Below are 72,089 nucleotides of genomic sequence, written 5' to 3'. Positions count from 1 at the left end.
GGAGAACCTAATTTGTTTTAGAAATAAATATTCCTTTCCTCCCTTGAGAAAATTCTTTATTAGTGTTTAAAATAGTAGTGGACCAGAGGGATAGCAGAGTATATTTTAAGTAACAATTTCCATACAAATATAACTGCAGACTATTTAGCTGTGCATTTCTATGCATCTATCACCAATGTATCTCACCACAGTTGGGGCCCAACATTTCATTTGCATTGATTAGTGAAATTTAACACAAACGTGTTCTAGATATATTAGTAGAATTATTTTCCACTTGAAGAATAAAAAATACGGAATTTAAATACAACACTTTTCAAGCCATGTCTTAGATACTGTAGTAAATTGTCTGTTCTTGCTGCGTGAATGAAATTGTCTTTCCCTCTAGACAATTAAAGTCTTGCCTACCTAGTCTGTATTGTTTGCATGCACTAATTGGATGTATGGATGTGTTTCTGAGATCTGACAAGGGTCTTCAGTTTCCTGGAAAAGTCCCAAAAACATGAAAAGTGGATTCTGGTTATGGAGGGAAGATGAGTGACTGACAGAAGAGATACTAAGGCAGTTTCAACTGAAGTATGCTGTGACTTTACTGAGAGCTGATTGTGGAAATTTCAGAATTGTCGCTAAAATTCAGTGCTATGTTTATCTGAAGACTCCTAAATGCTAGTGTCACTTGGCAGCAAAGATATTCCAGGGGCAAAACAGTGGTCAGTAGGCCTTTAAAAAAACAACCAGCCTACCCATCCCCACACAAAGCTGAACCCTACTGGTGTTTTGAGTAATCCAGAACCATTTAATTTTACAGCTGAGCTGGAGCTGTTGATTAAAGGGGCTTTCTTGAGATGTTTTCAGTTTTGTGTTTTGGTTTTGCTTTTTGTTCAGAAAAGTAAGTAACTAATCTCCTAATATTTCCTGCGTTTAGTCCTAATTCAACTCAAGAATACAGAGAGGGGCTTGAATAATTCAAATAATCAATGCTGTTTTTTCTGACTACGTTGTATGTGTGAATGTAGAGCTGAGTTTCCAGATTGACGGCCAGGCTGTTGCCAGTTCTGTAGGTATGATCCAGGAATAGAGAACTGCTGTTTTCAGGGCTGTCATTTCAGCATTTGAATAGAAACAGGACTCACATATTATTTAAAGGACCGTACCATGCATACATTCTAAATATGCTTTACTATTACAAAGTCTAAAAGGAAAGCTATCATTTTAGAAGCTGTCATCTGACAAGTGGGTGTTGGAGTCAGGGTTTTACAAGTGCTGTTCTCTCTCTCAATGTTGCTCACCAGTTGGATGGAAAGAAATGTTTAGGGCAGATATCCTCGGTGGGCAAAGTTCAATAACATTTTTTTATTATTTTTATAGATAATCTTAGTACTTATTTACAGCAATCATTTTGTTTGTTTGTTTGTTTTCAGACATTTAGCATATTGCCCAATTAACATATACAACTTTTAGCAAACTAGTGCTCATTATCAAAGAAGACCTGATCCACAACATCTAAATTTGTTGATAACTGGTAAAGGGATAGTCTCATCCAACTCAAAATCACTGTTATTGCAACGTAATTCATATACGTTTCTTGTCAAAGGGAAATATCACTCTGAAGTTAACACATCTTTTTAATTCCCAGTGCTAGTGGTGTGATTTTGTCAGTTGATGGGGACTAAACTTCCATTACAGTGTTCTCAAAGCTAATAGCAAATGACTATTTAGAACTCTCACAGCCACATACACTCATCTTTTAAAAAGTATTGTGCATACCACTCATCAAGCCCATCAAGCAAATACTGAGGTGCTTTTATTTTCTGCTTGACGTTTTAAATATGTATCTCATTATCTAAATGTCCATTATAGTCACTTATTTTATTGATCTGAAATAACACAGTTGCAGCCAATATGTTAAAATAATATTAGAGATACAAATTAAAACCAAAACAAGGACATTTCTAGTGTAGGTTGTCACTTCCAATGAGTGGAATGACAGTGTAAGCTTGAATTTCCTTGCTTTTGTCAGTTCTCATTAGACTCTTAACATTAAATTAATGTACTATGAAGTCACTTTTTTAACTTTTATTGCTTGAATAAAATATAACTAGAATGGATACCATGAAAACTGAAATGAGAAGAAAAATGAATATAATTTTTGTAGTGGCTTTTGGTTATAAAAAGCCACAACTAAAGGCTTAGTACAATGCCTGTCTGTCGTTAGAGGCCACAGAGCAAATACCCCAACTTTTGTACAAAGCACAACAGTCTCCAAGCAAAATGATTTTGAAGATCTCTGTTCTTCCTTGTTTCTGTAGTAGCATGTTTTTCTTAAATGTTATTTATTGCACGAGGTTTCAAAGAACATAAGCTGGAGTCAATGTGTTTTAATGTGGTAAGCACTTGTGGTCAGACTTACTGTCAGCCAAGTTATCTGTCTTGTTTAACTAGAAATTTTGAAGAAAAAATATTTTGAATTTTGCTAATGAATTTATAGTGCCACTGCTAGCTCGGAGAAATTATAGTTAGTGGCATTCATTGTACTATCACTCATAAGAATGCAAAGCAGTTATGATGTACATTGGAGAAATTCTTCATACTTAGATGAAGTTACTGTGAGACTTAACCATTTCACCAGTAGAGCCATTTTATTCATCGGTCACCTGAGAATTTTTTTTTTTTTTAAGTCTGCACTCATTTCCTACATGTTCTAAGTGTGTGTTTAAGGAACTTACTGCACAATGTCAAAATATCAACCTTCTCCACAGCTGAGAACAATAAAGGTAAGTTCTCTTTTTGTCATTCTGATCATGTCAGGCAACTTCCTTTACTTCTTCTTTTAGTCTTTATCTCTTTCTACTCTACAGCTGAGATTCTCTTATTTTCAAAGCCCTGCACAACCAGAGGGTTATCCAGTAATAGTCGTGATGTCCATTCTTCTTATTTTGCCTGATTTTTTCCTTTAAGAACACTTTTCCTACCCCTTCCTGATTATGAATTGCTTTACATATTAACTTGTATGCTTGTAACTGCCTCCGTATTTTTATAGGTTGAAAAATCTTCCTTTCATCTTTTGATGTGACAAATTCATTTTTTTCCCATATTTTCTAGGTAGTAAATGACATTCCTGAAACTTAATCAGATAGTCAAGAAATGAAAACATTAAAGCATGTCATACGTAGTTTGAATACAAACTTGTACAACATTCAACGTTTTTCTAGGATTGCTAGGATTTTTCTAGGATTGCTAGGTTACGTTAAAAACAAACAAACAAACAAAACAAGAAAACAACCCTACAGCCAGATGAATTAAAAGTAGAATAATACTGCACACGGCAAGAGTGTAATATGACCAGAGCTACTTGTTTGTATAAGCACTTACCTGGGGATCGCAGAAGTAGAAAAATATGCTGAAAATTATATGTCAATATTTTCTGTTTAAATAGGATAAGCATTCTTATGACAGATATTGTAATTTATATTGTGGTAACAAAGTTGGACAATGAAAGTTTAATTTGTGTGAAAATTTATAGCTAGTGGGAAACTCCAAGAGAAGTGATTTTGCACAAATAAAGAAGATACTAGAAATATGTAAATAATTTAAGATGACATGTATCTTTGGTTATAGGTAATAATTATTTATATTAATATGGAGATAAAATATAAATTTTCACTAGAGAATCACTATAAAAATAAGATTAAATTATAGTGAATAGGCTGGGTAAAAAAAAAAGAGAGAAAAAAAAAAGAAGAAAATGAGTGTAACAGTTTTATTTTTGTTTTGGAGTTCCAAGGAGAAAAATAGTGCTGTCTAATTTGTAGTCAAACAATGATCAAAAAACAAAACAAAAAACCACAAAGCTAACTCATCACATTCCGTATAGGATAATCTACTTCATAAAGTGCAAGAGCTCTTGTACACTTCCAACTTTTCAATAGTTCATGTTTAGATTTTCCTTAAAATAAATGCCCTATCAGTCAACTCAGAAGAGATACTTCTTTGGTCATTTCAGAAGAAGATCCCCAGGACCAACCACTTCTAAACTGTCATTCCATATTTAAGGATATCAGCATCACCTTTTTCAGGTTTACACAGAACAGCACATTTTCCTTGACTATTAAGTGTGAATATTCCATTAAATTCAGTGAAGAGACCTTTGGCCCTCAGCTGAGGAAATGCATTCAGAAGTTCTGATATTGTTTGGAACCAGAAGAAATGGGGAGGATCTGACTCTGGGCTCCACAATGACATGCAGAGAGCATTTTTTTGTGATGAACTCACCATGTCCCTTTGGGAATTGTATTGCCTGTAACAACATTTAAATACTACAAAAACAATTATGCTGTAAATACTATATAAATGTATATTTATGCAGACTATATGACCTCCAGAGGTCCATCCAACCTGATTTATTCCATGCTGTTACAAAATACATATTAAATTGTGAATAAAAAGCACTCACTTTTTCACAGTCTGTCTGAATCAAGGGATAATAACCTCCTTAGAGTTGTTGAACCAGGAGAAGGAGCGAGAGCAGTGTGGTCTGCAGCTGGACTGGGAGAAGGATGCTTGCTTGGGACCCTAGGAACTCTGCCTGGAGTTGCAGGAAGGGTGAGCCAGAAAGCCTAGTAAATGCAAGGCTGCATTCTGATCTCTGACAAAAATCCTCAAAAGTCTGTACAAAAACATAGCACATAGCTGTGGTGTCAGGTGTGGTATAGCAGGGTGACTAGATTACAATCTGATGTTAAATGTAGATGACATAGAAGTTCATATTCTACTGAAGATTCTGATTTTTTTTAATAGCATATAAGACAGTGATGTCTGGTCTCCAGAGGGAAAAGGACAAAAGCATATATTTTGATGTCTTCAGCAAAATTTCATATTTGACATCAATACAGCACAGATATCATGCCTGATAAACATCAGATGCTTGTTTCTGCTGCTATAAGTCAATAGAAAGTTTTCAATATATCCTGCTGTAAAGCAAAAGAAATCTGGTCAGAGTTTCTTTATGCTCTGGCTTTGCCAAATCAAGGATTCCTTTTTTTTTTTTTTTTTTTTTCCCCTCCATGGGTGCATTTTGCAGGCTGTTTATGAAAAATAAATTGCTGTTGTTTCTGTAGAAATAATTTGGTCTTGCGAGAGTATGAGATCCTTTTTAAGGTAAATATGGTTAAAGAAGAAAACTTCTATATTTTGACAAAGGGCTTACATTTTTGACTGTGAAACTGGGAATGAAGTTGCAAGCGGAAAAAAAAAAATCAAATCCAGAAAAGCGAAATTCTAGATTCTAGATCATTGTAAGCATCAAGAATCTTCCCGAACTGCTCCAGGATATAACCTTGGCTGTCATGGAGGAGAGAGACTTGCACTCAGTTCTGCCCCTGCTTCTTTCCTCGTGAGCTACCTTAAGCTGGAGTGCTTTCCAAGGCAATTTCCTTCTCAGCTCTAAGGATATGGTGACCATCATGCATTTCAGACATCTTTTTCCTACACTCCAAAACCACATGGACATAAAGCAAGCAGTAGGGAGTTGGTTCTGGACCTTCTAATCCTCAGCCACCTAGTTTCAGTCACATTCCCCATGATTCCTAATTTTCATATATTTGCAGTCATGTAACATGATTTCAAGACTTTCAGTTCTCATTTGCAGAGGATTTGAGGGAGTAAGCTCAGTAAAAGGGAGAGCCATTTACAATAACTTTCTTTTAGCAAACACTTCAATAAGGATAATTTTCCTCTGACTTCTTGGTTGATGCAGAAGTAGGCACATAAAAACTACTTTATGTGGGGTTTTAGAGACTTCAGCCAGTTGGCTGTGCTTCCTTGAACATTCCTGTGTGACTGCTGATGTAAATACCTTTCTTCATTTTCAGTAGAATCAAAATTTTTTATATATATATATAAATAAAATAAAGATGCTAAGTTAATGTAGCCATATGCATTCTTAATTATGATGTTCTGTCATTTACGCTGCTTTTACATTGGTCAAATACAGAAGCTGATTTTTCGTGCTCAGTTTCTGCTATGGTACACAGATTTCCATGATTAGTTAAAGGAAATATCTTACAGTTAACTGCAAGGATTTATACTTTAAAGGATTTTGGTACTGTCAGGTAATTATAACATCTTCCCTAGCAATAATGGGCACCACAGGAAATAAAACTGCAGTACAGGCTTAATCAAAACTGAATGACAAGGTCATTGTAAAGTTAAATGCCTCCTTTTTTAATATATATCAGCAATATGTTCCATATAAAAATTAAGTTCCAATGTAAGCTGATGTGGCCAATCATAATTTTCATTTCATTAGAGGCATCAAATTACTCATTAATTACATAAGAAGAATGGCCATTCTAAAGTGTGCAGTGGTCTACAGTGTTTTTCAAACTAAAACTCTGTAGTGTCTGCAGTTCAGTTGTTTACTTTCGATTTTTATTAATTCATGCCATATAGGCATTTAATAGATGCAAGAGCCACATTCAGTCACAACTGTTTCATTATTAAGGCCCCCATATATGAATAACTGACAGAATTTCGTTCTGTGTGTCTTCAACTTCACTCATATCTTCATTTTGTGCAAACAAAAAATGAAACCAGTGCAGCTCAAAAGGCTAGAATCTTTGTTTGAACTAAAGGAATAAAAGAAAGAGCAACTTCATCAAAGGTCAGCTCTCCCCTCCTACCCTTTTTAGTTTTGGAAAAGGGTGGCTTGAAGGAAAACCTCTAATAGGCTGCTATGAACTCCTTCTGAGGGGAAGGTGTTTCTTGAATTTATGGGCTGTCCCAAAAGGCTCCAGGACTATTTTTTTATTTATTTTTTTGTCCTTGTGGCTGAAGTTATCACTTACGTTGTTTTAAAGCCCTGAAAATGTTTATTGGAAAGAAAAAGAGAGAAAGAGAGAGGGAAAGAGAGAAAGAAAGAAAGAAAAAGAAAATACAAGATTCTACCTATGATTCAGGAAACCTGGGCCTGTCTGGACAACATAACCTAGACAAAAGTACATTTCTTTTCCTTTCTTTTCTTTGTTAACTCCAAAGGCATTGTAGATTATGAGAGAGGTTCATGTAAACCACAATACTCCTGTCTTTGAATCCATTTTTTTTTTAACTAGGCATGTAAAATTGCTCTCACAGGCTCAGTGGTGGATGCTTATAAATACGTTAAGTCAATAGAGGCTTAATTTAATTTCACAATGTTCACGGGCAGTTTTTGACAGACAGGTGACCCACCATCTGAATGAAAATTGCTTTTCAGTGAAGGTGATATACCAAATCCGCAAGCCTGCTGACCTCCTTGAAGTCTAGTTGAAGAGTTGCAACATGCCTAAAGTTTTTGTTTTGTTTTGCTTTGTTATTTTTATTTTTGTTGTTGTATTTTTTACTTTTTTTTCTTTCCGAGTAGACAGGTGTTTTTTGTTGTTGTTTATTTGTTTGTGTTTTGTTGCTGTTGTTGTTTGTTTTGTTTTTGGTAACACCAAATCAATTCCATTACAAAATTTTCAGTGGAAAAAAACATCAGAGGACTGAGTTCTCAAAACTGGGAGTCAGGCTGTAGGATTTCCATGATATTATAGATACCAGAACGTGAAACATTTTATATATTTATTTTTTTCCCCAAAAAGTAGTATAAAGAACATGTACAGAAGAAGTATGGGATTTTATTCTCTGCATAAGCCACAATTAAATTTTATAACACTGGGAGAGAAACCCACTCTGAATTCATCTTCTTTGAAGTTTTTTCATCTACTATGAACTACGTTTGTATTTTTGATTATGTAAAAGCAAAAAATAAAAAAGATTATAAGTGGCAGTTACTCCTGTTTAAATCCCCCTTCTGTCTGATTCAAAGCAAGCAACATGAGTCCCAGATCTTCTGAATGCTGCCAGGCTTTGTTGCAAATACCATATGAATTCTGAGAACAGCTGAAGGATTGGAGTATGTCTTCTACAATGTTGAGAGGAAGAATCAGTTTATAATTCAGAAAACTTTTCTTTGTCTTTATTTGCTATGAGAAAAGCAATCCATCATATGCTCTGAATACCCAGAATTTACATGACACAAAGCCTAAAGAATACAAGAATTGTTGAAATTTTAGACAGAGGTAAATTCCCCAAAAGTTGTTAGTAAGGCTGTGTTATTTTTTGTCTTCCAAATCTTAGTGGGTACTAAATAAGGAACAGATTATGCTATTTATAATAAATAAATAGCAATAAATGACCAATTTTGTACCTGCACTGTAAATCTCTTCCTTATGTTTCTAATTTTATTCACTTCTGCACTGGTGAAATTTGTTCAGCCATCTGCAAATCTGTCAAAGTGGGGCCTCCTGAGTATTTCAGAAGGAGGAAATACTTCTTTTCACTTCTTAATTCAGGGCATTTTTGTGACAGAGTTGTACATTAGTAACCAAGATGTAACCTTTTGCACGTATGCATGCCATCATAATGATCTTGTGTTCCAAAGTTTCTGCTCCCTGCATAGCATGTCTGATGTGAATTGCTGAGCAACCTGTCTGAGCAGGGATACATGATACAGAAAAAGCTAACAAAAGAAACATGCACAGCAGGAGACCCAGAGACCTTTTCTTCTTCTTCTTCTTTTTTTTTTTTCCTCTCCTACTGAAAGCTGCAAATCAATTTAGGAAAAAAAAAAAAAACAGTAATAATTTCAGAAGTGTTTTTTTTCTTTTTTTTTTTTTCAGGATGTTTCTTCCTGTCATATACTCTTTCTGGTAGTGTCAAAACCTGTAATTATGTGGTAATTTCTGTCTAAGGACACTTTTAAAGTCAGCCAATACGTAGGATCAGCAAGTAGATTGGGCAGAGCAGACAAACCTTCTGTCAAGAAAACCTGGTTTACAGCTTCTCATTATGCCTTCATTCTCCTGGTGTTCTGAAATAATTCACACTTTCTTGACCAATTTACAACAATACAGCATAGATATGACTTCAAAAGATCTCATCTTTATTATTTCCTTCACGTAGTGAATATCTCCATCTCAGACACTAAAACTTCATATGACACTATTCTGTTGTCTGAATAATGTGCGTACATTTACCTTTATTCAATTCTGTGAGTAATTGTAATGCAGTAATGAATGTACAGATGATGTTCTCAATTTTATTGAGAATTCTCATTAAGTAATATTTTAGCCAGGCTTTCTAAGGAAATGAACTGTACATGAAATTATGGTGTAGATGTCTCTCTGTCTTCCTTACTTGTAGTTGAACCTATTGGATAGCTTCAACCAGCCTAGAATTTTAATGAGAACAGCTTTACGAGTAAAGAAAAGACATCCTATTAACACAGAAAGGTGGCTCGTGTATTTAATCCTTATCAATTCTCCAGAAAATCCACAGGAAGGAGAACTGTGACCGCCAAATGCAAGAAAAATTCAGTTGGAGCTTGAATTCTTAGAAGACAGCGAATGAAATCCACAGGAAAATGCTGTCCATTTTTTTAGCTACTCACAGGGCTACTTGTTAATAGCAGTCATTAATTTGAATCAGGGCTACTGTGCACTGTTTCTATCTTAATGCTAATGAATTTTCTGTGTGAAGAAGATATTCAGGGTTAAGAGCGTTGTGTTTCCACATCTTACTTTGGGCAGGATAAAGTGAACTAATGTTCTGACAATAATCAGTCAGACCTTAAAGAAAACAAATAACGTATCAAACATGACATCCAAGAAAGAAAATTCTAAAAGTTGATTACTTTTGTATATTTCATGTTTATTTCTCTTTGTAATTTTTAAAAGATACATTCATCACTTCACTCACAATGCAAAAAAAGTTGGTATCAGGGACAATACCAATGAAACATTAATAACTATTTTGGTCATTATTACAATTTGGCAACCTGATTACCATTATCTAATTTAGAATAAAAAGATCCCTAATCTAACTTCTAAAATCTTAGCTAGCCTGCCATAGTCTTTTTTTTTTTTTTCCCAATAAAATTAGAAAATATATCACATTTATGGCAGTATGTCTTCTGGTGACCTATTATGTGACAATCATCTTATGATTTAATGTCTTCTGGTGATTTTTCAACTGTTAACTTCTCCACTTGCATTTCCAAGTTGTATATTCCAGTTTTCCAGGCAGTGTGTTTCATTTGTCTTACTGAATTCTGGTTACTTGTAAACTGTCCTTTAGTACTTAAGAAAAACAAGCTATTGGTTCTCATGCTAATTGAGACCTCTACTGCTTAAAAGTTCAGTACAGCTAAAGATACATTAGAATCCCAGTTGTGAACATTATGGCCTTTACTGTGTTGATGTTTTTAATATGAGTCCTCAAACACGTTGTTAAATATGCAGAGGCAGATGACAATGTTGAATTTATGCCTGCTTCTGGGCTCTGTTTAATTTGCTCTCTAGTGGGGAATAGCCCAAGCACGGAGAGGTCTACAGAAGTCTCAAGATTCACAGAGAGCTCCCACAGACTGACTGGAGTGGCTACCAGGTTTAGCAGTGGTGAGGGTGGGATATATAATGGAGAAGGCTTAATAAGGCACAGCTAGGCCTAACTCCTTGATCTGTAAGTGTAGAAAGGCAGTGGAGAACTGGGTCATTTTGTGTCATTGTTAAGAAAGTAACAGAGCACGGTAATCTAAAACTGGCTGCCACCAGGGCTGGAGTACTTCTATTTCACATTATCACTGTGAAGTATCTGAACTACTACATTATGAGCTATACTTCCAGTGCCACATACTTAAGACTGTTTAATAGGTAATTTAATCTATATACACATATAGTGAAGTGGGTTTTGGTTAGGAATGCCCATGGGAATAAGGGCTAAATGGGTCATATTCGCAGAGTGTCAGCAATAAACTGCCCAGCTTTTCCTGTTGTGCTTGTTTATTTGTTCTGATAACACACCAAGACTTGGGAACACCAGCACTCTAGGTGATAAGTCATTCCTTCCTTACAGCTATCACAGCTGTAAGAAACTCATCAAGGAGTGTCAATTAAGTCTCACTTGTCCACACCCACAGAGAAATGGGACATCTATTTCACATTGTGAACAATGTAAAATAAGAATCAAAGCCAGAAGATATCAAACCATGCTAGAAGAGGTTATAATCTTAATCTTTATCATGCAAATTGGACCAAAGAATTCAAATGAAGCTCTTAACAGCTCTTATCTTTGTGACATATTTATAAGAAAAAATGTATGAAAATCAAACTTTTCTTCTTAGTTACACTTACATGGTGAATTAGAAAAATCTTGTCAGATGGAAAATGAACTCTGCAGTTTCACTTGTCTTTGCAGCATCCTTCACTTTGTTTCATGCACAGCATGTGTGGAATCCAAAACAAGGGAAGCAGCCAACAGCTTGTGTCCTTGCTACAGACATGATGCTATGCTTTTCCTCTGGTGCACAGCTTTCCCAGGTAGAGTGGAAGCACTGAGGGCTCAGTTCAAATACAGTGATATGAGTAGCTTTCTGACACAGCTCAGTGACTTGCATGCAGGTTGGGAATCCAGCTCTGCGCAACCCAATGAAGCCCTGGGACACAAACGTGCTCTTCTTGGGGACTGTGTATAGAACTCGTCATTTTTACAGCACTTAGAGTCAGCTTTTGTAGTTCCATAATTTAGAATATATTTGAAGAGTTAATTTTATTTATGAATGTTTATACTAACACCTACTTGTGGATTATTCTATTATTTTTGTTGTTACGGTCAAGCTCCATTATTTTTATAGGTTGGAAAATTAGGAAAAAACAAAACAAAACAGTAACTTGTCTGGCAATTGAAAAAGTACTACGAAACATGAGATAAAGGCACATGGCAGGAAAGGATATGTTAGTGTGGAGGGTTTACGTGCCAAAGTTTTGATAGCAGGGGGCCTTCTCTGAGAAGAATCAAGAACCTGCCCAATGTTAGATAAGGGACAGTTTCAGCTAGCTACAAAGGGACCCACTGCTGCCCAGAACCAAGCCAATAAGCGATGTTGTTTGCACCTCTGGAAGAGCAGATTTAAGAAAAAGTAAAAAAAAAAAACTGCTGCACAACAGAAGCGGGGAGAGTGAGGAGTGAGAAGCAGCCCTGCAGCCCCCAAGGCCAGTGCAGCAGGAGGGCAGGAGGTGCTCCAGGCACGCAGCACAAGTTCCCCTGCAGCCTGTGGAGAGGCCCCTGGTGGAGCAGGCTGTCCCCCTGCAGCCCATGGGTCCCACACGGAGCAGATCTCCACGCTGCAGCCCGTGGAGGAGCCCCCGGTGGAGCAGGTGGATGTGGCCTGGAGGAGGCTGCGGCCCATGGAGAGCCCCCGCAGGAGCAGGCCCCGGGCCGGAGCTGCAGCCCGTGGAGAGGAGCCCACGCAGGAGCAGGGGGTCTGGGGGGAGCTGCCGCCCGTGGGGGACCTGTGCTGGAGCAGTTTGCTCCTGAAGGAAGGTACAGACCCGTTCTGCAGCAGTTCTTGAAGAGCTGCTGCCTGTGGGCAGCCCCCGCAGGCTCAGTTCAGGAAGGACGGCATCCCGTGGGAGGGACCCCGCGTGGAGCAGGGGCAGAGAGGGACCGTGAAGGTTAGGGACTGACTGCAGCCCCCATTCCCTGTTCCCCTGTGCTGCTGGGGGCACGAGGTAGAGGAGGGTGGATGGAGGAAGGTGTTTTAAGTTTGTTTTCTTTGTTTCTCACTGCTCTAGCTTGTTAGTAATAGGCGATAAATTTTATTAGTCTCCCTACTCTGATTCTGTTTTGCCCGTCATGATAATTGTTGCGCGATCTCCCTGTCCTTATCTCAACACTTGAGCCATTTGCATCATTTTTTCTTCCCTGTTCCCTTTGAGGAGGGGGAGTGAGAGAGCTGTTGTGGTAGAGTTTGTCTGCCCACTTGAGTAAAACCACCACAGTTAGCAGTGGTTTATTCTACAATAATATTTATTTTATTCTACAAGAATAAAAACTACTTCATAAGAAAAAAAAAAAAAGTAAACCAATTTCGTCGTTACTTTAGTTTTTCCCGAAATAAAGATACTCCCAAAGGATAATTTTTAACAGTTGAAGCAGTTACCCGTTCATTTTTGAAAAAAACTACTTTAGGAGTTTGTTATCTATGCATCAACGTTTGAGTAATAATAAAAAGTCTGATACTTTGCATTTAAGCTATTTGATATTTATTGTGGCAAGTGAGTGCATGGACTGTTATTGTGATCAAGCAAGAGTACGGCAACCTGGCTATGCTCCTTTTATACACTTTCCTTCCAGAGGTTTTCCTTCCACAAAACCCTCCAGCCCCCCTTTACAGTCCTTTGATCCTTGTATTTCTCAGACTGGTAGGTACCTTATTGCAACCTCCTGTTCCCATGCCAGGTTTTGGTCAACACTTCGTTACTTTCCTCTTTCTTGGGCCTTGTAGCAGTCCTTGCTCTTATCTCCTCTTGTTATTTATGTATGCCTCAGCCTCCATGGTGACTCTTATCCTCCACATTTCTCTTTTCTTCAGAGCTCCCTTTCTGGATTCTCACGAGTCTTAACCACATTTCTATTTAAGCCTACTTTTTCTACATTTCCCATAATTTATCCATATACATCGCTAATTAAACCTACATTTTCTGTATGATTATATATCCCACAATTTATGGCAGAAAAAATAAACTTTTTTGTGCTCTAGAGGAAAGCCAGGTTTGGTAAGTGGAAGTGTAGGTGCCAGACAACAAACACGGTAGTTGATCCCTCCTTTGAGGTAAGTTTCAGTAAAGTAGATACGAGGGCATTCTTTGACAGCATGATAAAGAGTCTTGCTCATGTTAAAACTGTTTTTGAGTATATGGAAAGGCTTCGGACTCAACAATAAATCACTGTGAAGTTTTGTCCATTCTTCTTTAGGAGGTGAATATACATTCAGATTACTAGGCAATAATCCAGTATTTCTGAATAAATTACACTAATAAAAAAGCAGGAAGTACAGTATTCTGAAATGAAAAATAATGTTTATGCTCCAGGTTTAATTTTAACCAAATACTTGAACTTAATCTCTGAACAAATCAGCAATTCCATAAGGAAATCCAATTTTATTCATATTCAGACAGCCAAATGGAAAAATGGAAAAAAATAGAGCAAAATCCTTCTTCTCAAGACAAACTGCCTTTTAGATCTGGGTAATAAGAAATACAGGTTAATTCCACTGTGTGTTTGGCCTATATATTTTTGACCTATTTATTCATTCTGTTAAGTAAATATAACTGAATGTTTACATTATTGCATAATTGGTTGATAAATAGGCTTAAGTCGTTCCCATTTTTATCATTCATATCATTAATATCATAGCTTAATGAAAACTGAGTCAGAAGTCAAGTAATTCAGTTTTAAATTGGATTTTATTCGGCAATAAGGAGTCAAAACAAGCAACACACCAAACTTTAGACACTTTAAAATAGTAATCACAACTGGCATCAAACTTTTACCAATTAATTGGAGATTTCATAATTATTTGAGGCAAAGGGTGTTATGGTCCTCATGGATACTGACAGAGAATACCTTTTATGAACACATATTTCTGCATTCAGGCTATGTTCATATGTTCATCTGCTGTCCTCAAGGCCCTCCTAAAAATGAGATGCTGCATCTCATGAGGATATCATGGGAACAAATTTAAGGTACAGTAACTACTTGTCATCATATTCAGCAATGAAATACAAAAGTTATTAGTTTGCCTGCACTGTGGATGTAACTCAATAGCAAGCTGATGTAGCCTAGAGTGGTTCTCCTCCTGGGCTTTTAGTTTGTTCCCAGTTAATGACTCTTTGCCTACCAACAGGGATAAATAATGCGATAGGTAACTGAAGCCTTTTCCAGAGTCCAGCATTTCCCAAAATTTCTAGTCAAAGATGTTTTGCACAAAGACATTTTTCCTGTGCTTTAGCTAGTAAAAAGTTTTTTGATTGAGGTCTCAAATAGACTATTTTTATCAAGTGTCCCTGATAGCCACTGAGGATAAAAAAAACTCTAGGTTGATGTAATTCTGGTTATCTTATTTTGCTTGTTATTTCATACACATTTATATCTACATATGTATTTGCCCCCCAAATATACATATATATGCATATGCATATTTTGTATACATCTGCACAAATTTGTACGCACATATATACATATAAATATGTATGTACATATGTGAAATGTTTTTATATGTATATATACATATATATTTGTATAGAATATAAGTGCATATATATAGTACTGAAAGCAGTTCAATATCAATTAACTTACCTAATTATGAAAACAAAACCATCCTTTGTAGTCTTCTTGGTATTCACTGCAGACTATCAGACTGATTGAAAGGGTATGGAGAGAAATCATCCTATAACCCTTGGAGGTAGTTCATGTAAATCTTAGCTGAGACGTACTGGGAGAAATTTTACACTATGCACTGCAATTTCCCATTTTGTGTTTGTTCTGTGAATAGACTTCAAACTTCAGGACCATCAGACCGAAGTATTTCATGAACTAAATCCAAATTAGTATCAGGGAATGGCAGCTTTATTGCTGAGAGTGAAATTACTTCCCATTCCAACACTGTAATTCATAATAAGCCTCAATTGCTTATCATGACCATGACTTGTAGGCACTCCACAGATGTATATTTTTCATATTTTTTTTACCCTTTGGGATATCATATTTACATGTATTTTGGTAAAATAAATTCCAAAAGTCTTCCCAAAGAATCTGAAACTTCTGCACATTCTCTCCAGTGAATATTAGCAAATATAAGCACCTTAAGGAAATTATTTCTGAGTTTCTTTTCTGATACTCTGTCCTCGCCATTGTGAAAAGATTGTATGAAACTTTGCATAACTCAGATTTGCTAAAAAAAGACTTTTTGTAAGTCTCCACTTTCAGATTATCCGTTCATTACTGAGTGTCCCATTTATCAGTTTACAGGATCTTCTACTGCTGTGCTTTTCAGATGAGGAAAATTTGCTGCAGTAGTGTCAAAATATAGTGTTTCCGTAATTATTTTATTCCATTTATCTTGTGTTTCTTGGTGTTTGTATTTTGCCCTTTTTTTTTTTTTTCCCTTTTTCATTCTTCCTTTGTTCCTGAGTTTTCACGGTCTTCCATGAGATAGCAGCAAATCCATAAAGGTTTTTTTGTTTTTTTTTTTTAATTTCCCAGTGTGTGTAAATACCCTTTTTCTGATATTTTATATGTATGCTAAATTTGTAAATGACTGTTGATGCATTACATTATTAAAAGCTAGACTGGATATTTATTTTGTCAGTACTGCGTTGGAAAGAGCATTTGTAGTTAACTGGCTAGAAGTTCTCAAAAATATATTCTACAAATTGGAGCTGGAGTCCCTACTTTATGCAATTGTTTATTTTAAACTTCAGAAACCTTCACCACTTTTTCTGTGTCCCAGCTGTTAAACATGGTAAATAATTTGTTAGGGAATAAGTACCAACGTGGCCCTTGATGCCTATAAGCAAAGGCCATTAGGATCAAAGGAAATCTGACTCTGTAGAACAAATATAAGTGTCTAGTCTAATGTTTGGCTGACTTTCAAGCGTAAACAAAATTATACAGTTTCACACTGTATTGGCCAACATAAAAAAATCCAGAAAACACAGATGCCAGAAAGACACATCTTTATATTTGTCTCTGCTAATCTACCTGATTAAGACTCACTGCTACATACTAGGAAAAAATTCCAGTCCCATTTTAATTAAAATATATCTGTAAAATCAACTGAGAATAGAATTCGAGTTGATTCACTACTTCTCTTTTTAGAAATGTATTCTCTGATTGTTTGCTCTTGCATTGTAATCAAACCTCTTCAGAACAGTTAGTGTTTTTATTTATGTTTTTGCTTTAAAGTGTTTGATGAAACATAATATTCAGCTGTTACATATCTATTGAAATTCTTCACATGGTTAAATAAAAAAGGTTACTGAAAAGGGAAAGATTGTAATAATTGTAATAATGAATAACAATGGAACAATGAGTGATCATTTCCAAGAAAAGCCTGCTTCTGTTCATACTTGTCTTGTTAAAGCACTCTCAAACCTGATCACCTTGGTGATAACTGACCATTATTACAATGTGTAAATGAATTACTTTAGCAAAGTTTAGCTCTTAAATTTAAATCTGGTCTGATTTACGGGTCTTCTAAGCAGTCTTTTCACAGACATCTCTAGTTCCCTAATTACTATATATATATATTCATTTTCGACACTACTTAAGCTCTAAATTGTCTATTTCAAAGTCTTTGGTCCTTCAAACTCTAACTTTGTATTGTTTTGTGAAATTTTTGTTAAATATCATGAGAACCTTCCAGTTGTTTCTTTGCAGCATCCTTTATTTGAAGTCTGTCTTAAGTTAATTTATACCTGGATTTAGATCAATAGAAACTGAAATTGTTCTAATAATGCTGATGTTTCTATATGCTAAGGGTCTAGTCATGCAAAATACCTGGAAAAGTTAATAATGCTCATGGTCTTATAGAAGGCATAAAACCTTGAAGGATCCGGTCCCTATTGAGATAGAATTCTGAGCTTTTATTCATTTCTTACACAGGATTATCAATGATATCAAGGGAAGTCTTTGTGGAATGGTGTAACTGAAGTGATCATTTAGCTAAACCAATGAATCAGGAATCCTAAATTCAGCTTGAGCTTAGTGTTCTTTTTATTATTAGAACTTTGTTTTTTTTTTCTATTTATGAGATATGAAACATTGATTTAATTAAAGATTGGATTGGAAAATTGGCTGCAGTTATGAAATTTAAGCACCAACATAATGAATTATAGGAAAAATTGTCAGACAGTAAATTTTAAATTTCTTGAAAAAATATTTGTTTGACGATATACAGAATAAGGCAAGGGGCTTAATATTTGAAAATAAAAAGTTAAGCAGCACAAAAACCAGGAACGTCACATTATTCACAGACTCATGAATCAAATAATTTCATTTCCGTTCAAAACAGCCAGAAATATATACTTTGAATATATACTGTTCAGAATGCATTTTATGGGAGTGTTTGTGATGGAACAGGAAACATAAGCATCTCCTTATGTCAGCATGTGTGATGGATCTCTAAATCTGATATGGTTTGCACATTTCACTGAAAAAAGGCATGTAAGACAAGGAGCCAAGTTCTGAGAACTTGTAATATCATGTCCTACAGTCCTGCATATATTAAAAGAAAAAAAAAAAAGCCTAAGGAGCTTAAAATTGTTGATAACTGTATTAGAACAGAAATTCAGAGCACAATGGCTGCTAAATTTAATATGGATTATGGAGGGTGAAGAATACCAGTGCAAGCAAAGAAGGAGTACATGGGGTTAAGTTAAATTCATCTGAGAAACCACAACTGCACAGTGAGGAAAAAATGGCGTGAAAATGTGTCTGCGACATATAAATCATGAAACAATTTGTTTTGGTCTCCACAAAAACTTTGAAAACATGATATTTAAAATGGCAAAACTGTTTGCTGAAACTGATATACCAGTCTGATATCAGTATCTTATAGCAGGATTTATCAAAACTGATCGAAAATCTGACTGATCACAGTGGTTACCATTTTCATTGAGAATCTGGAGAAAACAAACACAACTTCCTGGCAGTACCATTGGGCAAGGGGAGATCTACGAAACTGTGAGTCTCAAACCTAACAACCATAAGTATTCTAGGTTTCTAACAGAGAAACAGGTAAGGTGTAGAACAGTGCTCAACGATCAGCTCTGTCAATGAACAACAGAGCAATGCTGCATTCATTTTGCAGATCTCCTATCTAAATCATGCCACTTGGATTTCTTAGAGAACAAGGAATGCTCTGGCAGTTTTCAGAAAATTGGAGAATGGAGAATATTAGAATAGATAAATATCACATAATAGACTTTTAATGGATCACAGAGATGGAAAACTTCAGCAGAAGAGCCAGTGTTAGAAGATAAATGGACTGAATTGCAGACAACTCCTTGCATATCTGGAGACGGCTGAGACAATACCGGATCTGCAAACAAAAAAAAATAGCATTACAGTTACATTTTGATTTAGGGCTCAAATAACAGCCTGAATTGATGAGTCCTAATGAGCAACTTTGATCTGTGAATTAACTGCACATGCTTTTAACCATTGCAAAGAGAGTAGGAACCACACTAGTTTACCGAGCTAAATTCATTTGACTTCATTTCTGCAAAGGGCTCCACCAAAATGCAAAGGCAGTTGCTGAAGGCCTGCTGATGCAGGGTGAAACACTGACACAGCGATGCATTGCAGGGAACTACTTAAAGGACCCCTTTAAAAAAAAAGAAAAAAAATATATAAAGTATGTTCAAACTAATAAATTCATCTTAAAAGGGCAGAATTGAATATTACTAGAAAATAGAAAGGAGTAACTACTTTGAAAGCAAACGTGGTGGTCTTGGTACAAAGCTAGAGCACAACCTGAGAATTAATGCTCTTTGGTTTTGTTCTGGCAGAGACTGCTAGTGAGCTTTGACAGATTCCATTTCCTATGTCTAAGAATCATTCATTTCTTGAAGATCTGTGAGGTTAAGTCCTCCACACTTTCAAATTTGCAAGGAGTTCATTAGCTAGGGTGAACATGATGCAGTCCTGCCTAAAATATTGACTAATATCATGTTATTTTGGAACTGAAAATAGATCACATGAAGAAATGCTTTAGAGCAAGCTTTATGGGGAAAACAAACAAACAAACAAACAAACAAAACCAAAGCAATGACAAAACCAAACAAAATACAACAATCATTAGAGATTTTTGGCTTTGGCTTTACATCTTTCTCATATAACAAAAGCAACTCCAGTTTCACTGCTGTCACTGAACTGGCAGATACATTTATAAACACCAGAACAGAGTCCAGCCTTTTGCTTAAGCACAGGGCTTTTCTGTGCTACTAGAAATGCTGTAGAACAGTTAAGGCTAATCATTCACAGCAATACCTGAAGAGGCCTTTAGCACTTGAACAGCTGAAGGAAAGCAGTTAAAATTTTCACTTGCACACACGTGCACATGCACACTTACTGGAGTCCATGGGGTAATTCCCTTGGATTAGAGAAAATGGGTCAGGCTAGGTGTTGTTAAAGCATCCCTACATCCTACTGCTGTTTTTGAGTCTTAGGATTTTCTGACAGGAATCAAAATGAGATTTTTCTTTCTGCTGGGGTATCCGAGGCCAGTGTTAAAAATGCCTGTTTGGCCAGCAGAGTCCCTCCTGCTGGCCTGTTCATTGGGTGAACAACAACAGAGACCAGCTATACCTGCTTCATCACTTCATATTTGACAAAACTTTGAGCTTTGAGCTTTGCTTTCCCTCTTAGCAACAAGCATTCTTAACAAGCTGCTTCTTTATGTGACCCCACACTTTATTTCTTCTGAAGCTGAGGATTATTATTACAATTATATATCCCAGTTTAAATTAATGCACATGATTTTGGCATGTAGATGTTAACAAATATTCTGATGTCAATAATAATACAGAATTTAGGGGATTACTTTCACCTTCCAGATATTCACTGAGACAACTTTCAAGTTGTGTTTTATTTTCATTATTTTTCAAAAGTGCTTCAATGAAATGCTGAAAATATTTTCTTACAGATTTTTTTCTCTGCTTTTGAAAAGAGAAAGTGTGAAAGAAGCGACATGATGCCTCTTTTATTGTCACAGAGCTTGCACACTTTGCAGGATCAATGGTTCAACATAGCATCACAAAGCCATTAATATGTGGCTGCCAAAATGGGCTTTGAAGCACAACCGCCATCTCATAAAGGCAGAAAAAGCCCACATACAGTGTTATGAGAGCCACATCTGTGTAAAAATCTCTTAAGGTAGGCTAACCAATTGACAGCCTCCCCATGTCTAAAGATGTTTGCATTTTTTTCTATTTGTATTGATGCCTTTACAGTGTAAACACGAACCCAAGAGTTCATGTATACTTCATCTCATGCATTCTGAATAGACCATTCAAGACAATAGGTGCTCACGGAATGTCAAAATAAGCTTTTGTTTTGTAAATCTTTACAGTAGAGAGACATGCACTAATCAGGTTTTGAGTTGTAACTTTTTCTCTATTAACAATGCTAATACTGAAATATATGTTGCAGAAATCTAGCTTTATTGGTTTCATTGCATATTGGCTAGAAGAAAAGGCTCAGCTCACCACTCACAAAATAATAAATAAAAAGCTGTCTGGATTTAGAAGAGCTAAAAGGTTATCTAAACTATATTTCTCAGGTTTCTTAATGACTGCCCATGAAACATGACACGTTTGACACTTCTACAGCAAGAACTGGAAGGATTCAAGAAAACAGAAGAAATATTATGATTCTACGTTTTCTTTTTTTTTTCCCTGATACCGATTTGTGGTCTCCCATGACCATTTTAAAAGTGATCTGTGCAATCCTTATCTGTCATGGAAACAAATTCATTCACTGCGTGGCTGAACAACATGAGGTGAAGTAAATTTCTCAGAAGTCTATCCCCGGAAGGCTGCTATCCATTACTGTTACTAGTTTGCAATGGAAATCGCTTTACTGCTACGCAGAGAGTATGATAAAATTTAAAGACCTGTGAAGGATACATTAGAACAATAAATATAATGCAACTAATATATTAGTGACAAAATATTGCTGAATGTGATGTGTTTATTTATTCTGATTTTTTTTTGAGTTTATCAAAGTAAATGTAGAACTCCTTCAATCTGGAAGTTAACCCAATGAGTAATAAAAGTGAAAAATGATGCACAGATAGATGTATGCACCTAGCATGGGGATTAACACATTCTCATTTTACCTATATATAGTACCTAGGTTTGCAGTCTCTCTGGCAGATGTGATCATCATAAATCAAAAGATTTATCATAGTCAGCCGCCTGATTTCATTTTACCACCTCCAGATGTTCACTGTCTATACTTTGAAAGCACATTATGGATCATTATCCTCTTTTCAACCAGGAGTATCAATGCCTGTATATCTAGTGTGATTATAGTTAAAGTCTGATCATGCAAGGCACTGAGCAACCTCAGAACCCAGGCTTTTTTACAAAAAAAAAGTATTTAATTATATGCCCAACTATAAAGATGTGCTAAAATGCTATTGCTTTAAATGGGACTTAAGTCCATGCTTAATTTTGGCTTTCAAACTGTAATGGGCTGTGTGTTGATGGGAGTCACACTGCAAGTTCATGATCGTTGATGTCCTTCTCCCATATAATTCCACCTATATAATATTTACGATTGGCATATTGTATTCAAACAGGTTGAATGAACATAGATCTGTAATACAATAAATGCTTCAGTGAAGCAACAACTTACCCTTTAAAAGTTTAGCCAGATTTTTTAAATTGCAATGCATCATTGATTTTTAAATATGAAAAGAAAGAAAAGTACTGCTTGTCAAAAAAAGGAAAAAAAAGTACTCCATCCATAAAAAATCCTTTAGTTTTTCACATTTCCTGCAAAAATGTCAAAAGGAGAGGAGAAGTACTGTGATAAATAGTTAAATAATAATTAAATAATTAAAATTTTGCAAAGGAAACTTGGGTTCTTTCAGTGTAATTTCTCTGGATGAGAATGGGTACCAGAACAATGGTCTAGTACCGATTACACAGCCTCGGGCTCTACAGAGTTTTGCATTGTTTTGTTCCCACTTGGCAAGGACTGCCATGCATGATCCACCTCTCTCTTGCAAGGAAGCCAGCTATTAGACACAACATGCTGCTAATGTAAAGTAGGTCCATGCAGTCTTGTTCTATGCTGTAAGGTGTGTTCCTGAGTTTCAGTCTGTGTAGTGAGTACTTTGAGCATGTGGATGTGCTGCCATCCAGATGTTCGTTCTGTGTCTGAAACTTCAGCCTGCCACAGTCACTTCCCCATTATGCTCCAGAAAAGCCTGTGGGTTATCTGATCCTCTAGCTTAACCTCTCTAATGACAATGTTTGGGGACCAAGAAAAAAAAAAATTGCTTACAATGGTCATATGTTTTTATGCTTCTCAGTCCTCAAAAATTATTATTTCACTAGCAAATATTAGACTTTCTGAGATGTATTCCCTGTCCATTCTGGTCTTACTTTTTGTGAGTTTGAGGACTCTCAGCAAGTCAGACTGGAGAGCTCATCCTGCTCTCTTCCCTCTCGCATAATACACTTACTGTTTTGTTCTATGTTCATCACCATCTTTTATGAATACCCATTCAAATCTGGTTCCCACTTTTTTTATCCATGTCTTTCCTATGGCAAGTTTACCCTTTTCTCTGCAAAGTCTCCTTGAGTCAAAGTTTCAGTGTTCCATGGAAATACACTGGTAGTTAAAAGACAAACATCCAATAATCCATGACTGTATCACTGACAGTTTCTCAACCATAGTCCTTACTGAAGTTTTACACCCTTTTCTTGGTCAGAATAGCTACTTGAAGTACAATTCAATAAGCTCTCCAGTGCAACTTAGGCAGGTGTTAGCAAATAATGCGAATTGGAGTTCCCAGTACAGATACAGTTTACAGCTTTAGAAACGGCTAGGAGTCCTGTTTAGCATTACAGGACATCCACAGCATAAATTGTGAGGGAGAACAGTGTCCCCAGACAGCTGATTCTTTCTTCATAGCCTCAGTGTTGGAACGATGAGACAAGATGAGCCTGTATTTGTGTCTGATGGAAAGCCAGGGTGACAAAATGTCTGCTTGACTTCAATGAGCTGTTTGTGAATCATACTATTCAGCTTAAAATATGTACTTGCATTAGTGTTTATAGCAATAGGGCATTATTTTCTAACAACCTGCTTATATTCATGTGTCATTGGGAGAACGGCAGGGAATGACATGTTTGCAAGGAACTTGGTACTTTCTGAAATAGCAAAACTTTTACACAGGAACTTTCTCAAAGTTAACATTCTGCTCTAAATTATGGCTACACAGGTGAGGGTTTTGACAGAAGCATGTACTGTACAGATAATAGGATGAAATCACAGTTCTGCTAAGTCTCTGCTAAGGAATATAATTATTTATGTTCATATTTGATTTTTATAGCCTTGCCTGACCTTTCTTACACTTCCATTTGAGTAAATTGAATATTTTACCCTAACCTACGCTTTGGCTCCAATAAAGAAAAAATGAAGCAAGAGTGCCATACATTGATCTTCTCTCTTTCCATAATCCCTTTGTCAATGTTAAAAGGAGTAAAAATTTACAGTAGCCTTTTCTTAGGATATCATTATATCTTATGTGAATGAAAGATAAAATAGCTAAAATTTTCAATCATTAATGATAAGTAGACAGTAGGTACTTGCTAGTGATTACTTTTTAGATATTATCTCTAATCCACTTTATAGGATTTAGTTAGAAGTTTACACTTAATTAGAATGGAAAGCCAATGTTGCCATTCAACAGTACAAAATAACACATTTCAACTTTTTTTTTTTTAATTTGTTCTTTAGACAAAAATGTCCAAGGTGGTGTTTATCAATGAATTTCAATTTTATGAGTGGCACCAAACTCTTCTGAGAGCTACATAAAGGAAGACTTCCTCTTCCCTCTATATTGGCTAAATATTTTTTATCAAGAGGTCTAGAAGAGTATGTAAGCCTTCTAAGAAATTACTATTTACATACTTATGACTGCGCAACATGTCAGAATGTCATGTTAGAGTCATAATTAATGAAAACAGCCAAAAAATATAGAATTTAAAAGTAGGTAGTACTTGCAGTGGTTACTTTGGGATAGTACTTACATTTCAATGTAGAAACAACCAAATAATATTTGTTGTATACCTTTTCATGAAGATTATTCAATGCAATTTGAAAATAGCAGTGAAGGAGTGATGTTTGTATAGTTTTCCTCCCTGCAGAATACCAAAATATCTAACGTATGAGCAGGGCCATATGACATGTTAACCAAGAGCAAAACACTGCTTTAAGAAGCTCTATTCTATACATTGTATCTAAATACCTCTAAGTCCATGCACCCAAAATTATTTTTCTTTGTCTACTTGGGTAAATGCATTTCACTTTAACTTAAATCCTTTTATGCTGATGTATAAATGAGTCTTAGTATAATTAAGTTAAAAATGTCATGCATTTACCTTTGGAAATACTAGGTATACAGGCATATTTTTATCTCTTTCATAATAAAATAATAAAACTGAAATCAGTTCACCTTGTAGCATATTTAGCTTGACAATACTCTTGAAAATGGTATTCCAGATGAGTCCCATAGGCAGCTTAGGCACAGTCAGCTGGAGGATCAGCATCTTGTGTTGCACTTAAGGGTTCCTTTGTTTGGTGTAAACAAGGAATAAAGCATAATTGACAGTCAGAGCTTACATAAACCCAAGTTCCATTAAATTATCATACAAGGATAGTATGATGATTACAAAGCTTATTACCTGTGTCTAAAATAATCTCTCTTGTGAAATACAGCATGTAGGAAATAGAGAAAATGCTCTAAAAATCACTGAGAAACCAATGTCAAAATGAAGTCTGACAAATGCTGCAGAATTACATTAATGCTACTGTGATAGACTTCTGATATTAAAAATATGTAAAATATCCCTCCAATGTAATTTCTATACCAATTTTCCATTATCAAATTGTATTATTACTCCCTCAATAGTTTTTATTCAGAACTCTGTGCTGTAAACTCTAACACAATTTGCCAGGCATCTATAAAAATTGGAAAATCAAATCTTTTGTCAAATGTAGATCAGAAAAAAAAAAAAGAAAAAAAATGCGTTGAAAAAATGTTGTCTTTGTCTTCTTTCATCTCAATAATAACTTATCTCTAGAACAAGTACTTCTTACTTTCAAATATCCATGAAAAATATCTCAACAATGTGATGGAATGATGAAAGAATAATAAATTTCCATATGTCACCTGAGCCATGAAAGCTCATTGCAAATTTGAGCTAAAGTGTGTTTTCATTAATTTCTGTCACTGAGTTGTCTTACATTGCATTTCATATAGACTAAAAATGCTTGTCTGTTCAGTCGGTGAGGCTAGAAGTCATGCCACCTGGATTGCTAAACTTTTCTCAGCCTTTAAGCATTGTCTATACAAAACAGACTAAGCTGTAGGTATTAATTATTATTGCTGCTTGGCATTCTGGAATGCAGTTCTCCTTTCTTCCTTTCTTTTCTTTTTTTCTTTTTTTCTTTCTTGCTTTCTTTCTCTTTCTTTCTCTCTTTCTCTCTCTTTCTTTTTCTTTGGATGAGTGTTCTCTCCTTTTCACTCCAATAGGTCTTTTCATTAGTAGGGGAAAGCTGATTTTATATGAAAAAGCCATTCTTGGTAGTATTAGAAATACTCAGGAAGATATCCAGGAAAACCATACCCAAGTGTCTCCTCTGACCTTGAGCATCTTTGCAACAAGATAGTTCTAAACATAAAGTCACAGTCTGTTTTGAATCTCTTTATGGCTATTTGGATTAAAGACTTCCCTTATATATACACCTTTCCATTAGCTTGGTAGGGCCTAAGTAATATCACTTGACCCTTACCCTTTACCTTTGGTCTTTTAGGGACAGCTGCCTTAAAATCTATCTACAGAGTGATATTTAAATATTTTGCCACTCATATGGAGTCCTAGTTTCATTGGTGATGAATACACAAAATCTGTCATGTATTCTTGATATCCATATCAAAAAAAAATGAGGAAAGGTTATATTGATTTATATCTCAGCTTCAGCCTGTTGGCATTAATGGATGTTTAAGGAGGCTGACATTGCTTTAAGCATCTTTTTCTCTTGCAGAAAGTCATTTGACAAAGCTTGGGTTCCTGGTGATTGTGCAACTGTTTAATTCTCCCTAGTACATAGCCCATCCCAAATCAACCCCACAGCTTTAAACACTCTGCTATGTTCCTTCAGTCATCAGAATCTAATCTGTATCTGCTGTCAGGCATACTGTCCATTCCTCTTCTGGATTATGAGATGTTCCCAGCAGTGATCATCATTTACTACATATTTCTACAGATTTAAGCACAATTTGGTCCAGATAGGTTAAGTACAATCTCATATAATGTTAAAATTGTTGGTAATTTCAGGACACTTATGTTAATCAAAACTGTATCTGAGATAAAATGTAAGCCTTACTCAGAATAAATGCAGAATAAAAAAGTCACAGACACCTTGGTTTTTGATTCCTCTTGCTTGACATGGTATCGAATTTAGATATCCCAAATACACTCAGATACTTCTCCAAATTATTGGAAAACCAGATGCATTTTCTTGAAATGTATTATACTGTCAATCGACATATATATATGTGGCTTTAAATGATTTAGAAAGCTTCTTCTTCACCCTGTGTGAGCTGGCTTTCTTCAGTATGACAAGGGCTGACCAAGCCCTGCAAGAATATGCCAAATCCACTACTTCCCCAGTCTACATATGCCTTGTCTAGTCTGTCACTCATTCACCATCACAGCTTCTGTTCTTTTCAAATGAATTAAGATACATAGATGTTTGGTTTGTATCCAATGACCCTCATGTATTATGAAGCCCTAGAAACAATTGCAAGAAGTAACTCTTGTAAGGGAGTGCTTTAACTCAAGGCCTGAATCTTCCAGTACAACATGGCTGTAGAGAAGATGGAGGTACTCTCTTCACAAACGAAGCTCTGTACAGGACAAGAAGAATAGGCACAAATTGATTCCTAGGAAACTTTGTCTAGGTACAGTGAAAAAGTTCTCTAGCCTGAGAACAATTAAACGTTTGAGCACGTTATCCAGACGACTAGTGAAATCTCTTCTCTGGAAACATTCAAGAAGTGGCTTTCCAGGGCCCTGAATAACCTGAGCTAAAGCCCTTCTTTCAATAGAATGTAGGATGAAGTAATCTCCAGAATTCCCTTCTGAACTGGGCTTTTCTTTGACTCAATGACTCAGGGAACTAAACAGGCAGAGAAGAATCAGTTTACAAACCTAAGCCCTCCTGTGGTATACCCGTGTTTAACTCAGGGGCATAAAAGAACTCATGTGCTGCAATCCAGATTTGGACCAATATGGCTGAGGATGTATACATGGGTATATGTAAAGTGAGAGGAGGAGGGAACCAACAATGCATTAAAAGACAGAAAGGTTGTGGAAGTATATGAAGCGTGTTGCAGAAGTAGCTCCCAAACACAAATGTCCAGAAGGCTATTCCTGGATGGCCAGCTGCCATTTCCATCAGTGGCATTCAGCTAGTCTCCCAGGACAAATTTATCTCAGGAAGAGCTGATCAACTAAATAAGAGGCGTGGACCACAGAGATGTTTGTTTATTTTGTTGTTGTTGCTCTAGACGAGTGAAGAATATTTTTTAGTGTAGGTAATACTCATTTTGGACTGATTCTGACATTTTATATAATGAAAAGCAGATCATACTTAGTGTCAGAGCACATACCATCTCTCTAGACCTCCCACCTACTCATGTGCAAGTACACACATTTCTCCAGATGCCAGTTGCTGACAGGGGCTCTGGGGTATGCTGTCTGTGTCCACAACCCAATGAAAGGTGACTACAAGCTACACGTATGAAAAAGGCTCTGTTGAAGAGCAAACCTGCTAGCAAGTATTTTTCCTTTCCATTCTAATTTATCACAGGAAATCTGTGCCAGAGGCAACTCAGGAGTCAGGGTCTGGGACTGGCCTCTCTCAGAGAGCTCACCAAGAGCCCAATCCTACCAGTCAACAGCAAAGCCAGCATACCTTCGCCCTTGCTCGAGCCCCTGCCTTCACAGTACAGCAGCAGGCAGAAGAAGCTGCTGAACAGGGTGAGCAACTCAACAAGCAAAGTGAGAGCTTTGTCAGCCTGTTCAGTACCCTGAGATAGGCGTAAGAGCTAGATGCAAGAGCCTGCCATGCCTTAATCAGGTGGTTGCTTGGAGGGCTTGCAGGTTACCAAAATTCACCCAGGAGAACAGAAGATGAGCAGCTCCTAACTGCTCCTAATAAGCTACTGTTCTGACTGGTCACAACATGAATGAAATAAAGCCGTTCTGGCAGAAGGAGACTTGACTGCCTAAAACATCCAGGATAGATGAATTCTCCAGCCTGTTCTTTTTTGTTGTACGTAAGTACTACCTAACCTCACTCTGTGTGTGTATATGTGTGAGTGTAAGAGCTTTGAAGAAAAAAATAATTGTAGTTTGTGTAATACACAATGCAGTTCAGTGATCAGTGCGGTGATCCTTTATGAAGGCTCTGGGAAAAAAAAAAGACTAATCATGCATTTAGAATAAGGCTTGAATATATTCCAGGAAATAAGATATGGTGTCATGCAATGAGTAAGGAGGAGAAAAAAAGAAAGAGTAGTGGTTATTTTATTTTTTTCGTTTAGTAAGTGTTGTCCATTTAGTGCACTGAAAATGGGAACATTCCAAGGGAAATATGGTAGGTGAGGACAGGAGGGATTTCCTGTACTTATTTATTGGAAAATATTATTATTAATAATAAATGTTATTATTATTTATTACTATTATTATTATTTTGGCAATATAAAGCTTTTGTAAAATTCAGAATACTATTTCATGTGGATATAAAGGACTTTTAGACTAGCTGAAGTCATGCCTATTTTAAGAGCTGTTAGGTTCTTGAAATATTTTTCACATTCATATAAGCTGATGCAGAAAAATGAGTTGTTATTGCCGTTTAAGTGCAGATTTCCCAGGCTTCTTATTCGCATTTATCCCTCTGCATATCCTAACTCCATACAGAGAAGGTGTGAAGATTTATTAGCTGTGTGTTGTATGAGTAGGTTGAATTGTTTGGTTGTAAATCAGTTAATGGTCTAAAACACACAGCAAGCAAGGCTTTCATAGGTAAAATGAAAACTAAATATTTCATAATCACTGAAATAATAATAAAGAAATAAAGAACACTTCTTTCTGGTGAATTTCTCTGAATAGTTTAAATACTCTTCAGGAAGAAAGAGAATAGATTTTTAGGTCTTCTTGTCACTAGGAAGGGAGCCCTTACTGTGAGAGGGCTGTGATCAGAAATACTTGACAGTTTAGCAGAAGCTAGGCCAAGAATGTAAAAATAATGTAGGTAAGGTAAGCAGCTAGAAAAAGGCTGATTTAAGGTTACTGGTTGGTTTTCCTAAATACAGAAATGAAAACTTAGTGTCTGTTCTAGGAGCCTTTTTTTTTTTTGCCTTTTTTTTTTCTTTAATTCATTAATTATTATAAAATAGAAATTATTTTCAGCAGATACATCACACAACCTACAAACATACCTGTATCTAAAACCAAAGATGTGTTTATCCCAGCATCCTGTCTTCAACAGTAACTAGCAGTGGGTAACTAATGACAGAGTGTACAAGTAGAGGAGACATATGTCATTTAAACATTGTCTCAGCCTCCAGTAATTTTCAGTGCAGGGACTTCCTGATCCAGTGTTGATATCTGCACTTTTAAGAGGATTATTTTGCATTGAACCATCCAACTTCCCTTTTAATTTATAGAAACTTTTTCCACCATAACATTGCATGGCAAGTAACTCCACAACTTAACCGTGCACCGTGTGAACAACCACTTCTTTTTGCTTGTTTCAAATCCAGATCATCCACTTTTGGGGTGGGTCCCATTATGTGAAAGAGCTATTCATTCTCCTTCTCTAAGTTTTCAAAGAAAAAATGGCCGTAGCTGTTGCATGCAGTTTTGAATGCGGTGTTGTCGGTTTTTATCAGGCAAGACTTTAGATGTAGGCTCAACTGCAGAAAGGTCTGAGCTCCCAAAGTGCAGTGGGGGAAATAGATTCAATTTCTCCCGAACACAGCATTTTTAGGCAAAAATTCTATTCAGGCTGATAAGAGAGATTTAACTAGTCATGGTTTAGGTGGTGTGGAGCCTGTGTAAGTTTCCCAGCTCTGTAGCCTTCCATACCAACAAGAGAGCATTTCATTTATGTTCCTTGAGATGCTCCACTAGGATGTTCTGCTCTAAAACTGAGGTGCTGGTGATCAGGCAAGTTTCTGCAGACCCTGGAGTAGCGCAGTAGAGTTTTCTTTTCTGAAATAGGAAAACTCTCTGAAGACTGACAGATTCTGGCAGTGACTATTTATAAAAAGCACTATGACATGAATGTCAAAGTGATGATGGAATTTGTTAAAAGTTTGTGTGAGAATTGAAATGTTTTGTCATTTACTATAACCTCCATTTTAGTGTAGTTTTTCTGATGGCAAAGTATTGTGTCTAGCCTTCTGTTCCTCTGGCTAATACCCAGCTTACTGAGAAAGCTTTAATAATAGCACTTAGCTTTTACAGCATCTTTTATCTGAGGCTTTAAAGTACTTTACAGAAGTGGGTACCATTATCACAATTTTTATAGGCAGAGGAACAGATTGGGTTACAAAGTGAATACACAGAAGAATTATGAGTAGAGCTCAGGTTTCTTGATCTTTAGGCAAGTGTGCTAATCACTAGCCAAATTTATCCTCTAGGAAAACAGTAGGAGATGGGAGGATCCAACAAAGTGGGGACATCATTTTTGAAGTTATCATTCCAGTGGTAGAAGTTCTCCTGTTGCGATGCAAAGATGAACTATAGGCAAATAACAATTGATTTTTTTTTTTAAGCTAAGATCAGTGCAAATGAAAGTTCAGCATGATGCATTGAATGCTTCCTGCCCTAATGAGGAGTTCTGCACCACTGTTCCTAGTGATGAGCAAGACAGAGGCTTAGCGAATGTTGAAAGGGTTGGTTACCCTTTCCAGTTAGAGGAGAGAGATGGGCTTCAAAGAGCACAAAGCAGAACTTGAACAAAGCAAGAACAGCATTCCTGAGCTCAAATTAGTTCAGCATTTCCAGCTGTCAAATGAAGCAGAAACTTTTTATTGTTACTTTAAGTTAGAGCAGATTCCTTTATTCAACAGGTGGACCAAGAGCAATGAACCCATCAATAACAGTTTCCTGCGTAGGATCATGAGTGATGAAAAGTTACAAGGTCTGACATGTGATCTTCAGTAGCTACACAAATGAAATCAGGGTGTGTTAAAATTGATAGCCATGTGTTTGGTCCTGACAGAAACAAAACAGGCCCTGCTTTTAAAAGAAAAATGAGACTGAATAAATGCATTCATGATAGCAAATATCAGATGTTATCTTCAGCAGTTGAATGTATTTGTTTTCTTTCTTTTCACACTATTTTTCCTTATCTTTTTGTATCTCTGGTCTACTAAATGACTTTCATTTAATGTTTAATTACCTATCTTTAGAAACACTGTTTCCTTCAAAGGCATTTCCTTTCGTAAAGGTGGATAGTGTGAAATGGTGTGCACTCTCCATTACATATTTTTTCCTAAGAAATCACAAACAGACACAATAACAAAGGGTAAAATTTGTGGCTGAGAGTACAGATTCTGTCTCCACTAAGGGAACACACAAATTAAAAAGCAAATTGGAAAAAAAATGTTTTTCTTCAAACACAACAGGAGAACACCTATTCTTGCGTTAAAAACACACTAAACCCAAAAGGAAAATATTCTACTCCATCCCCAAGAATATTGAGATTTTATTGAGATTATATTTGTATATGTATATATATATGTGGATAATAGGGAGATTTGATGATTTCAAGCAGACTTTCTAAGCCTTTAGACAGAAGTTCAGTCAAGAAAAGCCCTCAGAATATGAATGTGAAAGAATCCATATAAAAGAGTTAAACATGTGACCTGGGATGTCATATCTACTTTTGCTAAGCATCTTATAAGTGTAATAACCATGCCTGGAAATGGACGACTGTTGAGAATGTTTGATTTTAGGCTGTCTATGAGGAAAACTTTTTTTTTTTTTTTTAACATGTAACTAGGAGTCCATGTTTTTTTGTAACATAACAGGTTAAGGTTATATGGCATTCTCACCTAAAGCTGAAGGATAGCGAAGATAAGGAACATGTAGTGAAACAATTCTCCTGGTAAAATCTTGCTTCAATAGGTGGAAATGACTGAAGAAATAAATTTTCTGTTGCCTGACAGCAGAGGAAATCCACGGGTTCATGTGATAGCCCAGAGTGCTTCATTGTTAGTCTGTTGTTTACTCTTATTTTTTTGTGTTCTTTTAAGACCAATTGCAAACTGTTATTACTGTTACACTGGCAGGAGAAGAAGAGAGAAGGACTTATGAGGTCTTTGCAAGACCAGTTTGGAATCAGTTACTAGGTTAAGCAAGGAACCATCTCTAAGCAAGGAAAGACATCTCTAAAAATGTAAAAAAGAAAAGTAAAAAAGAGTGTAAACGGTGGTAAGTTTAATGTAAAATGGTAATAAACCAGTCAGGAATATTTTTAAATACAACTTGTAATAGACTTCAATAGTTACCATACAAATTTTTTGAGCACAACAGAATCAGAACCATGATGGGGAATATGCAGGACTCATAGCTACCTGAGAGGTTAATGAGGAAGCACTCTGAGAAGAAAAAGTTTCATTCACCACAGGGAATCATTGGGAGTTTCCCACAGTAGAGCTCATCTTTTCTCTGGAAACATTGGAGGAACAGGCTTAAAAAAAAATGTCAGAAGAAAACATTTCTGAGCAAATCAATAAAATGAAAAATGACAATTGGAAAAACAATGGCCGAAGCGAGATGATATTTACACAGAATTACTAAAGGAACTTGAGTGGGAAATTACGAAGGTATTAACTGAGATATGTAACTTGTTGCTTAATTTGCCAAAGGAATAGAAGGCAGTCAGTTCCCTAAGCCTCCACTTCTGGCAGTTTTCAGAGATAAGACATTGGGGTGTGCTGCTGTTAGGTTTGAACTGGTATGTACCTTCTTGTGTTTTTATACTGTGACAGTTATTTAGGAACAACTAAATTGAACAGAAAGATCAGAAATGCCTGTCTTCTGTTCTTTATACATAATTTTTACATACTGATGGCAATTAATTAGTCTTCCTCTTGATAAAGCACAGAAATTTAGGATCTAGAAGAAAGTCCAGTGGCACAATGATTAAATTAAAATACCTGCATTCTTCAGGTCATTAAATCAAGTATACAAAGTATACATTTGTTTTGGTATTTGGTTTGGTTAGGGAAACTCAGAAACATTTTTAAATGCTAGTTGATTACATATATTTTAGAGTTAAAAACAAACAAACAAAACCCAAAACAAACAAATACTTAGCAGGAGCCAGAGTTGATGATTAAAAATTTTAAGCTTTAACAGGAGAAACAAGGCAAAATTAGCCAAAAGATAATTAAACAGAATTGCATTGTGTCTGTTTTCAGAGCAGGCTTGTGAGACTAAAATTCAAATCAGTTCTATATTTCAGGAATTCCTCTGCATGTCTAGATACAGAGGTGGTATGCATCTGACCAACTGTAGCTGTTTATATGTGTCCAGATTAATCCCCTCCCCCCCCGCATTTTTTTATCACAGTAATCTTTATATAAAAAACATACAACATAGCTTATATTTGCTTTATCTGCGCACATCTTCTTCTCATCTTCTGTGACTCAGGGTGAGAACAAACCTCTTGCAATTTAACTTAGTGAGCCTTGAACTGGTAAAGGATAGACTTGTATGTTATGTGACAATAATGAAAGACTAAAACTAAGGTAGATACATCCAGTGGTTCTCGCTTCTGTTTTCAATTCAAATAAACAGGTTTGGAGGAGTTTAACTAAGGACATGTTGCGTAAAGTATGATAGGAATTTTGAAAATTATTACCTGATAATGTGGTCCATAGTCGTTACACATAGCTCTTTTATGACGTATAGTGCTATGGAACACAATGTTTTTCCCTCCATCTTTCCAAGCAGTAAGTAGTCGGATGTCAATCAATATAGAACATGCCAAAAAAAAAAAAAAAAAAGCTGGCTATGTTTTATGTTGATTTGCATGCTAATATCAGAAAATGCAGAAGTCACTGCAGCTGGTGCTTTAAAAACGGTTGCTCACAAAGACTGTTATTATGGAATAATTAAAAGCCGAAATACACAGAGATGGCAATAAAAAAAGTCTTGTCAGCTGGAAATTACTGCACGCAGACTGCAGACTGAATCTAAGAATGAAATGAATTACAAGTGACTTGTTAACCTATTCAAGAGGCTCATTTGTGTGGTGGTTTTACCCTGCTGGGCAGCTAAACTCCACCACAACCACTGTCTTACTCCTCCTCCTCAAAAGAAGAGCAAGGGAGAAGAAAGTATCCTGGAAAGGAAAAAAAAAAAAAAAAAAGAAGAAGAAAAAAAGAAAAAAATACTCACAGATTGAGATAAAGATAATTTAATTAAACAGAAAAGAAAGAGGGAAAACAAACTAACAAGCAAACAAAGGCCGTGGGGAAGCATAGAGGGAAGAAAAAAATATTCTCTACTTGCCATCAACGAGCAATGTTTGGCCACATCCTGGGAAGCAGGGTTGCAATACATGTAGCACTTTTCAGGAGAACAGACATCTTCATAACAAGAGCACCCTCTTCTCCTTCCCTTTTCCTGGCTTTTATTAGTGAGTGTGACACCGTATGGCATTGTATATCCCTTTGGTTGGTTTGGGTCAGCTGCCCTGGTGATGTCACAGAATCACAGAGAATCACGGAATGCTTGAGGTTGGAAGGGACTTCTGAAGATCATCTAGTCCAATCCCCCCGCCAAGCAGGATCACCTACAGTACATTGCTCAGGATGGCATCCAGGTAGGTTTTGAATATCTCCAGAGAAGGAGACTCCACAACATCTCTGGGCAACTGGTTCCAGTGCTCCATCAGCCTCACAGTAAAGAAGTGCCCTCTCATATTCAGCTGGAACTTCCTGTGCTTCAGTTTGTGTCTGTTGCTTCTCGTCCTGTTGCTGGACACAACAGAAAAGAGACCAGCTCCATCCTCTCAACACCCTCCCCTCAGATGTTTATATGCACTGATGAGGTCTCCCCTCAGTCTTCTCTTTTCCAGGCTAAGTAGGCCCAGCTCTCAGCCTGTCCTCATACAACAGTGGCTCCAGTCCTCTAATCGTCTTTGTGGCCCTCCTCTGGACTTGCTCCAGTAGCTCCATGTCCCTCTTGTACTGGGGAGCCCAGACCTGGACACAATACTCCAGGTGTGGCCTCACCAGGGCTGAGCAGAGGGGGTGGATCACTTCCCTTGAACTGCTGACAACACTCCTCTGAATGCAGCCCAGGGTACTGTTGGCCTTCTTGGCCACAAGGACACATTGCAGGCTCATGGTCAGCCTGCTGTCCACCAGGGCTCCCAGGTCTCTCTCTGCAGAGCTGCACTCCAGAAGGTCAGCCCCCAGCCTGTACTGGTGCTTGGGATTATTCCTCCCTAGATGCAGGACCCTGAACTTGCCCTTTTTGAACTTGATGAGTTTCCTCTCAGCCCAACCCTCCAGCCTGTCGAGGTCCCTCTGAATGGCAGCACAGCCCTCTGGGCTATCAGCCACTCCTCCCAGTTTTGTATCGTCAGCAAACTTGCTGAGGGTGCGCTCTGTTCCATCATCCAGGTCATTGATGAGTAAGTTGAACAAGACTGGACCCAGTACTGACCCCTGGGGGACACTGCTAGCTACAGGCCTCCAATTAGACTTGGTACCACTGAGCACAACCCTCTAAGCTCTGCCATCTAGCCAATTATCAATCCACCTCACTGTCCACTCATCTAGCCTGCACTTCCTGAGCTTACCTAAGAGGATGTTACGGGAGACAGTGTCAAAAGTCTTGCTGAAGTCAAGATAGACCACATCCACCGCTCTCCCCTCATCTATCCAGTTAGTCGTCCCATCATAGAAGGCTATCAAAATGCTTGGATAGGCATGATTTCCCCTTGGTGAATCCATGCTGACTACTCCTGATCACCTTCTTATCCTCCACATGCTTGGAGATGACTTCCAGGATGAGCTGCTCCATCAGCTTTCCAGGGATGGAGGTGAGGCTGACTGGCCTGTTGTTGCCTGGGTCCTCCTTCTTGCCATTTTTGAATATTTTGACTTTGGCTTTCTCAGCAAGTACAGTTTGCTAGTTTCATTTTTATACAGTTATTTATTAGTGTTTTTTTTTTTTTTTTTTGTAATTAATAAACATTTTAAAGTTTGACTAATTAGAGAATCTGGCTAATTATTTTGATTAGGAGAGATATTACATAAAAAAGCAAGGGGATAGTTGAGAAAACTGTGGAGAAACTTCAGAATATCTCCTAAAATGTACAGGTCATCAGTAGAGAAAAACTGATTGCAATCAAAGATCAAGAAAATCACTTCTTGATGAATTACAGTGTTACAATCACAATGTGCTGCAGATCAACAGCTCAGTTCTGTTTTATATATTCTGAATTGTCCACATCTTTATCCCTTGTGTTTGGGAAGACGAATTTCAGACTTACAGGATGCTGTGGTGAAAACTGCCTGGGATATATATTGATAGAGTCATGGAGGAGTAAGTGGAGGAAGGGTGGAAGGGTGGCTTTTTTTTTTTTTTCTCTCATATTTGTTCCCAACATGCCCTAATATTTTGTAATAAGCATGGACTGTGTCCTACCAAACTCTGATACCAGTAATTTTCTACCAGTAATTTTTTGCCAGTGTGTTTTTGAACACAATAGAGCAAAATATAATGAATACAAGTAGTCCAAATACCTCCCTAAATGAAAAAGCATGTTTGGAGGTTGGGAGATGGGGGGAGGTAGTACATTTTTTTTGTCATGTTCAGATATATTCTGATTTTCTTACATTATTTTTTCTGCTCTTTTGCACAAAGCTTAATATATTAATATTACTAAAAAAACGACTCATTGCATGTTTCAACTCCCATTTATCTTTTCTCTCTCTTTTTTTTTTTTGTTCTCTTGTTTATCTAATCATTTCAGCATCTTTTTTTCAATATTATGCTATTTATATTTGCATCTATTTTTTCTATCTCTTAGAATACATTGATTTATTAGGATGCTCATTAATGTAGTATTAATTTCCTCTAAATAAAGCAGGTAGCAAAATATTACTTTAGGTACTAATTTGTGTGTTTAGGTTAATATTTCCACTTTGTAAAAACATAAACAAACAAACAAAACAACATAAAAATGTGAAGTCTAATTAACATTGTAAATTAATCTACCAACAATGTGGAGAGCACATTTTTTGTTATGTCCTGGAGTGCTATCTATATTTATGAGCTGTAAAAAAACCAAGAGCTTTTGACTTGATTGGCAATTAGTAGTGATATACAAGCCTAATTTTCTCAAACCAGTACTACAGGATCATCATCTTATCTCAAACTGTAAATATGCAAAGTTCCAAAATAATGTTAAGAACCCAATATCATGATATGGCAATAAATGATAAAAAAATAAATGATAGAGCAATAAAGCTAGATCCATTCCAGAACTGTTCATGTCAAAACATGTGAAGTATTGCTCTTCATAGTCTTGAATTACTATTAGAATTTGTCATCTTGTTGCAGAAATATGATGTAGACTGGATTCTTGAAATGAAGAAATTTGTGGACTTTTTGGAAACTAAATTCCTAGTTGGTCTGACTTCTCAGCCTTCTAAAACAAGCTGCCTGTGTACTGAGTGAGGTTTCAGCATTCCTTACCTTTGTTCATTACTACTGCACACAGGAAATTCTGTCTGAAATGTAAAATAAAGACCCTGATCCTTTTTCTTTGTTGAACTTGTAGATATTATGTAGAAAGTTTGTTCCAGCTGGGAGGATAAATGATAAAAGGATTCTTCCTAACTTTCGCTTTTTAATTTGAGGCTTCTCTCAGAGCCTATGCAGTACAATGTCCATTTCATTTTTATCCCTGCTTTCACCTCTTTCCTGAAATGGGTCTTGCAAAAGTGTTAGACTCCATAGAGACATGATGCTGTGCTTTTGTGATTCTCACCTAGCTCTGTAATAGCAGTTCTCAACTACCACGCGTAGGACAAGATTATTCTGAAGTTGTTCTGGATGCAGGGAATATTTAAAATAGTTAATTCTGGTGGTAGATACAAGACTGAAATCACAGGTGTGAAATATTTTTCTATTATTGTTTGAATATAAATATTATCTTAGCAAACATAGAGCTCTGAATATATCTTTTTTTTTTTTTCTATGACAGGTTAGGGCATATGCTCATGAAAACCTCTCAGATTTAAACTCACCTGCATCAGCATTATAGCCAGTCATGAAATATTTCTGCATGTATGTTTAAAAAGACTCCATGCAATGGCCTGAATTTCCTTGTTGTTATCAATATACATTGGTATATGTCACCCTATTCTTTATAGAATGATAATTCAAAGTTGCAATAGTCTCTCCATACTTAATCTGTTCAGACAAATATCTGCAGCTAAAAAGGCCTAAAGCTGACCTTTCTTCTCCCTTTCTCTCCTCCTTTGCTATGGTCTCTCTGATGGTCCTGGAGACTGGTGTTTTCAAACACTTGTTTTCAAGTAAAGGTCCTGGAAGCCAAGCATACTAGAAGAAATCTGCATGGTGAATAAAATCAAACAATCCTAAAAGGTGCGTGTGTCTTTGATTTGGATATTGCTCATCTGTATTACTAAGATCTCTGAGCAGTTCAGCCATGAAGAAAGCTGGAGGTTTGGTCTCATTGCTCTTCACTGCGTTTATGGAATACCAGCACCAATTATCACAACTTAGCCTTTACCTGAAGTCATCTGCAACTTATAAAGGAGTGGTTGTACACAGACAATGTCAGTGGCTTGGACCCATGCATTTTTTTAGGTAAGAAGTACAGTAAAATTTGGGTTTTGTAACAAAGGGTATTTTTTTTATTCATTTGTTAGTTTGCACATCTCCTTCCTCGATCCCGCTGGAGCATGTGAGGACGTTCCTTGGTTTATGAAGCAGGGTCCCAGCCTAAAGGGACAGTCCCAGGCATATGGGGTAGCAAACAATGGCAGGCAGAGATTACAAGTGGGAGCCAAGAGACTTGAGTCTGCAGATCAAGCTTGCCCCGCAAGACTGTGAAAAGCAGCAGGGAATAGAGAACCTGACCTTATGTGATAGAAGAAACCTTTCCAGGGACTGGAAGGATTGTGAATTCTTAGTAGTGACTCAAAGAGCCACTGAAGTGACTGGAACAAACCCTGCCATCAAGCATCTTACTGCAAGGAGAGAGAAAGCTGAAGAAGTAGTGTTTTTATGGCTTTTTGGTTATCATTCTTTATTTCATTTATTTATTTATTTATTTATCACCAAATTACTCAGAGATTTCTCTATTTAAAATATTAAACATTCTAGTTTCTATTCTGATACAAATTAGCTGTGTTGAATTTAAAATCCCAGGGATATACTTAGCAGAAAAAGCAGTTTAGTCACCTTGATTGCAAAGCTCTGTGCACCCAAGGATGCCGCTGCAGTATGTAACCAGTAATCTAGTTCGAGTGCAAGCCCTTGGTTCATCTCTATCTTCTTGCTTTAAGAGCTTCAAATCATAGAATCATGGAATCATTAAGGTTGGAAAAAACCTTCAAGATCATCTGGTCCAACCATGAGCCTACTACCAATGTCACCCACTACACCATGTCCCTAATCACCATGTACAACCTTTCCTTGAACACCCCCAGGGACTCCAAGTGAATCCATCACCTCCGTGGGCAACCCATTCCAATGCCCGACTGCTCTTTCTCAGAAGAAATGTCTCCTAATTTCTGACCTAAACCTCCCCTGGTGCAACTTGAGGCCATTCCATCTAGTCTTATCATTAGTTACCTGTGAGAAGAGGCCGACCCCCAGCTCCCCACAACTTCCTTTCAAGTAGTTGTAGAGAGCAATAAGGTCTCCCCTGAGCCTCCTCTTCTCCAGACTAAACAACCCCAGTGCCCTCAGCCGCTCCTCACACAACTTGTGCTCCAGGCTCTTCACCAGCTTCATAGCCCTTCTCTGGACACCTTCCAGGGTCTCAATGTCCTTCTTGTAGTGAGGGGCCCAAAGCTGAACACAGTACTCGAGATGAAGCCTCACCAGAGCAGAGTACAAGGGGACGATCACCTCCTTGGTGCTGCTTGCTACACTATTCCTGATATGAACGAGGATGCCATTGGCCTTCTTGGCTACCCAGGCACACTGCTGGCTCATGTTCAGGCAAACATCAATCAGCACCCCCAGATCCTTTTCCTCTGCGCAGCTTTCCAGCCAGTCTGCCACAAGCCTGTAGCGTTGCATGGGGTTGTTGTGACCAAAGTGCATGACCCAGCACTTAGCCATGTTGAACCTCATTCCAAAGGCCTCTGCCCATCGACCCAACCTGTCCAGGTCCCTCTGCAGGGCCTTCCTACCCTCCAGCAGATTGACACTTCCCCCCAGTTTGGTGTTGTCTGCAAACTTACTGAAGGTGAGTTACTCAATTCTGTCATGCAAATCATCAACAAAGATAGTAAAGAGGATGGGCCCCAACACCAACCCCTAGGGAACACTGCTGATGACTGGTCATCAGCTGGATTAGAATCATGGTTAGATGTTAGCTATACACATCCATGCTCTAACACCTGAGCAAACAAAAAGCTGACATTTTAGAGCTATGGGTTTGCTTTCCTGGATAGTTATTGGATAGACTTGTTACAGATAATATCAACAGAAATGTGAAGATTGGTATGAACGTAAGAATGACAATATGAATGACAGAAAGGTTGTATGAATGGCAAGTGTTGGCATCTAGATTTACAGGTCATGAAGATCACTGTAAATCTGCTTGAAGCTTTTCAGGGTATCCAAATCAAAAGGGCACCATAAAGCCAGAAAAACTATTTGACAACCTTAACATACATATCTTGATGTCAGAATTCTGGATAGACCACTTGATGCTTGTATGTGCTTACAATAGTGGAAATGAGGGACATTGATTTTATTTCAAAATAAAAGCACCTTCTCCTTCTTCAAGGTCTCTCATTCCTTCTTTGCTTCTCTTTTGTTATCACTGTTGTTAGAAACATCTTTATTGTTAGGCTTTTTAGAAATTTTATGCTAGTTTAACTCAAATGGATAATGATGCTCATTTGGACTGAATGCTCTGGTCCTGATCCAACAAGGTCCTTGCAGACATGTTCAGTTTTAATTATGTGGTTTTCTTATTTATTTATTTATTTATTTTGAATGAAATTAGTCAATTGAAACACTGCAAACATTCTGAAAAAAATCTCCCATGACATAACATGAAAACACAGGACTATTCCAAGAAAATTGCTACATAAAAGGCCTTTAACATTGGGTGACCTCTGTGAATGAGAAACACTCAGTACTTAGGGCAAAGGGAGTATGATGTATAGCAGAAATTAATATAGTAGTCATTCTTCAACACCAACCTGAATTAGTGTTCGATCTGAATTTAAAATATGTCTGTGTTTGCTCTATATACATAACTGTTTGTATACATACATATAATATATAGCTATATAAAAATGTGTATTACTTTCCAAAGCTGGCATTACCTGATTGGAAGGAGCTAAAGTTGGAGGCTATATTTGTGTTGTTGTTTATTTATTTATTTATTTATAAAAGGGCAGTTACTTGCTTTGAATACTTTCTGAGCTCTTCAGTTTGGTTTTTGTTTCCTTAAATTCTCAACTTCTCACTGTTTTATAAATCTTCCCTTAACTATTCAAGGCAATTCTTACATGAATTTCCCATGTTATTTATTTTGTTGTTGTTGTTGTTGTTGTCATCATATTTTTTTTTTGTTGTTAAGCTCCCTTTTGGAGCTTTCTATTCTGTCTCTAACATAGTTTTAAATGTGTTGAAAAATATTAATTTCAGATTTTTTTTTTGCAATGACAGTTGAGTTAGGTCCTTTGCAGTATTCTCATATTAAATACACACTGTAGGTTTTAAAAGAATTAATACAAGTCAGATAAGTGAATTGCAGAAAAATATAATATATAGAAATCAGTATATAGATGATAAATATCATCATTTTTTTACATGGTCAATTTCATTTTGTATCATACTCGTAGTTCTGATTTTTTTTTATTGCTGCATATGAAATAAGTAAGCCTCTCTGTAAGTATGTGAAATATATCCTGGGCTTTTGTGAATGTAGGCTTTTGCCTCAAAAAGGCAAGCAGAGTTCACATAAGTTTCATCTGTAAGTTTGAGTAAGTGAAGTTCTTCTGGGCATTAACTCCAACATTTAAGTGCAAGTAATGCTAATGTTAGCAAAGAAACAGGGAATTTTAAATAGGCTGAGTACTGTTCAGCTTTTTGAAGTCAAGGATGGATAATCTAGTCAGTTTTGCTGAAAGCATAAGTTGAAACAATGACTTTTATTCAAATGCACCTCTTCACTAGTTATTTCTTTGATTATCAGCTTTTTGTGTCTATTGGCAGGTAAAATGTGCTTCAGATTTTGCCTTGTAAGTTCATTCTTGTTCTCTTCTTGAAAGACTTCATTTGACTGAAATTTGACTGGTTTTCAGACTGTGATCAGAAAATTATGCAAAACTCTTATACACATTAACCTCTAACAGCAGGTTATTTCCCATATCTCCTAATATGTATTTTTAATATTTCATCAACTCTGAAAAAAAATGATATAAAATATTTTAGAGTGGGGGATTTACTTTTTTTTTCTTTTTTTTTTCCAACTGTAGGAATTAATGTGCTTCTCTCTTTTACCCTGTTTCTGAAATATGTAGTATGTACATTCTGTCACATTTGGTTGAAATTGGGCAACAGATTTGAAATTTTTTAGGGGGAATTGGTACATCAGACATACACTGGTAATATAATCAGTGAAGTAATTGTGAAAGGAGATTAAAGCATCACACTAAAATTTATTTCCTGAGGTATCTCCTGTGAGGAAAATGACAGATACAGGACAATACCTAAATTAAAAGGAGGATTAAGTCACATATTGTGGGAACTCAACCCATAAAAGTCCATAGACCCAGCAAGGCTGTATTCAAGACTGCTGAGACAAATGGCTGATGTCCATACAAGGATACTTTTGCTCACCTTTTAAAAGTAATAGAGATGAGTGGAGATCCCTGATGACTAATGGAAAACAGATGTTGCATCCATTCTCAAGAAAGGCCAGAACTAACCAGGGAATGACAAGCAGATCAATCTCATTTTGGTCCCCAGGAGAGTCATGGAATGAGTCCTCTGGGAGCACATTTCTGGACACATGAGAAGGAGGTTGCTAGAATCAGTCAGCAAGCACTTACCAAGGATAAATTGTTCATTAACAGCATGATTATCTATGATAACATCAAACTGAGTGGTACAGCTTTTACAACAGAAGGAAGGGATGCCATTGAGAGGGACCTGGACAAGCTTGAGAATTGGGCCCATGTGAACATAATGAGGTTCAACAAGTCCAGGTGCAAGGTGTTGCACCTGGGTTGGGGCAGTCCCAGACATGAGTACAGACTGGGTGGAGACCTCCTTGAGAGCAGCCCTACAGAGAAGGAGTTGGAGGTTTTGATGGACAAAGAGTTTGACATGAGCCAGCAGTGCATGCTTGCAGCCAAGAAGGCCAACTGCATCCTGGGCTGCATCAACAGAGGAGTGGCCAGCAGGTCAAGGGAGGTGATTGTACCCTTCTGTTCTGCCCTCATGAGACCCCACTAGGAGTGTTGAGTCCAGGTCTGGGGTCCCAGCATAAGAAAGATATAGATCTGTTAGTGTGGGTCCAGAGGAGGTTCATGAAGGTGATCACAGGGCTGGAGATGAGACACCTGGGGATGTTCAGCATGAAGAAAAGAAAGCTCCAGTGTGACATCATTGCAGCTTTTTTGTGATAACAGCTTATGTATTCTAGGGATGATATGTGCTGAAAAAATTCTGATGTTCTGAACCACACGCACGAGCACACACACACGCAAAAGATAAGAAAGAGGAGGAGAAAAGAAGAAGAACAGAAGAGAAATTTGGTTGTAGAAAACCTGGAAAAAGGTGGCCTAGAACTGACCTACATTTTTTAACACAGAGACTGTTGTTGCAACTGAATGTATGTATCAGATAGGTAGCAATTGCTGTGATGGGAATGTTTAGAAAGCCCAAAAAACTGTCCAGTATTGATTTACAAAACTAAACTTTGCAAAATTCATTAATGACACACCTAAGTGTTTATTAGAAAGGTTGGTTCTCAAGCAGTATGATGACATTATCATTACATGTTCAAAACTGTAGGTCTTTAAGTTATATCCTGAATTAACTGTAAGTATATGTTATGGTGACATACAGTCAGCACTGCAGGCTATAGTTCTTGATGGACTTAATTACTGAAGTCACAGTGATCAGGACTGAGAGCATTTTGTCTTCATTCAGCAGGATGTCTTGCCTATCTGAAGTCTGTAGTGCTTATCTTGCTTTTGGCCTGGTAACTTTCTATTACTTGGATGTCTCATATGCACCTCTTTCTTTGTCCTTTTGGTGGCCACACTGCTCACACAGGTAAAATAATATAACCTAAGTATATACTGTGTTTATCTATGATATTGTAGTGTTACTAACTTCTTTTGTACTGTTGTACAAAATCAACTGTTATTGATTTCAGTTTTAGTATGCCTATATTTGGGTTCAAAACAAGCTAATATTATATTCTGAGTAGTACATGTATAGTTTATAGGTGTCTGCATGGTATATAGTAATATACTACAGATTTACTTTTCAATTTAGGCAATCTGCCTGATTAAGTATAGCCAAAACACTACCACAGTAATGAAAATTTAAATGAGATCAGTTTAACCTTACTACTCTGTCTCATCTGCTGCTGACAATGGAAGCATGTGAGGAACTAGGACAGCAGAACCATATGTGACACCAGCTGCTCTTTAAAGAAACCTTAATGCAACTTTATGGTTCCCAGTGTTCTTGTCAGAGATTTCTTGCACAGAGGGCTTCTGTGTTTACAGCAGCAGTTGTGGTGTTTTTATCTCTCTGGTTAGTTTTCTGAGTGCTGCTTGTATGAAAAAATGGGAATGTGACACTTGGGCTGGGAAGTTAAAAAAAAAAAAAAATCTTTTTTCCTTTCCCCTGTTTTCTTCTCCTTTTCAAGTTAGAACAATTAAAAAAAAAATCACTGGAAGGAAGATTTTTTGTTTGTTTGTTTTTTGCACATGACATTGTGAATTGATTTTATAAATAAATGACTGAGTAATTATTGAAAGCATGAATATTCTTGAATAGACATTTTCATGGCAATATATTCAGATTTTTTAAATCTTCCTTACATACCTGTTTCTTGTAAATCCAGAAATATCATCATAAATTTCTCTTGATGTAAAATCCTCCTTTCCTTTCCTGCCTTCCCCCTTCCTCTCAGCATTTTACTGCATATATTCTTCCTTTCTTTATTCCTGTCCTCATTCAGTACATTCAGAAAATGCTGAATTAACTTTCTCCTACCATATTTCTATTCCCTCCCCCCCCAACTTTTCTATTTCTTTCCAAATTAATTTGCCCTGCCACCTGGTCTCCTAGGAATTTAGCAATTATTGAGTATATAAAGCTTGGCTCCTAACAGATGGGGTTTCCAAAATACACACATCAACAATGTACATCCTAGGGCCAGAAGACTGTGAGTTAGCTGCAGTTTCATTATGATTTCAATTTTCTAATGGTTGTGAACGTTGTCAAAGAACATTAACATTGTTTGTGATACCATGTCTTCTAAATAGTGGAGTTTAGACCAAGCCCTGTTTCTTTGATTTAAAACATAAGTTTGTTTTCCAATTTCATGGTACTGATTGTACGTATTTTATAGCCACAGGGATGGGAATCAAAATATAGTAATTACCTATCTTTACTTTCACCTGTGCTTTGTAGAGGCATTTTACTGTTTGTATCCAATTAGCTAGATCAGCATTTGTCATTTGCTAAAGCTTTCTATCCTTTCATAGTTTACCTCTGCACTAGTACTTCTGTATCTTAAAACAGAGATCTGTTATTTTTTCAGTTATGTCAAGCTATATAAAGAATATGGCAAGAAAATTTTTCTTTTTTTCTTTTTTTTTTTCTTTTTTAATGCTCAAAATTTTCATGATCTGCATTTGCAAATCAGAAGCTTTGGAACAGCTATATAATTTGGGAGAATAAAGAAGATGGTCTAGGGCGAAGGGGATGTATATTCCGAATGAAAGGAGAGATTGAAATTATCCAGGATTTTTCAGTTCTTCATGTTAGTGTTCCATTTTGTATAAATTGTCTTAGATGTGGTCAGTAACCACAAGATTAGATTTGATGAATGGACCAGTTGGTGGGTAAGGATATGGAATTGGCTGGATGATCACACTCAAAGAGTTGTGCTTAACAGCTCAGTGCCCAGGAGGAGATCAATGATGAGTGGCATTCCTCAGGAGTCGGTATTGGGACTGGTGCTGTTTGACATCTCTGTTGGTGGGATCAAGTGCACCCTCAGCAAGTTTGTGGTGGGAAGAGATGCCATCCAGAAGGACCTTGACAGGCTTAAGAGTTGGGCCTGTGAGAACCTCATGAGGTTCAATGCCAAGATTGCCTCAACCCAGATGGACAAATACAGGCTGGGCAGAGAAGGGATTCAAAGCAGCCCTGAGGAGAAGGACTTGGGGGTGCTGGTTTAATGAGAAGCTCGTCATGAGCTGCAAAGCGTACTTGCAGCCCAGAAAGCCAACAATACCCTGGGCTGCATCAAAAGAAGTGCGGACAGCAGCTTGAGGGTGATGATTCTCTCCCTCTGCTCTGCTCTTGTGAGACCCTACCTGCAGTACTGCATTCAGTTCTGGGGCCCCCATCACAAGAAGGATGTGAAAGTATTACAGCGAGTCCAGAGTAGGTCCACAAAGATGATCAAGGGGCTGAGGCACCTCTCCTATAAAGACAGGCTGAGAGAGTTGGGGTTGTTCAGCCTGGAGAAGAGAAGGCTCTTGGGAGACCTTACAGCAGCCTTCTGGTACCTAAAGAGGGTCTACAGGAAAGCTGGAGAGGGACTCTTTGTCAGGGAGTGTTTTTCAGAACAGAGTCACATAGTCCCATGCTGCCTGCAGCAGAGTTTCTGGGTCTCTTTCATGTCCCCCACTGAGCTAACTGCCCCGATAACAATCAAAGTACCTGTTAGCTTCCTCTGTATGCCTACCTGCCAGCTAAACAGGTGCTATCCACTGCAGATGAACAGCAGATTATTCCCTAATTAGCACATGGTTGCTGAACATTTTCCAGACAGCTTTGGTGATAAATGCTTTCTTGCTGCTGTATGTGGTGAATAGGCTTTTTGCATCATACATGTGTTGTAAAAGCTTGGTTATAGTCCCATGATACCTTTTTAACAATCACAATGAAAAGGGAGAACTGTCTGCCAAGACCTTGTGCTAATTGTCCTACATAACCAAGAAGAGATAAAAATGAACTAACACTCCTTTTGTGATCAGAAGCTGTCCTAAAGGATCAATTTTTAAAAGCATTATCAAGCATTTAACTAGGCAAGAGGCTTAAACACAACAGAGAGATTCTTTTTGGGAAATGACTTCTACCAGCAGATGAACGTTATCAATTGTCAGGACTTAGAACACTAGCACCATTTGGATATGATCCATGAGGAAGATGTGTTGCTGAAAGCTCACCTCTCTCATAAAAGTACTGTAATCTAACTACTGATTTTTAAGCCCTATTGTAATTCAACCTTTTCCAAATTGTGCAATTTTCTTTGTGGCATAGAGTGAATTGTTAGCAGAAGCCAAGGCAGAGGGCGGGGGAAAAGAACAGTTGAAATGATCAAGCTTGTGCACTTATGGTGTCAGAACATTTTACTAGTTTTATATTAACATGAATGGTATATGAATTTGCAGTATTAAAATGAAGTTACTTCAGTCATTATATTTGCATAATCAATGTGTCAGATATATAACCAGTGGGAAATTTTGACAGCATAGTCAGTTCTTCTGCACGAATAGGAAGCTCCATGCACTTTCAACAGCAGCTCTAGAGAAAAAGAAAGAAAGAAAGAAAGAAAGAAAGAAAGAACAAGAAAAAACTGAGAAAACTTTAAGATAATATATGTGCCAAACTGAAACTTTGTTTCAGTTCTGACATCTCAGACACATTGATTTTGTCAGAGTTGTAAACCTGCAACTGCAAAAGACTCTGTTCCGTTTCTGATACCTGAAGTGATAAATTGCAAACTTCTAAGAATGTGAATGCTTCTGGGGTTGTGTTCAATTTAATATTTCCCTGTGATTTATATGAGGCTGAAATGCCACTGTCAAAATGTCTTTGATTCATGCCTTTACATAGAAAATTATGTCATTACTGTAATGCTATTCTTTTGTATTTTTCTATTATGTCATTCTATTGCCTTTCATCACCACTCTTCCAATCCATGCATGAATGAAAGTGAAGAAGGCTAGGAAATTAATTACTATTGAGCACTGGGGGAAATTTCCAAAATTCTTTAGTGAAGTAAGAGCACAAGTCCCACGGGCCTCTAATGTTCATCTTCTCCTTGTGAATAAGGTGTTTTGCATCATGCATGAACAAGTGGAAGATCAGCTGAAATGGTCTATGTTGTAGGTGGCTCTTCAATCAGTCAATTTTCTTGCTAAATTCTTGCTAACAACTTGTAAGTAGTTTTGTATGGGTAATGACAGTAGGAATGAAGCATAAATATAAATGAATCTGTAAAAATATATATAATTTAAATAACTTTAAAGCATATTGCAGATTATGGGCTTTCACTAAAGTCTTTCAGAAGACTTTTAAAATGTAAAAGATTAAGTAATAGAATATTTTAAAGTAGTTTGATTATTCCGCTCAGGACAGTGAGGTTGCTAAATTTTACTTATATCCTAAATCAGCTAGACAGCTATGTGTAACTAAAGCCTGGAAGGATTACTAAACATGAAGATACAATGTCTGGGTTTGGTCATTTTGGAATTTCCAACTGCTGGAGACTGGGAGAGTGCTAGGGAAGTAAAATGGATTACTTAACTTGTTCTTATACAACCCTTAAACATCAGTTACAGAGCTTTGGTAGAAACAGGACAGAGGCCTAGAAGAACCTTTGGTTTGGTTCAGTATTCCATATATATTATGAATTACTAACCTACAAAACTGACTTCCAAAAAAATTTGGATTTCCAAAGACTTGTAAAAATTTCATTTCAACCAAGCTATTTCTGAAGAGAGCAACAAAGAATAAACAAGGTGAAAAATCCAGATCTAACTCTGTCAGATAACAAATACATTGATTTTTTGCTGTTGCCAATAGGAGTGAAGAGAACTCAGTGTTTAGAAAGATCAAGACCTTATGCTGTAATGCTACATGCCATCATGCAAACAGTGTCATTTGTATTTGCATTGCCTTTAAAGAAGGACTCAGTCTAGTTTATTTGTTTGCTAATTACTCATCAGTGCTGTTATAATTTAAAACTGATCTTTGGATTATAGCTGCTGATTTACATAGCAGCTGCATGATTTTATAAATATTTCACACATAGTACATGGAAAAATAAATAAATTCCACTTAAATTCCAGAGTCTGAAATGAAATAATTGATATAAGTCACTAGTAACTAGGAAACTTACCTAGGACAACTACTCCCTGTAGCAAAAAAATACTTGCTTTTTGAAAAACTGTTATTATTTCTATTGAACTGAAGATTAACTTCTATTTTGCAAGTTAGTCTGAGAACTAAAAATCTAACTCTAATGCAAATCTAACTCTAATGTAAGAATATTGCGAAGGAGTCAACTTCAAGGAAGAAGTTCATACAAGTCAAAAAGAAAAGTTGTTTCTGTTTCCTTTTTAAAGATTTTTGAAGATGCTCTTAACTCTCACACAATTTTCTTGTGTGAGAGTTATTTGCATTATGTTGGAGGTGTCACCACTGAAAAATATAAAATGAAATCAATCTGCAGTTGCACACTATCTCTTGTGGTTTTTATTATTATCTATATTGTAATGACCTGACTTTAGAAGGTATAGGTGATTTTCAAACAGGAAAGACTAACTGGAAGTCTTTTGAGACAGTATATGCAGTGTTATATTATAAAGAAGAGGAACTTTATAATGCCAGATGAAATATGGAAACGCACAGTTTTGACTTCTATGGAAAAATGTTTGATATCCTGGACCTCATTTTTTAACACTCAGCCTTGGAAGTTCCCCCATGTTTAATGGCTGTGATGATTTTTTATTTTCTTCTGTTTTTCTAGTTGTCTCCTCAAACACACACAGCCTCATCAAAAGAGTATTAACTAAAACTTCCTAGTTTTAGTTTAAAAAAAGAGCAGCTGACAGACTGTGTTTTGGGGAATGATTCCCATGGTTTCACTTGTTCCTTCTCAAAAGCAGAACAATCATCTTACATTTCTGCAGGGTGAAAATGGCTGATGTTCCCAGCTTCAGTGGAGCATTACCGTTCTTCAGTGTGCCTGTAAAAGTATAAAACTTTTTAAAGTGATAATACGCATCATTAAGCAGTTAAAAATCTGATTCTATTGAGAAGCAAAAATAGCTGAGGAAATGACAGCTGGAGCTTAATTTATTCAAGAAAATGACTAGCCACATATTAAAAGTTTTGATTTAAAGTCATTTTAACTATGGAAAAAATGAAAAGTCTGTTATTTTGGCTCTGCAAACTGTAATTAGAAATTAGAAGTTGCATTAGTAAGACAGGATTCCAGTAAATTGTGCAATTCTGAAAGTTTGAAGAGAAAATCAAGGCTAGGCCAATGCACCTTGTTTATTAATTTTATTTGACCTATTTTTCTGAGTGAAATGCATGCTTCTCTGCACTGCTTTGTTGTTTAACCTAACAAAAAAAAAGAAAAACCCTTACCACCATATTCCATATGCATATGACTAATGAAGTACCCACATCGATCCATTAGACCATCAGTATTGTTCTGTAGAATTAGGTTGGGAATTCCATTTAAAAAAAGCCAATTCCAATGCAAACTGTTCTGTTACTCTGTTGTGTTAAATACCTTATAGTTTACATTACTTAGTGGCTGGAAAAAAGGCTTGGAAATTGAAGTACCTGGATTATATTAGCTGCTTTGTTACAGAAGATCTTGTAATAAATTTTATTTATGACCTTTGAGTGATTAAATCATTCAGGTTTAACTTTCTAAAAAGATACCCTAAGATTGGCATCCATTTAGGTACAGAGCAAGCTAAAAATAATAATAATAATAAAAAAGCCCATGTTCTTTAAAATACATTATGTCTATGGGATCACATTTGTGTGTATTAGTAGAAGCAATTTTGTTAATGCTAGATTGCAAACTTTCTCTTGGATAAAATCTGTAGATTCTCTTGTGTTTTCACTCTGAGTTCAAATTAAGAAATGTTAGATTTGTTTTTTATTTTTAAACTGTTTTCTCTTATATCCTCAAATAATCTGTTTCCTTCATCAATCTATGATTTTGATACTAATAACCATCACTTGCAGATTACTTTTCAGGTTATTTAATCAGCCATCATGTCCCTAGTGCTGTGCTGAGATAATCAGGCTATCAGCTTGTCCATACAAATTTTACTGTACACTGCAATTACTTTAATGTTCAATCACAGATAGTGTTTACTGTGACAGGATCACACTTTATGAATATGACACTTCCCTCTTGATTATCACATGACATTTCTTTACTGAAGGTAGAAAAGTAGTGTCAAACAGAAACTTTGATACACTGATTATTCAAACTTGTCAGACTATCTGATAACAACATAAGCTTTACTCTCTCCACTTGTGATAAGGCTGAAGTGCCGTACACAGAAAGTTACTTGGATATTGCAAAGCAGAGCATTTCCACAGCTTGGTGTCAGGTACATGAACATAAATGGAATCTGAAATACATTATTATGTGCCTAGGATCCTCACCAGAGCATGGAGAGGCTGACTGAAACAATTAGTTGATGGGTAACACCAAGCACAGGAGTGTCTGTAACCCGTTCTCCAACCCCTATACTGAAGCCATTTCATTGTATCTGAAAATTGTGTATCTTGGGTAAAAAGAAAGAGTAAACATGAGCAACACACTCTTATTATGAACATCTAGATAATTAGTCATTCTTAGGTTTAGCTCTCCATTAAGATGTGCTTTATTTTAACTAAACCATCTTTGCCAACAGGCTGTCCAACCTGGTGAAGATATCTTTAAACTATGAATGACCGGGGAAGAATAAGGTGATCAACAAAGCAAGGAAATGAAGGACTGGGATGGTAAGCAAAGAATGTGTAAATAGAGATCTCGTCTGACTATATTTAGCTAGGTACATAACTAAGTTTCTTCAGATGAACGTATGCACTTTCAGATGATGCCAAGCCTTTTCTATATGAAACAAATTTCTGAAATGCGGTGTTGTAGCTGAGAATGCCTTTTCATTCATTTGCTGTCACTTCAACTCTGGTGGAAGATGACATCTATTACATTAGAAACCACTTGAGCTTTTAAAGGATCTATTCAAGTTGAATTTATTTGATATTCCAGGGAGACCTTATAGCACTCTTCCAGTACCTAAAGGGGGCCTACAAGAAAGCAAGGGATGGACTCTTTGTCAGGGAATGTAGTGATAGAACAAGAAGTAGTGCCTTTAAACTAAAAAAGGGTAGGTTTAGATTAGACATCAGGAAAAAATTATTTACTCAGAGGGTGGTGAGGCACTGGAACAGGTTGCCCAAAAAGCTTGTGGATGCCCCATCCCTGTAAGTGTTCAAGGCCAGGCTGGATGGGGCCTTGGCGAACCTGATCTAATGGAAGATGTCCCTGCCCATGACAGGGGGCTTGCAACTAGGTGGTCTTTAAGGTCCCTTCCAACACAAATCATTTTGTGATTCTATGGTATTTGAAATACAAATGCTGTAAAACCCTGGTTATGGTTAACTTGGCATGGAGAAATTGTAACTCTTTCCCTAAGACAGTTCAGTCAGTGACAAAGTCACTGTACTGTCAGTTCTTCTAATTTTTTATGTGCTGTGGTGGTTTTCAGTATCTGTAGGAGCAGGAACCTTGGAGGGCGTCTGAAATACCTACTAATGAGCATGCAGCAGTATTATTCCTGAGCTGAAACTTTTTAATTGACTTGGGAGAATCCTAATAAAGCATTCTTGAACCATTGAAATGACAGTTATGGATCACTATACAGAGGTTCATATTGGAGGTATGGGTGAATAAATTTATATATATATATATATATATATATTCCTTTATCACCTGAGACTTAAAAGACATTGACTGTCTTGATGATAACTACAGACCATGAGCAGAAATCATAACTGGGAGAAGGGGAATTGCTGTGCTTCATACTGTCTTCCCTGTGAATCAGTTTGGTTTGTCCTGTTGACTCTGAAGCTAATTAGCATTCCCAGACATTTATAAAGTAAGAAATGTCTGCATCTAAGTCTGAGAAAGAGCTGTGTGTCACTATGAAGAGTGCCTTAGCCTTTTAGTATATGTCTGCAGGTGCTACAGGTACTATACAGAAACAGGCTGCATCCAGGTCCAGCAGCTTTCTACCCTAGCTTTCAGGGTCATAAACAGGTATCAGCTTAAATTTACTTGTTACTCCAGCTTTCACCATTTCAAATGCAAGCTTGACAATGGGATATGACTGTAACTGCTTATATTTACTGTGATAATTGTTATCCTTAAGCCTGTTAGTATTGACACTGAGCCTAGAAACTTTAAACACTATCAATGAAGCCATTCAGCATTCAGCACTCAAAATCTCTGAAGAGGAACCTGTCTCACAAATTTATGCCTTTTAAGTTCGAAGTTTACCTGGCTGATGTTCATCTTCAGCGTAGGAAATCATCCAATATCTGAAGCAATTCTCCTAGCAATTCTCTCTGGTTTCATACACCCTCTTCTTCTGTTAGTACATGGTCTCAAGGAGTAGTGTATGCTGATTCTTCTGTGTTCTGCTGGGCAATCTGAATTAAGTGCACTTGGTTTAAATTGTTCCTCTAAAGTCCAAACAGAACTCATGTCATGTACTAGAGGTCATCTTCAATCAGCTGATTTTCAGAGTTAGGTATTTCTATGCTCAGCATGATATCCATTAAAGATATAAAATTTAACAAATTTTAACTTTTTCACATATCTGCTACAAAATGTTAATTTTACCTTATGTAAACCTACGACTTTCACAAGACCATTTTTGCCTATCACAAGACAATAACACTATCAGTGGAAACACACCTGCTGGAGGGTATTTCAACAATTGATATTTGAGCAGGAGGTTCCAACCCCCAAAAAGGAGAGTGGTTGGCAAGATTAGGCAACATGAGGGCAGCCCTCAGGATCCAATCCTCTATCACTGCTGAAGTCTGCTTTACATCATTGCAGAGAGAACAGCAAGTTCTCTAGATCCAGGAAGGGAACCAGCTGACTTCAAATATATCATTAAAGATGATCTGGCAACTGGTGTGTGGAAGGAAGGGAATGCTGTTTTGTGGTCTCATGAATGATCACATCACTGGTGTTCTTGCAGTGTAAGAAACTGCAGAAGACCACTTTTTCTCAATGTACTTCATATTGTCTTAATATGCATCTCTATGCTGTTGGTGTCAAATAATATATTTATTCATTCACTGCTGAGGTCTTTATCCATGCAAAAAATAAGTGAAGGCAAATAGGAATGAACAAACCTTGAGGCATGTTTGGTGGTTGAATGAATATGGAAAACAAGCCCTTAGGCTCTGTGGTATCCTTACGGCTTCACTGACTTATGCATTGCTGACCTAAACACCCAATTTCTGAAAAGTAACTAAATGGAATATGTTAACTAATTATTGTTATCTGCTATAAATGGTAAAATTATGACGTGATGGTGAACAGGTAAAGCATATTCCTTTCAGGTATATGATTAAGTTTTAAATATAAAGAATGAGAGAATATGATCAGCAGGGGGGAAAAAAAAAAGACGGAAAGAAGGAAAATAATAAGAAAATAACCTTCTAATGTAACTTATTAGAGGAACTTACATAGTAATTATCTTTAGCTGAAAGAAAAGCTACAAGTAATTTGACATTAAAATACTAGCTTCCAAGTATTAATAAAGAACCAGTGTTCATAGTCTACATCCACCTGAAGTCAACTGGAGTCATGAATGCAGATGCTTCTACATTTATTGACTAGCCAAAACCAGAGCTTTCTATTCCCTTCATATACTGCCTGTACTCATAGTGGTATGGGTCCTGATTACTGGCAAGATAAAGAAAATAGAAGTGGCCTAAAATGTCACAGTCCTGAGATTGTTCTGAGGCTTCCCTGGCCAGGCCAGTCTTACCTGGAGCCCCTCCACAACCCTGCCTATGGCCCAGGACCCCATTTCAGGCCATCCCAAGGCTGTCAGTCCCTGGCTGGCTAGTGAGATCCTTCCCTGCCCACCTCGTGTACAGCCCAGAGGTTATGCTTCAGCTCACCAACAAAGATGTAGCCTGTTTCAGTATAGGCAATATATTAGGTGAGTAAAGTGATTACTTACACAAGATTTCACCTACTGACTACGTAATACCAGCTAGGGAGGTGCAAATCAGTAAGTTTAAGCAGTTACACCTCACACATCTCTTCAGAAACATGTAAGAGACAGGTAAATTGAGTTCCTAAGTTACTTTTTTTTTTTTTTCTTCTCTTTTAATTATGCATAGGTTATGCTGGTGAGACCAGAATTGCAAGGAAATTTTAAAGGAAAGAATTTCTGAGAAACTGTGGATGATCTTCCCAAAGTCTAAAACAGTTACATACAGAAAGAGAAATGAGCATGTCTTCTGTAAGCTGTGCTGATTTATTCAGAATTCAAACTAAATTGGTTATGATAGTCAGAAATACATTAATGAAGATTAACAACAGAGCCCTAAGGATCCTGAATAACTGAACTGGAAATATGAGAATGATTGATGCAGCAATGGTAACAAAAGCCCTTCTGAGAAAAGAAAAGTCCCAGTGTTATTATGGAGAATGAGAAGGGCAGTGAACCACATATCGAACCCCAGAGCCTCCATGTCACTTGTTAGGAAGCAATTGGAGGCAGCTAATTCGACACAATGGCAAGTCCCTTGACTGGGATTCTGTAATAGTGACTTGGACACAATTGTATTTTGGAAAACTTTCAAAAAAAAATGGATTTTCATAATTTTGTTTTTCTGTAATAAAATTAGTACATACAAGTAAAAGCAAAATACTACTCAACCGCAACATACAGTTATTAAGAAAGTAATAATCCACACTTTTCTACTACAGAAAAGAAAATTTTCTCTACTGCTGTGTTACAGAAACAGTCTTAGGAGAATCTAGAAAACTAGGTTTAATTCTAGTCCATTTCAAAGTAATGAGCTAAGTACATGTTTCAGTATAATTTTTGTGCTTAAGAGGAGAGATTAATGTTCAGAACCCAACAGTATTGATTTTTTTTCTTGGTTAAGATAAATGACTTTGCTCCTACTCTTTTCAGAGTATGCAAACTCCTTTATTCGTTTTTACTCACATAGTGGCTCCTTTTTCCTATTCCTAGATGATTCACAAAATGAAAGCACACACACAGTCTGTTCTGGAGAAAGGACAATCTTCTTTTCTCTTCCGTCTTGCAAGCTGACTCCTTGGTCAGCTTGAGACAAGATCTTTTTCTCTCCCATCAAGAAGGTATTGACATGTGTACGTTCCTGTGTAACTGCATGTTACCTGTAATGAAAAGGGAGATGGAGAAAAAGAAGAAGAAGAAGAAGAAGAAGAAGGGAAAAAAAAAAGTACATCAGAATGAAAGCCAGGAAAGACCAAAAAATTGGGAAGGGAAGGGAAGGGAATCACTCTGATACAGATCAACTGTATTGCTCTCTACAACTACCTCAAAGGATGTTGTTGCAAAGTGGGGGTCAGTTTCTTTGCCCAAGCAAAAACTGACAGGACAAGAGGAAAGAGCCTTAGGTTGTGTCAGGGGAGGTTGAGGTTGGATATTAGGAAAAAAATATTCACTGAAAGAGTTGTGAAGCCTTGAAACAGGCTGCCCAGGGAAGTAGTTGAGTTACCATCCTTGGAGGTATTTAAAAGATATGTAGATATGGTGGTTAGGGACATGGTTTAGTGGTAGGTATGGAAGTGCTAGGTTAATGGTTGGACTTGATGATTTTAGAGGTCTTTCACAACCTAAATGACTCTATGATTCTATGATTCTATATAACCCAGGAATTCAAATTCTTCATTCAAAACTGAAGTTCTTCCCTAGATATACAATCTTGGCCAAGACTCCATTTCTCTCTTGTCTATTTGTCTTGGTTTAGCTAAATCTTGCTGTCTGCAAGGTTTCTTGAAAGACAGCCTACATTTTATTGTAGGTTGAAATTTTATCTTATAATTTTTATATATTTTACCCAAATATTATTCCAGTAGATCATGGCCATCTAATCATATGGTTCAGTTACAAAGATGTTCACTTCATTTGTTCTGTGAGTTTATAACTTGTATTACTGTAGAAATGTATAATTATTTCACTGCTTTGTGTTACAATGTAACTATTTTATGTTCATCTATCTCATTGGCTGGCATTTAATATTCTGGTTCCTTTACCCTTAGATCTGCTTCATCACTATTGATTTTCATGTCAGAATATATATATACGGTTTATATTTTCCTTAACTATATTTTGTCATTTTCTGACCTAGTGTTTGCAATGATTTAGTCTGTTGTTGCAAGGAGTACCAATAACTAAATCAGAATTTTTCTTAAATAAAAAAAAAAAAAAAGAAAAGAAAAAACGAAAAAAGAAAAAAGCTCTGTTTCGAAGCCCCTGTCCAGAACTGCTGGGACCTTTAAAACTCTACCATGGCCACTTCAAACACCAACTGTACATGTGAAACAGAGGTTTCTTCAGCAAGAAAAAAACACTGCACCAGTAGATGAATAAGAAAGCACTCATAATAGTAATTTACCTATGGTTATCTCACCTTCTCATCAGTAGTGTAAATATTCAAAGGACTTTTTTCTCATAATTCTTCTTTTCCAGTCTAGTAATTCCCACCTAAAGATTAACACCCATTAACATTATAATAACTCTACAGGTGTAATACACACGCATGCAAGTGTAGTACTTATTCATGGTGAAAATCTGCTTAGTCATCTCCTTCCATCACCTAGTACAGCTGTAATAATGTTTAAGTAATAGGGAAATTTCACCAACAAGCTTTTTACTGCTTTTCTGGTAAAGCATTGTGTTCTGGTCCGAGAACTGTCTCACATACAACTGAAGTCTTCTCAGCAGCCTAGGATGAACAAGAAAGAGCTGTTCTTTGTAGTAGCACCTTTTACAAAGTTTTTATCAAGTTTTAAAACACCTCACATCACATTCCTTCTCTAGTTCAGTTCCCCTATGCTCATGTTGGCTCCCAAATATTGTCACCTGAGAAGCTCTGAGCAGAAAAGCATGTGTTTACCACTGCTTACTCTCTGGTGGAAAACTCATGCCTTTTTCTTTAGGGATCTAGTAAATAATCAGGTATATAGTTTGTGAAGCAATTCTGTGGCCATTTCCCTCTCTGTGTACCTGTTCATAGGAAAGGTTGCTAGTTCATGAAACCTCAAGCTGCAAGGCTTATAAAGAAAAAGCATCATCAAGAAATGTGCATGAACAAACCATGAGCAAGGCTTGAGAGATACCTATTCAATGAAGTTATATGGCTGGGGTACACCAGAGAGACAGAATGGAAAATGGGGAGGGGTCTCTGGCTGAACTACAGTGTTTTAAACTGGTGCAAAACGTGCAAGCGAGCCATCAGAAGGCAGTAAAGAAAGTGCATAACTGAAGCTGATTTCTGGAGCCCACAAGCTCTTTTTTCATTGCATTAAGTAACAAAAATCTCATTAGATCAAGACTTAGAAAATTGCATAATGTTACACTTGAGTAATAAAGACAGATGATTCTCAAAAGATTCTGCTGCTAAGAGAATAAAATAAATCATATTAAGATAAAGATATAAATCATAGGCATGAGTAGAACTGCTGTTTTCAAAATGTCGATCTTTTACAGCTGCATGCAAAAGTTTTTCTACAAACATACATGTACGGAAAGGACCATACACATACATGCAAATGTTATGTTATATACACTTAGGTGTAACTTGCTTATCTATTTTCACATATAACTTTCTGTGTTCTTACTTAGGTCATTCACTACATGTGGATCCTTGCATAGATATTACTATTGTATAAGAGGCTGCTGAAAATGCGAGAAGACCAAACTGGTCATTCAGTCAGGCTAGGTGATGAATGAAGAGCAGCGTGTTATATTGGGTGAATAAGAAATTTAAAATATAGCAGCACTGTATCTTAAATTAGCCTATTTTCTGTAATTTGAAAATTATATAGATAGCTCACCTTCAGGCTCAACCTTAGATTTAAAGACACAACCAAACTGTAGCAGACCTATTTCAAAGCTATGGGAAAATGAGTATTATTACTGTATAATGTATTATTTAATAGCTATCCAGTGACAATCTAGTAACATTCTCAAGATTGGCACGGCTATTTTCATATTTATGAAACTCATCTGGAAGAACATTTTCTGAATGACTCTGAATTCATGGAAGGGGGTTTGTAAGTTTAGAAATGTTTTTTTACAGACCCATAGATTGTGAGTGAGATGAGGACTTCTTTCATCACAAATGAGCATCAGTCTGTCACTTCCTGAACAAAGTAAATCATATTAATTGACTCTTTTTTTTTTTTCTCATTTTTATTCATAGACTGTGTATTCTGGTGTCTTGTAAAACAGTTTGTTTCTACTCTAGTGAAGAAAGTTCTAGAGAAACTAAGAAGAAACTTCCTTTCCTTTCTTCCTTCCTGGAACAGGCTCCCTAGGGACGTAGTCATGGCACCAAGACTGTCTGAGTTTAAAAAGCATTTGGACAGTGCTTTAAGTCATATGGTCTGAATTTTTGGGTAGACCTGTGTAGTGCCAGGAGTTGGACTCAGTGATCCTTATGGGTCCCTTCCAACTCAGGATATTCTATGATTCCATGATTCCTTCTGTATGTGCTGCAGCATGGAAGGTAAAGGTTTGAAAAGCAAGTCAGAGCATGCAGAATTAATTGTCCAACCTTGTCTTTTTTTGAATTAACTTCTTTACTAGGAATGTGATGCATCACTTTTTTTTTTTTAAATTATATATTTTGTCAAATGCAGTGGCAACATTTCCTATCTAGAGAATTAAATTTCTAGCCTATTTGGATTAGCATTGCAGAAACATGCACAAATCTTGCTACAAAAGAATATAATTTAAATGCACAAAAAAAAAAAAAAATGAAAAAGGTCCGGACTGAGCTAAATGCAGGTACAATACAGAAGTTTAACATTTCAAATATACACTTGTCAAAAACAGCTGTTTTAAGAGTAGGTTTAATAATAATAATTGTATCATTACTGTAATTAGGTTAAAATATTAATGTAATGTTATTTAACAATAATAATTTAGCAATAACAAAATATGTTATTTAACAATAATAAACAATTTAGCAATAACAAATTATTATTTCATTCTTATTATTTTTTTTTCCTAATTGCTCCATCTCATATGCATAGGGATCTGAGTATTTCACAAGATTGTGCTGTATCATCATCTCTTACCTATCCATTGGCTGAAGCTCAGTGTAGTGTACATACAAAAGTACAGGCTTTAGGTGAAAGAGACCAAAGTATTTTTGATGTATTTCAGAACCTAAAGTGGGGCTCTAAAATATTTCATAACTTACGAAACATGGCATAAAAGTAAAGGCACAGTACTCTATTGATGATGTAAAAGTGAAAGCAGCAACCAATACAGTTTAAAGATTTGCAGTTATTTGCCTTGATCTTTTTACACCATCCTATCGTAAGTGCCATACCTGATCTTAAAGAAATCAGAGAAAGTAATTAATCTCTTAATTTTATCAGCAGATCATGTGTCTATTCAGTATAAAGACATAATTATACTCAAGAGAGAGGGAGAGAAATAAAATGAACATGACCTGTGAAATGATTAATTTTGTGTCCTGGAGTCAATTAAGCATAGGATAACTGCAATTCTCTGAAATTACATTTAATGCCATAATGCACTGTAACAAAGGAGTTGTGGGAGTACAAAAACAGTACCACATACGAAAAATTGATAAAATGTGTGCTACACCATTAAAGATCTTAAACAAAGCACTGAATAACCTTTGATTTCATAATTAATGACTGCCTAAATGGTGCTGTTTCTGTCCTGGTCTTGGAGAAAAATGCAAAAGAAGAAAAAATGATTCAAGGTCAAATGTGTCAAATACATAACAAAAGTGAGAAACCTGTGTTCCTAGATTCTCTAGTTAATGTTCAGAGACCTAAATCAGAATCCTATTATGTGGTACAAGATTTTGGTGATGAGAAGCCAACAGGCTGCTTACCAAGAACATACCAAGTAGATTGTGAAATATATGGTATTTTTCTCAGTGTCCAAATCTGCCCTCAAAATATGGTTCTAAAAGGGTAGGCCTCAAGTCTGACTATGTCAGGGAGACACGGAAATGCTGTTATGGGAGTGTTAACACCAATGCCAACAGTAAGTGTACTCTGCATCTAAATATTCACTAGATGTCTCCAGAAGCCTAAGCATACTGACTGTTCAGAGTGCCCTATAATTAATCTAATTAATGATGACCCTTTCCTCCTTCTATAAAGCTGTCTCACAAGGTCTTATTCAACATAACACATTGAATGAACACACAGAAATAATTTACTTGAGACAAGTTGGTGGAAAAATTGAAATGTAGAGAATAAAAGAATGAAAGTAACAGAATGGTAATCAGGAAAAATATTATAAACAATATATATTGGTGTTCCAGTGTGCCCCATGGTGTGCCTCTAATATGTGACCTGTTGCAGCTGGAATGGGTTGAAGAACAGATAAATGAGACAGTTCTGACCATACTTGCTTAGATATATGGGACATAGGTTGATAGTTAAGAGTTCTTTTGGTCAAGGATGAAATATAGTAGAGATGGAGGGAAAAATACTCATTTGGAGAATGCCTGTTTGTCCATATTAAACTTTTCCTGGAAATTGTCCCTTGCATGAAAATCAACACTTGATGGAAGAGGGTTCTTCAGTTCAGCAGACTTTTATCCCACCTCTGAGAATCTGAGGTTGCTTTGAGCCCACGAGTGGAATTTATCTGCGAATGCTTATAAGGTGCGTGACTAAGTTTTGCTGATGGCCAGACTTTGAACACCATTCATGATATTCCTACCAAGGAAGTTAATATAAGATGAAGTTGCAATGTTTAGAAAAGGCAGCTGACATTTACCGCTAATAACTGAACTTCACTTTCTGAAAAGAAACTGTAGGAAGTTCCTGTATACTGAGGAGTGCCTAGACAAAAACAGAACTCTGAACTAAGCTCCCTTTATTGGCCATGTAACACCTATTTAACTAACTAAAGAAAGTGTTGCTATGATATGTAAGTGGAAGTTCAAAATAATTGATTGAGTGAGCCACCTGGATTCATAATACTTCCACATAAAGGAAAGAAAAACAAGACAGTTCACCATGACACAGTTTTTATTATTATTATTATTATTTTATTTTTTTATTTTTTATTTTTAATATATATATAATAAAAAGATTATAAACTCAGGAGAGGCAAATGCAAATGTACTGTAAATTCAGCATTTGTTAACGTTAGTTAGAAGAAAACGTGGCTTTCAAGCTCATTCCAGATTACCACCTCTTTATTCATACACGGTGATGTGTATATATTATTATTAGCTATAGCGTTGAAGCAGACACAGTACATAACTATCTTTGGAGAATTATGCAAATTTATTATTATAGAATGATAGAATCATTTAGGTTGGAAAAGATCATCTACTTCAACCTTTGGTTGAATAACACTGTTATTCTCTGCAAAAAGTCCAGTATGTGATCCATACTTGCTTTAAGCAAGCTATATATTTTATAAATCATGTGAGCAGGCTTATATGTTATGATTTGTTAGCCATATCTGATTTTACAAGTGCATATTCTACAAAACATACTTTTCACATTTTCTGTTTTCTATACTAAACACATACATCAGTGATATTTGTGTAAACTGAGGATCAGATACCCATATGTATACAACAGGTAATGGGTACTTAAATTTATATAAATTATCCCATTGTTAGATGGATTTGTTTTAATTGCTCTTGTTGAAAGATAAATCATATGAAACATAATATCTCTGCGGTGTTTCTTCCACGGGACTCCAAAATGCACAAGGTACATAACCATTCCTGCTGTCTATCTGCTGGTTGGCCTGACTTATGGCAAGCATACTCCTACATTAGAAATGTCCACAGCCTCACATCTAGTCAAGAAGATTCATGCTGACTACTTACTGAACCTGAGTGATCTGATGAATATCAGCCAAGTATCAACTCTCCACAGCTATTGCAACTTATTTTAAGCAGCTCATATTGTTTAAAAGGAGTTTGTGTAAAGTCTTACCAGCACACTAAAAAACTAGCAACCAAACAAACATGAGTGGCACTGATTAAAAATCAGTCTATAAAAGTATTAAGTGAATTGGCGCCAACTGTCACAAAAATGTAAGAGAGACAAAAAAAGGCATAGAGGTACAGTTTGACTGGTGATTCAGGGACTGAGTGGAAAAAAAACAGAAAAGAAGGTTGCATGACAAGTTTTCATGAACTTTGCTTACTTTTAAGTAATGTCTACCCTGGTTTTCTTGGGCCCCAAAATAATGCACAATATGAGTTTTTTTCCCCCATATCAGTTATCTGGTTTGGTTTCATTATATTAAAGAAATCCAGACTAAAATATTATGGAACAAGAAAGTCCTGAATATTTAAAGCAGATTGTATTAGCAAATGAAATACTGCTACTTTACTAAATCCCATTTAATTAACTTACGTTTAAAATATAGCCAATTTTTGTAACTTATTTAATGGAAAGGCACACTGGCACAACTGTTAGTAATACAAAAATATGCTCAGTATAGTCACATTTTTCACCATTGTTTTTATTACTTTATGCAAGAAAATATTTTGGATTATTTCCCTAGGAATACATGGATTCCTTTTTCAGATCAAGATTAGAATGCATAGTCTGGCTCAGACTACAGCATTCCTGCTGGTGATTATTTAGATGTTTTTCTGTCTTTGCTCTGCCTTTTTTTTTTTTTTTTTTGATATGGAGGAGTTCCAATGTTCAATATGTTTCAGTATTATTAATAAAGCATGCATTAAGCATGAAGAAACCATCTCACAGTGTTGAGAAAACATCTTGCAGTTTGCTATGCTATTAGGAGTGGAAAGGTGGGAAGGGTTATTTCCCAGCAATGACATTTTAATAGACATTTAATTGCAAAACAGGCTTGGGTTACCAGAAGATATAATTTAGGATTTCAAAGGCAACGTCTAGTAAATCTACCTCTAAGATAGAGTATGTGAATATACAGTGGATGAAAGAAGCTTTTGTTGATTTTTTTTTTTGTGATTAAAAAAAAAAAATTCTTCTTCTATTATGACTTCAGAAAATCATATTCTTCATTTAGATGAATATGACATATACAGTATGCTCCATACATTATAACATTACAACATTAAGGGCTTTCTGTCATAGCTCAGTAATAAAAAATGAATTTATTAAAATTCTCAAGTAGATTGATTATCTGTGAATTCCTTACCATGAGATCATAACATGGTTGTGGACAAGATACTGTCATTCATTGTGTCTCTTTCACTGCTTAGTCACGTATTTTTTAATGCCAGGTGGTAAATTGATTTCGCTTTGGTGTTTTAAAAATGAAATATAAGTACATTTTGAAATTTCATTTAACAGCATGACTTTTCTAATGGGACTTAATTAACTAATTATTGTTTAATAATGTTCTAGTGTTGTGCTATTAGTAGCACAGCTCTAGTTTACTAAAAAGCTAAAGTTCAGAAAATTCTTTTCAAGTTGTTAAAATGTGTGCAAACAAATAAAAGTTTCCATCTTGTATTCCACATTAATGGCTACAATTAGTGTTAAAATAATATTTAGAGGACAAAGGGATCTATTTAATCTTTTCCTCAGGGAAAAACAACAAAAAAAGACAAACTGATGTTTCAAATAAAATATTTTCCTGAGATGTCACTGTTTATAACATTTTTAGCAGGCATTTTTGTATGATTTGCTATTGTAAACAAATGAAACAATCCTAACTATGCTAGGAAGAATATTTCTGCTTACTTCTTCATAGTCTTTCCTAATGGGAATATTCCCAAACCTTTGATAAATTCAAATAAAATACTATTTCTGCTGGCAAAAAAATAGTTACAGATAAAAGACTACCCACATTGCCTGTAAACTGGTGGATAGGCCAATTTCCTGACTACTCTAATTAGCTTTGCGTAATTTGGCACATTGCTTCCTGAAATAATGATTTAATCTAATTAAGATTCTTTCAGAAGATAACTTTTAAATGAATTAATTAAGGACTTTATCTCCAAAGCCCAGAAATTAATATCACCAAGAATAATATTGGCATCTTGTGCTAGACTAGCATTTTAGTTTTCTTATAAACTGACTCTACTTCTAACCTATGAGTAGTTAAGGAATTAGGTGAAATGTCTTCCCAGATTGCCAACTTCCCTTCCTGCTAATCTCTCCTAGGCATGGTTTGCAGTAGAACAACTTTTGTAGCTCTCTACTGAGAAAATGTGATTTGGTCTGTCTTGTTTTAAAAAGTACCATGAACACTAATGAGATCTATGTGCAAAAGAGAGAATAAGTGATTATTTGATATTGCTGATGAAATTTAGCTCTTTGTGGAAAAAAAGAAAAAAAAAAAAAAAAGTTGCTATCTGTAATGATGTGGTACCAGTTTGGCTAGTTTCTGTGTTTTTGTTGTTATTTTGTTCATTTGTTTCCCAGCAGAACTATTAAGTGGCTTGTAATGACAGAATAATATTTCATAACTTGGATGTTTTCTTTGTCAATCATAAACTTTATCTGCCTATTAAAGAGAAGCTCAGAATGGCAGAATGAAGAATGATGCCTTGCTGAACTCACCGGACAGTATGCATTCAGTAATTGATACCTATTCAAGAAAACCTTCACTGATGTGTTGAGGTCAAATTCACCTAACTGGATGAAGGCCTAGAAAAGAGTGTGTGACTTTTAAAAGTGGTTATACTAGGTGCAAAGTCTCTCCTACTTAGATCTTCACTCTCAGGCGAAGTTGAATGTATCCACTTGTTAAAAAAAAAAAAAAAAAAAAAGCTTTATTCCTGATCCAAAGCTCAATGGATTCAATGTAGGCAAAACTTTTGATTTTAACAGATTCAAAATAGTGTTAAGGAATAGTGGGAGAACAATGTTTAGAAGTTCAGACTGTTTTATTTTAGCCAGGGAATAGAATAGGTTAAGTCTGAATAGGTGAAGTGGAGCAGGTTTTTTTTCAGTTGCTCTGCTTCCATTGCTGTAATCACCCCCACAGGGCATTTGCCACCATCCATGAGTCTGTATGGAGGTAAAATACTGGCCACTTTTCTCTTACAGAAATATCTAAAGCTAGCTGGATTTCTGCACATTGGTTCAGTTCACCTTCCCTTACTCCATCTTCTTCTTCTCCTCCAGGCAAATTACAATAGCACTTAAGAATTTTGAATATCCTTGGGATGTTCAAACCAACTTGTTTCTATTACTATGTCTCCTAAACATTTTTCAGGTTTTAACGTTCTACAACTATTTAAGAATACCACCCAAAGATCTGTCTTGAGGCAGGATAGTTATGAGTGGCACGGAGTGTGGGTTAGTATGCATAGGCACCTAGGACAGTGGGCACCTGCAGTGTTTTGGAACTTCACCCCTGAACATGTAAAGAATCCTGAAAAACTAGTAAACTGTTTGAAAAAAGTGTGCTGTCACACTGGCAGTTCTGGAGAGACACAAATCAATGCAGCATGCTGAGGCCTGCCCCATGCCTGCCAAGCCCTGTTCAGCACTATTCAGCACCCTCAAGGGGAAGAGAAGGAAGACCGCAGGGCTCAGACAGTGAACAGGGCATATTGCTTCTTATTTTCTGTAGTTATACAGTGAGACATCTTCAGCATGTCACCTCCTTCTCTGGTGATATTCTGAAATCTTTGCCCTCTGGCCAGTCCAGGATCACTTCCAAGATTCCTATGTGACCAGGGTTTCCTATAAGTCCATTATGTGATCACTTACTCCATGTAGCATCAGTTGCATGATGTGTAGAGGGGACCCTCCATTTGAACATCCAGCCCAGCACTGGAAGTTGGGGTGCCAAGAGGAGCTGTGCCTCAGGGCCAACCACTTCTGAAGCAGCTCAAAGCCCTTTACACGCTGCCAATATAATGTATGGGAAGATGTATGAGGTGCCACTGAAGTCACTTGTTCAGCCTATAGAAGAGGAGGAGGGGAGAGAAGACTGAGGGGAGGTCTCATGGTGGCTTACAGATTCTTCATGAGGGGAGTGAAGGAGCAGGCACTGATCTCTGCTCTCTGGTGACAGCAACAGAACCCGAGGGAACGGCATGGAGCTGGGACAGGGGAGGGTCAGGCTGGGTGTTAGGGAAAGGCTCTGCACCCAGAGGGTGGTCGGGCACTGGGACAGGCTGCCCAGGTCAGTGGTCATGGCACCAAGCCTGTTGGAGTTCAGGAAACGTTTGAGCAACGCTGAGACATATGGTCTGATTTTTGGGTGGTCCTGTGTGGAGCCAGGTGTTTGACTCGATGGTGCTTGTGGGTTCCTTCCAACTTGGGTTATTCTGTGATTCTATGATGATTCTATGATTCCATGTTTCAATATGGCTTTTTCAGTTGGAGTATATTGGGCCTCTGATCCTCTGTATCCCTGACCCCAGAACCCTAGGGGATGACCTCAAGTCTCTCCTGGTGCTTTCTGCCAAAGGCTCCAGGTAGGGCCATTCTCCCTAGCTGCAATGTAGAGCATTTTTACATCTTGTCTTGCCCAAACTGGCCTAAGGGCTACTGCATCAACTATCTCCTGTTTAATTTGTTCAAAGCCTCATTGTTGCTCAGGGCCCCATTTGAAATCGTTCTTCTCCTGGATCCGTTGATAGAGAGGGCTTACTATCAGACTGTAACTTGGAATATACATTCTTCAAAAACCCACAACACCTAAGAAAGCTTCTATTTCCTTTTTTAAAGGCCTGCTGTTGTATAACCCAGCAGGCAGCTAAGAACCACACAGCCGATTGTTGACTTCACCCCAGTGGGATGGGGAAGAGAATAGGAAAAAGGTAAAATTCTTGGGTTGCGAAAAAGACCATTTAATAGGACAGAAAAGGAAGGGAAAATAATAATAATAATATAATAATAATTAATAATAAAATAATATACAAAACCAGGGATGCACAATGTAACTGCTCACCACCTACTGACCGATGTCCAGCTCATCCCTGAGCCGTGGCAGTCTCCAACAGCCATTTCCCCCAGTTTTATTGTTTATCATGATGCCATAATGGTATGGGATGTCCCTTTGGCCAGTTCGAGTCAGCTGTCCTGGTTCTGTCCCCTCCCAGCTTCCTGTGCACCACCAGCTTCCTTGGCTGCAGGGCAGTATGAGAAGATGAAAAGTCCTTGTCGACTTTTGTGTCCTCTGTGAACAGCGTAGGTTGTGTCTTCAGGCAAGACTTCAGGTGAGTGATAGACTGTCAGGAAATATAGGACAAGAGAACACTTAGGCTATTTGTAAACTCAGAGTTTCAGAAACTGCACTGGTGAGACTAGAGTATTTCTATCAGAGCAGATGACTGACAATTCTGACAACACTAGAAATTCAGATGAAAATCAAGGTACTGTTGTCATTTGTGATTGTTCTGTTTGCTTTGACCAGAGCTTTCAAAAGGCCCAATTACAGCCATACAGCATGCAATACTGCACCATGTTACTGTAATGTTGTGTTCTATTGCAGTAAATACTATATCAAGCTCTAATAACAGTACAGCCATGTGTATTGGACTTATGTGGCAAGGTTTCAGTAGGGGGGCTGCAGAGGTGTCCTCTGTGAGCATAGCCAAGCAGCTGCCCCATGTCAGATCAGAGCCAGCTCCAGGTGGCTCCAAAAGGGACACGCTCCAAAAGGGACACGCTCCAAAAGGGCCATGCTGCCGGGCCAGTGAGTGACATTGCTTGGTCCTCTGGGAGAGCAGATTGAAGAAAGGGGAAAAAATACTGCTGTACAACAGCAGCTGGAAGAGAGGAGTGAGAAAATGTGAGAGAACCAGCCCTGCAGAGCCCCTGGTCAGTGCAAAAGGTGAGCAAGAGGTACTCCAGGCACGCAGCAGAAGCTCCTCTGCGGCCTGTGGAGAGGCCCCTGGTGGAGCAGGCTGTCCCCCTGCAGCCCATGGGTCCCACACGGAGCAGATCTCCACGCTGCAGCCCGTGGAGGAGCCCCCGGTGGAGCAGGTGGATGTGGCCTGGAGGAGGCTGCGGCCCATGGAGAGCCCCCGCAGGAGCAGGCCCCGGGCCGGAGCTGCAGCCCGTGGAGAGGAGCCCACGCAGGAGCAGGGGGTCTGGGGGGAGCTGCCGCCCGTGGGGGACCCGTGCTGGAGCAGTTTGCTCCTGGGGGATGGACCCCGTGGTACGGAGCCATGTGGGAGCAGTGCTTGAAGAGCTGCTGCCTGTGGGCAGCCCCCGCAGGCTCAGTTGGGGAAGGACGGCATCCCGTGGGAGGGACCCCACGGGGAGCAGGGGCAGAGGTGAGGAAGAAAGAGTTGCACAAATGAAACATTAGGGACTGACTGCAAGCACAATTATCCTGCACTGCTCAGGTGAATGAGGTAGAAGAGAGTGGATGGTGAGGGATGGTGGTTTTAGTTTGCTTTTAGTTCCTTACTGCTCTAGTCTGTTAGCAATAGGCTAATTCCCTACACTGATTCTGTTTTGTCTGTATCGGAAATTGGTGAGTGATCTGCCTGTCCTTATCTCAACCCTTGAGCTTTTTCATTGTATTTTCTCTTCCTGTTGCTCTGAGGAGGGGAAGAGAGAGATTGGTGTGGTGGAGCTCAGTTAGCCATCAGTATGAAACCATCACACCATGACAGTTTATTAATCTGAATGGTGAAATAGTCTATGACTTGGACAATAAGACTGTTTTTTGTCTATGTTGATGTGAGGACTGTGATTTATATGGAAAATTATTGTATAAATGTTTCTTCAAATCATTCTGCCAGCAGTATTTTTGAGTGATTTTCTGTCAGTACACTGAAAAAGATTATTTGTGTTTAAATGTCTTCTGAGTATCTTTCTAAATATTCACTATAAACTTTATTTTAAAAGTGTACATTATTGCTTATGGAAATACAGTTTCTGAGAAAATTATTAGACTTACAGAATGCATGTAGATGAATTACTAGAAAAATAATGATTTTCATTAATGTAACTGAGCTATATAATCATTAACAGATGTTGAGATTCTGCCCTGACATTGGGATGTAATCCACTCACAACCAATATTAATTCATATATTTCTGTTTGAGCTGATTTACCCCTACAAATGATATGGTCCCAGGAAAAGTACTGACATCAAAAGCATCTAGTTAGTACAGTGGAACAAAACAGAGGTAATGTCTATAGGAGTTATATTGGTGTAGTGAACATTCAGTGGCAGGAGAGTGAGACCAATGGGATTCTTTAATTAAGAAAATTGAAAAGCACCTTCTACAGATTTAGCCACACTGCTGGTCCATTCTTGGCTACCTGCAGCTGAGTGTTCACTCACAGCATGGTTTTTGTACTGCACTTTGATCTAAAGTTTGCTTTGTTATTGACAATGAAGCTTAGTCACGTCAAAAAGATAGCAGGCTATAAATTAATTTCCTGTTCCTACACAATTTATAATGTAAATCTTACTTTCCTGATAAACAAGAGAAGTGTTTATGATGTGTATGTCCACATCAGCCATATGTAACCATGATAAAAAAAAAAAAAAAGCCCACTGACTGCCCCTGAAAGTAGACATTCCCTAAGCTGAAATGTTCACAAAGCACAGAGAACCTGCTGTGTGGGAGGTACTAGACAAAGGGAAGTAAAGACTGTGGTTTTTTTTTGGAGTGTGATTATAGATTCCCTCTGTTCCCCTCCCTAATGGACGTAGGAGACTGTAAATTCATGGATTGTCCCCCAGTAGCATATTTCTTGTCTTCATCAAATCCCTTTCCATGAAATAACCCCAAACAGAAGCTGCATTTCAGTCTTGAAGAGGTTTAGTGATAACACAGCTAGACTGGTCTCACCAGAGCAGAGCCCTATGCACTTACAGA

The 72,089-nt window shown here is 37.0% G+C and overlaps 3 long non-coding RNA genes across 3 annotated transcripts in view; 2 read left to right on the top strand and 1 right to left on the bottom strand.

Moving 5' to 3' along the window:
• Positions 1-18,791: 18,791 nt before the first annotated feature.
• Positions 18,792-35,441, bottom strand: LOC106045645 (uncharacterized). The gene is made up of 5 exons (XR_001212897.3): positions 35,259-35,441; positions 34,606-34,685; positions 33,314-33,429; positions 25,112-25,227; positions 18,792-18,958 (listed from the first exon to the last, which is right to left on the bottom strand). It is a non-coding gene; the product is annotated as an uncharacterized lncRNA (long non-coding RNA).
• Positions 35,442-43,442: 8,001 nt separating this feature from the next.
• On the top strand, positions 43,443-60,320 carry LOC106047946 (uncharacterized). Its single transcript, XR_001214024.3, has 3 exons — positions 43,443-44,823; positions 52,922-53,012; positions 56,442-60,320. It is a non-coding gene; the product is annotated as an uncharacterized lncRNA (long non-coding RNA).
• Positions 60,321-68,933: 8,613 nt separating this feature from the next.
• LOC136790028 (uncharacterized) overlaps positions 68,934-72,089 on the top strand; it is a 12,922-nt gene continuing 9,766 nt past the window's right edge. The window contains exon 1 of the long non-coding RNA XR_010829129.1: positions 68,934-69,464. This is a non-coding gene — a long non-coding RNA (uncharacterized lncRNA). The remainder of the gene's footprint in view (positions 69,465-72,089) is intronic.

Source organism: Anser cygnoides, chromosome 1 (assembly GCF_040182565.1).
Source record: "Anser cygnoides isolate HZ-2024a breed goose chromosome 1, Taihu_goose_T2T_genome, whole genome shotgun sequence".
Lineage (NCBI taxonomy): Eukaryota > Metazoa > Chordata > Aves > Anseriformes > Anatidae > Anser > Anser cygnoides.
The sequence above is the reverse complement of the archived record's forward strand: the minus strand, read 5'-3'. Positions and strand labels throughout refer to the sequence as shown.